This window comes from Nomascus leucogenys, chromosome 13, assembly GCF_006542625.1.
Source record: "Nomascus leucogenys isolate Asia chromosome 13, Asia_NLE_v1, whole genome shotgun sequence".
In the NCBI taxonomy this organism is placed as follows: domain Eukaryota; kingdom Metazoa; phylum Chordata; class Mammalia; order Primates; family Hylobatidae; genus Nomascus; species Nomascus leucogenys.
In genome coordinates, this window is record NC_044393.1 from 97,661,448 (window position 1) to 97,732,765 (window position 71,318).

General features: G+C 48.4%; 1 protein-coding gene, 1 non-coding gene and 1 pseudogene across 4 annotated transcripts; 2 read left to right on the plus strand and 1 right to left on the minus strand.

The window, feature by feature from the left end:
• Positions 1–3,086: 3,086 nt before the first annotated feature.
• Positions 3,087–31,223, minus strand: PDIA4 (protein disulfide isomerase family A member 4). 3 transcript variants are annotated; one of them, XM_030826054.1, is made up of 10 exons: positions 30,852–31,223; positions 23,239–23,419; positions 20,664–20,869; positions 15,040–15,178; positions 12,205–12,410; positions 11,896–12,054; positions 8,196–8,347; positions 5,933–6,092; positions 5,180–5,413; positions 3,087–4,245 (listed from the first exon to the last, which is right to left on the minus strand). In XM_030826054.1, the coding sequence occupies exons 1-10, from the start codon at positions 30,937–30,939 to the stop codon at positions 3,830–3,832; spliced, it is 1,941 nt and encodes a 646-aa protein (XP_030681914.1). In that variant the 5' UTR covers positions 30,940–31,223; the 3' UTR covers positions 3,087–3,829. The 3 variants fall into 3 exon arrangements, with proteins under 3 accessions (XP_030681914.1, XP_030681916.1, XP_030681915.1); XM_030826056.1 differs by having other exon boundaries at positions 5,933–6,089; positions 12,288–12,424; XM_030826055.1 differs by having other exon boundaries at positions 3,090–4,245; positions 5,933–6,089.
• A 9,104-nt stretch (positions 31,224–40,327) lies between these two features.
• On the plus strand, positions 40,328–40,439 carry LOC115838074. The gene has a single exon (XR_004033129.1). It is a non-coding gene; the product is annotated as a U6 spliceosomal RNA (small nuclear RNA).
• A 21,809-nt stretch (positions 40,440–62,248) lies between these two features.
• On the plus strand, positions 62,249–62,511 carry LOC115838050 (annotated as a pseudogene).
• Positions 62,512–71,318: the final 8,807 nt, after the last annotated feature.

Here is a 71,318-nt window from a genome sequence, read left to right on the forward strand (position 1 = left end):
CATTGCGCTCCAGCCTAGGCGACACGAGCAAGACTCCGTCTCAAAGAAAAATAAATAAAATAAAATACGGTAATTTTGCTATGACATTATGAAGGCTACAGCATCACTAAGTGAAAGAAATTTTTCAGCTCCACTATAATGTTATGGGACCACGTCATAAATGTGGTCCCTCACTGACAGAAATGTCATTACTCAGTACATGAGTGTACCTCTTTATTATAGTAGGAATCAAAGAATCAATCATGTCCACTCGGGTTCAATCCCTTTGCTGCACCTGGTAGGGTCTGAGGTTGTGCACCCAGTGGCCTGGAGGGTCAGATTTGTCCCGTGGGGCTCCTGGAGCCCTTCCTAGCTCACAGCCCTCACCCTAGGGCTGGCCCACCTTGACAGGGGATGCCTTGGTCCTTCCAAGGCAGGTGTGTGCTCAGAAGACAAACTCAGCTGACGAGACTTAGTGTTAGGAAGGCTGATCATTCGGGAGCTCGTGGATCTGTGGGATGTGCGGTCAAAGCCAGGGACCTTGAAGTCAAAGGTCCTATCCATCTCCGGGAGGGAGGCCCGGCCTGCCAGGGCTACAGGCTCTGAGAGGCTCTTCACCCAAGAACCCCACGGAAGTTTTGTTTGTTTGAGCTCCATTATTTCCCAAGCCAAGTAAGTCACAGATTCTACTTTAGTGGAGTGCACATTAACCTCCTTCAGAAGGCTTCAACACGTTCTAGGAGCTGCTGGTGCTCTGAAGGACACCCGTTCTGAGTTCTGCTCCAGCTTCCCAGTTTACCCACCCTGTGGCTTTGGGGGAAATTCTTTAATATCTGACCTCTGCTTCCTTTTCTATGAGGCAAAGGTGATATGACCTAGGCAGGCAAGACCTGTCCTGCCTCCATCACATCCTCAAAAAAAAAAAAAAAAAAGGGGGGGGGGGTGGAGTGGGATAGGCACATGTTTAAAAATGGAGCAACATTTTGTTTTAGGTGGATGATGAGTAAAGGGTGTGTGTTATCCTAGTCTCTTTACTTTTGCATATGCTGAAAAGTTTCATAAGTGACAAAACTCTTCATTCAGAAACCTGGGCGTCTTACCCGTCTTCTCAGGTCCACTCACTCACCCTCAGCATCTGATCAGTCTCAGAGCCCTGGAGGTCCTGCCCCCTTATCCCTGAGACCCACTGGCCACTCACAACACAGCCCGTCCTCGCTCCTTTGCTCCCGAGGGAGGTGCCAAAGCAGTGAGAGTGGCCTGCGCTCACATCCCGGCTCTGTTTGCTACTCAGCCCCCACATCCCCCTCCTTTCTAGCTGTAAAATGAACGCAAGAACCTACCTCACAGGTCACTTAAATGAGACAATCTGGCAATGCTCAACACAGGTTCTGGCTTTTGCTCAAGGCGAGATAAATGTTAACTGTTACTCTTATTATCAGTCTCAATCTCATCACATCACTTCCCTGCTTAAAACCATCAATGGTTCCCTGCAAACTAACATAAAGGTCAAGCTCCTGAATGCAGGCCCCCCCACCTGGCCCTACCTCACCTAACCTCAGCAACCCAGCCTCCCTGCACAGCACTCCGTGGCTGGTAACGGGGAAGGCCGCTTCCTCCTCCTCCTCCCAGCTCCTGAGTCGGCCTCTCCAGGCCTGCACCTGGGACAGAGTCCCCTCTCTTGGGTTCCCATGGCCCTGTACATACCTTCATCGTGGCACCGATCACGCTGGGCTGTCATCGACCTACTTGCCCATCTCCTGAGGTCTCTCACAGGTCCAGGGTAAATTCCTTCAGAGGTCCCGCCTTTTGCAGGCAATATAGAGGGAGTTGACTCAGTTAAGACACTCTTGGGCTACCTGACTTCCAGACTGTATTTCCAAAGAGGAGGCAGTTTGATTTCTGCCTCAAGGCCTTTGTACATGCTGGCCCCAAGCCTGGAACATTTACTCCTGGCATTTCCCAGACTTCAATTTGCCTGTGACCCTCCTGAGATATTCTTATATGCAGAGTAATTCAGTAGGACTGGGGCCCAGCCTGAGACTCTACATTTCTAACAGACATCCCAGTGATACCAAAGCTGCAGGTCCCTGGACACTCCTATTCTTTTCCCAGCTCAAGCCAACTCCTCCTGAGGGTCTTGGCCTAGATGTCACTTCAGAACAGGGCTTCCCTGACACCTACACGGAAGTGAGGCCACACTGCTGCTCCTCCCCAGAGAGGAACTGTCTTCCTCAGGGCCCCTTGAACCCATGGGAGCCTACCAGGACAGGAACCACTTTGTTCTCATGGTACAGCGCTGAATGAATGGACTTCTGGTTCAGGAAACAGCCTTAACCGCTGCCCTACCCCGAGTCACAACTCCAAGCTTTTTGCCAGTGTTGAGGGAAGGGCCTTGAAGAAAGGGCCCATCCCAGGAGTGAGGACCACCTGCTCTCCTGATGTGAGGGAGCGCACAACAGTTGGGGGTGGGTGCAGAGACTTCTCATCACACAGGGAACTGAGGACTTACACAGCACGGCCCACCCACAACTCCCAGCCTGCCCTGGCCAGGCTTTACTCTACAGCGGATAATCTCCCAGCCTGCCCTGGCCAGGCTTAACTTTACAGCAGATAATTGGGTAAGTCCACCAAGGCTGCCCCTTCCTGGGAGACCCAATGCTTCCTGCCCCCACCAACCTCAGCAACACACACTTGTCATTGCTGCAAGAGCTGCCATCAGCACAAGGATTTTCACCTTTGCCACTTTTTCAGCCACAATTAGAAGCAGCTGAGTAACGGCGGAGGCAACGGGGGAGGCGTGGAGTGAGGACGGTGATGGCTCATCTCGAACACGCCCCTGCGATAAATGAAGCTCAGGTCTCACTCAAATGCCCTGGAACCCTTGTGGCACAGAACCACCTATACACAAGGGCCGGTCCAGCGGAGCCCCCACCCCAGCAGAAGTGCTGAGGGGAGACCTCTGAAGCTCCTCAGCCTAGGTCAGGATGATCCCCACCCGTGTCTGGCAGGTGGGGGCTACCTGCTAGGCCTCTGCACAGCTTCAGCTACACCCCGCTCCTGCCCCAACCCCGAGGCTCCCAGCACAGACCAGATGTTTTCTAATGTGGTTCTTAACGTTCATTTTTAATCGTGTTTTATTCCATTGCCACAGCCTACTCTACCTTTTCTACCACCCTGCAGTATCTGCGTCTGGGTCTGGGGTCCTTTCTGCTCCGGCACTGGGGGCTCTCAAGAGGTGGGGCTGCCACATGGGTGGCCTCTCCCTGGAGCTGAGTCCACCCTGGGGGGCCTTGGACCATGCCCCTTTGCCCCCAGCCCTTGGTTTGCAGGGAGGCCGCCTGGCGATGCCCAGCCTGAAACGGCACCCCTGGCAGGGTTGCTCAGTGGCAGCTCTCACTTTGTGCCGAACAGGAAGCAATCAGAAACACATACCAGAAGTCACATCTACGCCAACAATTTCTCAGACAACAAAAAAAAGCAAAGAGCAAAATCAATATGATTTGGCAAAGGAATTTTAAACATTAAATTAAAAAGGAAAACATTTTCACACGGAAGAATCATCTGCTTTGAGAAATAAAGAAATTAGAAGGTGTAAAAAAATTTTTTTCAAACCCCAAATAATGATAAAAATAGATGTATCCTCTGTAAAAATCTGGGCTAAACTATTCAGTCATTCATGGTTATTCAATATTCAGAGCATGAGGTGAAACACCGAAGTATAAAAAATTAAAAAAAAAAAAAAAAATGGAATCCGAGATACTGCCGTTTGTTGCCGGCCTCGGCATGGACACCCCGACCACGGGCCACGCCGGGCGTCTGCCTCCTCCCACCCTCCGCAGACCTCAGGCCTTCAAAGCTCTTCCTTGGTCCTGCTCAGTTTTGTGGCATGTTCTTCTATAAACTTGCTCAAATGCTCCAGATCTCTGTCTCCACCCTCAAATTTAACTGGGTTCTTTTTGTCCCCACTGGGGGCGAAGTAGATGGTGGGGAAGCCCTCCACCTTATAGCGGTCGCTAGGGACGTCGTTGGCAGTGGCGTCCATCTTGGCGATGACCAGGCCCTTTTGGCCCTTGTACTTCTTGGCCAGGCTGTTGTACACAGGCTCTAGCTGCTTGCAGTGCCCGCACCATGGCGCGTAGAACTCGATGAGGACGTCCTTCTTGGGGTCCATCACAATGGAGTCGAAGGTCTTTCCCACCACGACCTTGACAGGTCCCTTGTTGTTCTTGGGCACTGGCTGGGATTTGATGACTGGCTTTAGTTTTCCTGCCAAGGAAAGCAAGGCGGGAGGGGGCGTCAGTGCTGAAAAGGCTAAAGATTCTGGGGGCTCTCTCTGGACCAGGCAGTGAGGTTGGTGTAGCCACCAGAGGAGCCAGTCACACAGAAAGAGCCTACTACTGTAGAAAGTAGTAGCCACTACTCTCTACTCTGTCTGTCCCTGCAAAGGCCAGAGAGGTTGCAGGTGGCTCCAGCCCAGCTCTAATGGGCCATTGGGTCCTGTCAGGGAGGCCATCCCAAGAGTCACTGCCCAGGCAGAGGAGTTCCCGTGAGCACTGGCACTGAGGGCCCGGGAGCCATGGTGGGGAAGTGCCAGGACAACCCACAGACATCGGAACAGCACGGTCTGCCCACAATGTGGCCAGCGCTGGGGGCCTGGGGCCGTGTGCTCAGCCAACATCAATAGAGAGGCTCTGTTTAAAGCTGCACAGCAAGGTGGCCGAGGGTGAAGAGGCTTCCTTAAGAAGCCACAAGGGGTGTTCAGCATACCCAGACTTTGCCCTGTCTGGACTCCATCTTCAGATGCCCCCTCTGCACACCCCGGCCCTAGTCTGGAATTTTAGCACATCGGCGCTGAAAATGTGCTAAGGCCACTGAGTGCTGCTAGATAAGCCCTGAGATGGACTCCAAATCTTGCTTTTGCTTTCAAAGTAAACACTGGGAGAACTGCCAAGAAGAAAATATTAACACTTGCAAATGTTCCTTCTTCTAAGCAATTCTGGTGCCTTGGAGTTTGGGGTCACACCCGACATTTCTCTGGACGAGAAGTCAGAGGGTCCCTCAGGGGTGAGAGGGGGCTGCTGGCTGACTTAGGGGGGTGTCATGCCCATGGCCAGAGCACCAGACGCCCCATAGCCTGTCTGGATTCTGTGTGAGGAGCACAGCAGCTGATGGGAGACCCCAGCCCCAGCCACGGGCTCACCTTTTTTGAAGGCAGTGACAAACTCGCGGAGGGTGTCGGAGTCAAACTCCTCCGGCTCCATGGCGAACTTCTTCCCACTCTCGTCCAGGATGGCGGCATTGACATCCTCCCCACTCTCGCTGAGCCCCAGGTCCTTCACCTCCCCAGCATAGTCCTCTTCGTCCGCAATGGCAAAGGTGTACTCAGGGAAGTCCTTGGCCACCTCTAGGACTTTGCTCCGCCAAAACTGAGTCGCTGAAAGGGACCAAGGGCTGTAAGCCAGGCGGCCACACAGAGCAAGTCCCAGCTCAGACTCTGAGGTGAGGCTGCAGGTCCTGTCGCTAATATTCTGACAATGCTCAAGCCCTGGATTTACCTCAGTTGGAGGGAAACGCATTTCTGGAAAAGCCCCACTTGTCACGGGGGCCACGGCTGCAAGCCCAAGAGGCCCACACGACCTGTGCCCATGTGGCATGGCCACGCCTGCCTGGGGCCAGGGCTGGTCTAGTCCCAGCTCTGCAGCCTCTGCACTCCTCCAAGTCTCAGCTATCTCAACTCTGAGAGGGTTCTGGACCTGAATCTAAGCTCCCATCCTGCTAAAAAGGGAAGCCATCAATTAAAAAATACACCTGAGCCACCAACGTGCAAGGGCCCCAGGCTGGGATTTGAGTGAGCCATGTACATATAGCCACACCTCCCTCAACACTCCACCTTGCCTGAAAGAACGAGTCCCCCCACCCCCCACCCCCGCAGGTCGTGGTGGGGGTCCCTCACCAGCTCTGTAATCAAAGCTGAAGTCCACACTGTAGTAGACGACCACCAGGGGGCGCCTGGTGTAGCGCTTAGCGTCGTTTGACGCCTTGCGGTGGCCAACCAGGGGCAGGGCGTACTTCAGCACGAAGTCCTTGATGGCCGAGTCCTGGGTGGAGCCCTGCTTCAAAGAGGGAACAGGTGAGGGGGCTCACCATCTCCCCACCATTGTTCTTGAGTACAATGTTTGAGGGACTTTGCGGGAGTGGCGACTTTGAAGGGATCAGTCTCAGAAGGCAAAACACCCCGGGGCTCGACCCCACTCAAGCACAGCCCCGTCATTCCCTACGGTCTTTTGGGGCCCCTTTCCCTCCAGTGAACCGTAGGTGGCTTCTCGGGAAAAGGCAAACACCTTGGCCCTTTCCTTGGGGGTGTGGGCTCACTAACCCCAAAAAGAGACCACTCAAGGCAGGCCTGGCTCTTGGCAGTCAGGAAGGGTTATCACGGACTGGGCTGCGTGGAACGTTCCACCTTCAGCTTGTGCGATCTTCACGCAGGAGGTCCTGAGGGCTCACACTTCACAAGGACTGGAGTCCCTCAGAGACATCACCCTCCAGGGGTGGGCACAGCAAGGTCAGCCACCTGCCCAAGGCTGCGTAGCCAGCAAGTGGTGGGTGGGTCTATGAGCCCAAGGGTTTCTGTGGGGATGGGATACTCAGGGAAGGGTCCTTGTGTGGCACTGAAGGGCAAGAGGGCCCCGCTGGTGAGAAGGGAGCAGAAGGCACTCAGGGAGGAAGCAGCAGAGACTGAGGCAGGGCACGAGGCACGAGTATCTGGCGTGACAGCACTGGAGGGTGGGATGTGCTGAAAAGGTGGGCAAGGAGGGCCTGGGAGGCCATGTTAAGGCACAGATAATCCAAATATCTCCCAGGTGGCAGGAGGCTGTGGAGTCTTTAACCACGACACGGCGCTGTGTGCACTTCGCTCAGCAGGGAAATACCGGAGGAACTGGGGGCAGCAGTAATGTGCCCAACAGACAAGACTGCACAGATCTTGAAGCGGCTACTGAAAGCCACAGACCCCTTTCCTGGAACATGCACTCACACACAGAGCTGTGTCTGATTCTCGGGATCCATGGCCCCCCAAGCTCATCAGCACCCTTCTTTGGGCCCAGGATCTTGTCTCTGGATGGAAGGAAGTGAAGCTGGGGGGAGGAGTCGCAGCAGCCACTGTGAGTCCAGGGAAGAGGAGAGCTGCCCTGAGCTTCAAGTTGGCAGAGAAACAGATGGGATGGACACACAGACCTTGAGAAGGAGCGATAGGACTAAAGACTGAGGAAGGAGGCAGAGGACCTGGGGACCAGAAAGATTCAGGGTGGTTCTCTCCAAGGTACTGCCATGTTCTGGTGCAGGCCCCCGGGATTCCTGTCCTGTCAGGCCCCCTCCTCCAGGTCCCATGAGCACCCACAGCCCAAACAGCCAGGGTCCTGACCCTATGGGCCAGTAGGACCTGGAAAGGCCCCTTCACCCCAATCTCAGCTCTGCTTCCCACCAGGAGCTGTGGGGTCCGGGATGGGGGGTAGTGCTCACTTCTCTGCAGCCCAATCTCTGTTAAACAAAAGCTTCAAACTCGACATCTAGGATCCTTCCAAATCTAAGATCTACTCACCGAAGTGCAGGGCCCCTTCTAAAGCACTCAGAAGGCTGAACTGGCCCCAGGTTCCCCTTGGGCTGGGAACTCCCACTGCCCCTGTAGGGCTGTGTGTCACACTCTAGGAGGATGAAGTGCAGGGGTGCAGTAATGGAAAGAAAGGCAAAATCTCAACAGCTCAACAGCTCCACAGCTCCCTCTGGTGAACAGACAGGGCTGCTGTCCCTCTGTAGCCCCCAGCCCAAGCGGCCTGAACAAACACGACTTGGCCTCAACAGAGCACCACATGCTGGCCCAGGCCAAACCCACAGTGGAACAGGCGCTGGAGGGAGACTGGTGATTGCCTGCCAGGAGGGACAAAGGGTGGCAGCAACTGTTCTGGCAAAAACAAGTGGAGCTCTGCCCAGCCCCAGGATCTGCCAGGTGTGCGGGAGCCCCAGCCCTGTCCCTCTGGCAAACACAGACCACAGGCCACCTGCAGAAAACCTGTGGGGTGGGGAGAACGGGCTGGAAAAGGAGTTCCAGACCCTGCAGACAAGAGAGAAACCTCCACGTTTGAAACCTCAGAGGTGGCTCAAAGCAAAGTCCTCACGCCTGCTGGGTACCCGCGGCTGGCATGGCAGAGGGGCCCGCTTACCTGGACGTCCATCACGTGGCTCCGGGGCTCATACTTGGACTGGAATTTCTCAGGCTGCATTACAACCAACTGCCCCTGGGAGACTTTCAAGAACTTTGCTATTTCTATGCTGAAAGTGTGGTGAAATTTGTAATCTTCTCTCAGGTTGTTAGCTGAAATGTTAACAGAATAAGATGTAATTTTGAAAATTGCTTAAATTTCTGAGATTTAATTCGTTACCCACATCAGCCAAAGCAAATGTTCTGAAAACGACCACCGTAGGGCGGGCGCGGTGGCTCACGCCTGTAATTCCAGCACGCTTTGGGAGACCCAGGCGGGTGGATCACTTGAAGTTAGGAGTTTGAGACCAGCCTGGCCAACATGGTGAATCTCTGTCTCTACTAAAAATACAAACATTAGCCGGGTGTGGTGATGCAAGCCTGTAGTCCCAACTACTTGGGAGGCTGAGGCACAAGAACTGCTTGAACTGGGGAGGTGAGGTGGAGGTTGTAGTGAGCCGAGATCACGCCACTGTATACTTTTAGCCTGGGCGACAGAGCGAGACTGTCTAAAAAAAAAAAAAAGGAAAGAAAAGAAAAAGAAAAAAGAAAAGAAAAAGTCACACCAAAAATTGTGTGGACAATTTCTACAACTTAAACGCTTGAAAGGAGGTTTTTTTTTTTTAAACTTGGTACAAGGTATAACGTCTAAATCCTGGCCAGGCACGGTGGCTCACGCCTGTAATCTCAGCACTTTGTGAGGCTGAGGCAGGAAGACTGCTTAAGCCCAGGAGTTAGTTCATTTACTATTTATTTGAGACCGGGTCTTGCTCTGTCCCCCAGGCTGGAGTGAAGTGGTGTGATTTCAGCTCACTGCAATCTGTTTTCCAAGTTCAAGCCAATTCTCCTTCCTGCCTCAGCCTCCCGAGTAGCTGGGACTACAGGCACATGCCACCATGCCTGGCTATATTATGTATTTTCAGTAGAGACAGGGTTTCACCATGTTGGCCAGGCTGGTCTCGAACTCCTGACCTCAAGTGATCCGCCTGTCTTGACCTCCCAAAGTGCTGGGATTACAGGCATGAGCCACCGTGCTCGGCCAAGCCCAAGAGTTTAAGACCAGCCTGGGCAACATGGTGAGACCCCATTTCTATAAAGATAAAATAACAACAACAACAACAAAAAAAAAAAACAGAAAAGTTCATGGAAAAACAGCTAATTTGCCAGGAGCTGCTGTTGACTGATGTCTGTAAGTAGCACGGATTCTTTGGCAGGCGGAATGTTCTGGAGCCCACATGAGCAGCACACAGTCCTATATCCCTATTTGAGTTTTCACATCCAGCACCCTTCATGGAGGTTTAAATCTCCCTTCCTCGAGTTGGTAGGCTGCCTGTTTGTGGGCTGGAGCTCCAAATGAAGTTCTTTGGCTGAAGATAGTTTTACTTAAATCTGTGAAAATGCATGACGAAACCCCACGGTCTGAGGGCACCCTACCACAGGGCTGGGCAAACTTTCTGAGAAGGACTAGAGAGTGAGCAGTTTAGGCTCTAAGGACCACGTGGTCTGTCCCAACTGCTTAACTCTGCTGCTGCAGTGTGAAAGCAGCCGGACAGGATGTGAACAAAGCTGTGTTCCAATGAGATGTCACACGCAAAGACAGGCCATGGCCAGAATGGGTGTGTGGGCCACAGTGTCAACCCCTACCCTAGATCCTACGGGTAAACACACCTTCAGTCCCTCCCCATTCTCCTCCCCAAGGCATCCAAACTCATCCCGGGCTAATTTTGAGATTTAAACATTGGGTGTCACCCTACCCTTGAAGGGCTCTTGGTCTAGAGGTTTGTGACTCTCAACTGGGTTATAGGACACATGTGGCTGAGATGGTAAAGCATGTTTTTGGGAGGGCAGGGGATGGGGGAGCAGCCTGGATAAGCCTGTGGCTTTCAGTCAGATGGACTTAAATTCAAATGATAGTTTTGTAACCTACTAACTGTGTAGCTTTAGGCTTGTTATTAACCTTCCGAGCCACAGGCCCTTCTCTGTAAAACAGGGGCATTAAAATCCACTAAATAAGGCCACGTGGGCTGGGTGCTGTGGTTCATGTCTGTAATCCCAGCACTGTGGGAGGCCGAGGCAGGAGAATCACTCGAGCCCAGGAGTTCAAGACCAGCTGGGCAACATGGCAAAACCTTGTCTCCACACAAAAATTAGCTGGATGTGGTGGCATTCACCTGTAGTCCCAGCTACTTGGGAGGCTGAGGTGGGAAAATCACCTGAGCCTGGGGAGGTCAAGGCTGCAGTGAGTCGAGATCACACCACTGCAGTCCAGCCTGGGCAATCAGAGTGAGACCCGGTCTCAAAATAAATAAATAAGGCCACATCTATCTAGATGGCGCCTGTTCTAAGCCTCCAGGTATCCCAGGGATTTGTAGTCAGTTGGCTTCAGGCAGAGACAGACCTGCATCAAGAACTTCACCTCCTGCCTACCCCAGGACCATAAACCCTTTCATCCCACAGCCGCCCTCTCTGCTCCAGTCCCGCCAACCTGTCTGTAGAACATCTTGTGTCCCTGGGACTAACCTCTCTCTCATGAGTGGGCAGACATAGCAGGCCCAGTGACTCTTGCCCCATCTGCAGCCCTATCCCTGCCCAAGCCACATCACGGACTGTAACTCCTAGGAATGTGGTGCCAGGCCCGCCTGGGACCCACTGCACTGGAACCTGCATTTTAACAAATTCCCTGGGGATTTGCATGCACATCAATGCACATAACTTGCAGTCAGATTTGGGGCTAGGGACTCCCCTGCTGCCCATAACCCTGGGTAGGCTGGGGTTTCCTTCTGAAAGTTTCTTCCTGACTAGTTAGGCATGAATAACAAGGCCACCTAATTAACAGATGAAGAGAAGTTAGCTCTACTGGTTTTATACATTAATCTGCATTTGACTTATGCACAATTGTTATTGTAAAGCACAGAATTAGCACTAAGTAGCAAGCTGTGCATTTGAAAAATTATAATCAGTTAGCACTTAGCCAAGCTGGTTTTGGTGGAGGGGGAGAGGGTGGCACTCAGAAGACATCGATGAGGATGGCAAGGACCCTGAGTACACCTGTCCCCAGGCATCAGGAGCCAGACCAAGGCAGACGATGGATTTCAGGATGGGGCAACTGCTGCCTGCCCCTACACCCACAGAACACTATTGCTGACAGCTGTTCACAGTCATTTCACTCCTCAGGCTAGCACGACTAGCATTTATAATGCACTTAGCATTATCAAGCACATTGCTAAGCACTTCATCTACATTATCTCAGTGTAATAACCTCTCAGAAAAGACCACCACCTTGGGCAAGAGACCACTAGGCTAACTGAGTCACCGCCTGTGGTTACAGTGATAATAACTGGAAGAGCCAGGCCTTGAAAGCTGGTTTGATTCAGAGTCTGGCACCTTATGGCCTGAAGGTGCCCTCCTCGGGCTCTGGAAGGCAGACATGGAGCTGGGACCGGTCTGACTGTGCCCCTCCCATGCACCAAGGCCAGGAGGGCCACAGGAGACCCATCTCCAGCCCCAGCCCCAACTCCAACCCCAGAATGGAAAGCTTATTCCCAGAGATGGCTCATCAAACCACCCCCTAATGGATGTCCCAAGAGCTTTCTGAAAAACCAGGCAACTGCAGACGGCCCAGGGCATGCACATTTTGTTCAGCCCAAAGGGCCACAACTCACCGGCATCCTGGTATTGCTGGTAGGCTGGGTCGCTCTCCCCCTCAAAGACCCCGAGGATGATGACATCATCTCCATCCTTCAGGAACTCCTGGACCTGCTTCAGGGTCAGAATCTCCCTGGAGGGAGGCCCGGACTGCTCGATCATGTAGTCAACGATTCCTGGGAGCAGGGCACACGCCTGAGCAGGGGCACTCAGAACTGCCCATCTCCCATGGCCCATGCCTGCCAGCTCCCAGCACCTTCAAGGGCAGCTTCCTGTTAGGGAGTTTCCCTTCCCCACTGTAGTGGGAGAGAAGGGAGTGGCCATACCGTATTTTTCTCGTGGGCCGTTGTAGTCAAAAGGCCTTCCTTTGCGGAAAATTTTCAGGGTGGGATAGCCAGAGACATCGAACCTCTTCGCCAGGTCTGTTTCTGCGGTGGCGTCGACCTTTGCCAGGGGAATTGGAGGAGAACGCTTGCTGAGCTCCTTGGCGGCCTTCTCATACTCGGGGGCAAGTTTCTTGCAGTGTCCACACCTGCCAAGAGAAAACTGGTTTGTCAGGGGCTCATTCTATCTAGTGTGGACTCACTTTCTAGCTAAATGAGCTGCAGAAACACATCCCGTGCTCCCCAGTAACCCGGCCACACCCAGTAAGCCTCCGAATGCCTCCTAGACCCTCAGGCCCTCAGGTGCTGTTGAGGGCGCTACCGCTGGACAGACACTAAGCCTCATCCCACGGCATTCACACACTGGGAGTAGGGCATGCGTACACACATGCACAGGACACAGACAGGACATTAGTAATTGTGGCACAGGGGAAACATGGAGAGGCCAAGAGAGACACTGTCCTGAGGAAGAGGACTTTCTTGGTTGTAGAGTTGGGGGCCAGCAAGGATATAAGTCACAGATGGCTTCAGAGAAGGAGTAGCAGTGGAGCTAGGATCCAAGGGACAGCGAGGAATTAGCCAGGAGCCCACGGGAGGTGGGGCGAAGAGAGGGTCGGCAGGTCCAGGTAACAAGAACAGAAGCATGGAGAACAGAAGAGCGTCACAAACCCTCACTGACACAGATCACCCAGGGAGGAGATGAGGGAGAGTCCCGTGGAGTCAGTATTACGTCACACAGCCCATTGCCCACAACAACTGGCCAGGCGCAGTGGCTCACTCCTGTAATCCCAGCATTTTGGGAGGCCAAGGCGGGCGGATCACCTGAGGTCAGGAGTTTGAGACCAGCCTGGCCAACATGGCAATACCCCGTCCATCTCTACTAAAAATACAGAAATTAGCCCAGCATGGTGGTGGGCGCCTGTAATCCCAGCTACTCGGGAGGCTGAGACAGGAGTTATCGCTTGAACCCAGGAGGCGGAGTTTGCAGTGAGTCAAGATCGCACCACTGCACTCCAGCCTGGGCAACAGAGCAAGAATCCATCTCAAAAAAGAACCAACATCCCACACCCAGCTGGGGCCTGGCACACAGGAGGCTCAGTCCTGAGTTAAGATAAAACACCACGCTGTCAAGGTCCTTAGGACACCCAAATGAATTAAAGGGTGCATCCTGCAACTTCAAAACCATTTGTTGGCCAGCACAGTAGCTCACTCCTGTAATCCCAGTGCTTCCAGAAGCTGAGGTGGGAGAGCCGCTTGAGGCCAGGAGTTCAAGACTAACCGGGGCAACATAGCAAGACCTCATTCTCTAAAAATATTTTTTATATTAGCCAGGCGTGGTGGCACACACCTGTGGTCCCAGCTACTAGGGAGGCTGAGGCAGCACAATTGAGCCCAGGAGTTCAAGGCTGTAATGAACTATGATGGTGCTACTGTACTCCAGCCCAGGTGACAAAGCAAGGCCTTATCTCAAAAGAAACCTAAGAAAACAAAACAAAAAAACGACCTCCCACCACAAACACAAAAACACATCAAAAGACCAAAAAACTGTTTGTGAATAAATGGATAATTATCTTCTGAGGCATCATCACCCAGATCAGAGAAATCGCACTACACTCGCTGGGCATGCACTGTGCAGCAGTCGGCTCAACCTAGCTCCTGCGCGAGCCACAAAGCAACCTACCAGCAGTTAGATGTGCAGCTGCCACTCTCCCTCTCACACCTCCCACCCATCAGGCCAGGGACCCATGCATAGCGAAACAAGGGTCTGTGTCTCTCCAGCATCGCAGGGGGGTTAGGAGAGTGCCCCACGTGTCCCAGACGCTTCCTTCCTTCTCTCCTAGATCATTTCCTTCTCTAATCACCCACCTGACTTCACTTTTCATCTGCACATTCAGCAACTCCCAGGTTTCTGCTGCAGAATCTGTGGCCTCAGGTTTGGGCTTATCCAGGCCAAACCTGACCCCACAGTGCAGAAGGTGCAACCCACCCCCTGGCCTGTGCATCAGCCATGGCCTCCACCTGCTGGTTCTAGGCCCAAAAGCTTCCTCTGCTTACTGACTCTCCCGGACTCACTACAGAACACACCCATCTGAGGCAGTTCTTACTGGCCTGATGGTCAGACATACCAAGACTGCTCAAGAACCAGAACCACAGCTGACCCACCACAAAATCACCAAGACAGATGGTACCCTGGGCCGTCTCCTGGGAAGGCAGATGGTCTCTCCTGAAGCCAGGCTCCCCTCCCCCTTGAAAGCTGTCTTTCTTCCGCTCTGCTCTGTCTACTCTGACTGCCCCCAGCTTATCCGTGCAACTGGTTGTGCGTCCCTCCCCTCCCCATGAAGCAGCCACCTCAGTTCCCCTAGCTGGGCAGCTCAGACCAGCCACTGTACTTGCTCCCACTCCGACCACCTCTCTTTCTGCCGTCTTCTTTCCTTTGGGCCCCTTCTCCCACCCAAGAATGGACTACTTGGCAGCTCCTTCCACATCCACTCCCCCAACAGCTCTCTTACATCCACGCTTCTTCCAGAAGACCTGGAGCCTCAACCCTACCCTACAACTCGTGCCCACCTTGCTCCTCTGCTGTTCCTGCCTCACGGACAGGGGCCTGCCATCTGCGCCTGCCACCCCGCACCTAGTGCCCAGCAGGGTACTGAATGCGGACAGGGGCCTGCCACCCCGCACCTAGTGCCCAGGGTCTGATGGCACGGCCGCCTCGCCCCACCCGCACCTAGTGCCCAGCAGGGTACTGAATACGGGAAGGGGCTGACACCACCTTACCATGGGGCATAGAACTCCACCAGAATGATATCTGCATCATTCACAACTTCATCAAAGTTCTCTTTGGTCAACACAAGCGTGACTTCTGGTGGAGGCGTCCAGTCGGGCTGGGAGACTTCTCGGACCTTGGCAACAATTTCTGAAAGAAACCAAGCGAGATTGAGCACACAAGGCCCAAACTGGCAGGCACTTCACCTCCCTCCAGAAGCAGATGGGGAGGGGGAAAGAAAGCAAGCGTCGGGGCCCACAAGAACAGAAGGTGTCTGATTTCCTGAAACCTGGCTGCATCTCTGCAGTTTTGGGGACACAGCCAAGAGTCAGAAGGTTTGCTGTTTCCCAACAATTGTCCATCGCATTTCCACAGCCTGCAGACTTCTCCAAATGGCTTAAGACTTACTGATGATTGAGACTTCCTTTACCATCGGGCTATGGTATTAACTCCACGCAAACCCTCACCAACTCCCAATGGTTTTGATTACATATGCCTATGGATAGCATTTTGGGGCATCTCCTGAACACGTACAAAATGTATACATAGTCATTCACATCTAATATTACTATATTACATACGTCATAAGATGTAAGCAAAAAAAAAAAAAAAAAAAAGGAAAAATTTGAAAAAGGAGCAGTAGCTCCCATTGCTTAAGGGGCAGTGGCATTACCTGAGAAGGCTTTTAAAAAATGCCCGTCTGTGGCCTCATTCCCCAGAAATGGATTCCAGGGCTGGAGTGGAACAATAAATTCATACAAAAAACGCGCCAAGCAGTTCTTACGAGTGGTTGCAAACTGTCACTCTTTTCCCCACTGCACAATCTACCAAGGAGCCAAATCTAGAGCCACCCCTGCAAAGCTGCAGTCTTCAAACTGAAACGTGCACAAGCACCTCCTCTGTGCATTCGCAGCATGAAGTGTCTGTCCCCTGCCCCCAGCCCACACCCAGGGGTCCTGAGGCACTTAACACATAGGAGGCCTGTTTATCAAAACATAGCATACACTGCTCTGAAGTTTGCAAAACAGCCAAGTCTCTCACAGTCAAATGTCGGCCACAGACCTCCAAACACATATGCCTGTTTACTTCGCAACAAGAGAAGTACTCAACTTTTAGACCAGGCGTGGTGGCTCGCCTGTAATCCCAGAATTTTTGGAGGCCGAGGTGGGTGGATCATGGGTGGTCAGGAGTTCAAGACCAGCCTGGCCAACATGGTGAAACCCTGTCTCTACTAAAAATACAAAAATTAGCCGGGCGTGGTGGCACATGCTAGTAATCCCAGCTACTTGGGAGGCTGAGGCAGGAGAAACCACTTGAACCTGGGAGGTGGAGGCTGTTCAGTGAGCCAAGATTGCACCACTGCACACTCCAGCCTGGGGGACAGAGGAAGACTCCATCTAAAATAAAGAAGTACTCAACTTTCAACTTGTTTTAGATTAAGTTCTTTATGTACTGATATGGCTAAGACACAAATAAAAATATGAAGGTACGGGATAGTATTTGACATACACTAATAACTGTAAAAATGAGAAAATCTCTCTCAGACACATACACACACACACCTGCTTTTATGTATAGAAAGTATCTCCAAACAACACAGAAGAAACTTGTTACACTAGTACCTTTTTTTTTTTTGAGACGGAGTCTGGCTCTGTTGCCTAGGCTGGAGGGCAGTGGCGATCTCGGCTCACTGCAACCTCTGCCTCCCGGGTTCACACCATTCTCCTGCCTCAGCCTCCTCAGTAGCTGGGACTACAGGCGCCCGCCACCACACCCAGCTAATTTTTTATATTTTTAGTAGAGACGGGGTTTCACCGTGTTAGCCAGGATGGTCTCCATCTCCTGACCTCGTGATCCACCGACCTCAGCCTCCCAAAGTGCTGAGATTACAGGCGTAAACCACTGCGCCCAGCCTACTAGTACCTTCTTAGAGGGGAGCTGGATCACCCAGGTTCAGGGAACAAAGACTATTCATTAATCTACCTCTCTGAATTACCAAGTTTATAAACGTATTACCTAGTCAACAAACTGTGACACTAAATATCAACGGAAGTGAATCCATTTTCTTTGTATACCCCACAGTGAGTACCATTGCTTAAAGGAGCAGAGGAGAGCCTCTCACACCATCTCAGAGATGTGATCTCAGATCAGATCCAACTGACACCATGCTCCACAGATGAGATGCCAAGGCCTGGCAAGCGGAAGGCGCTCATCCAGAACACAGGCCTACCTTATGTCTATGAGGACCGGAAGCCTGTTCAACGCTCTTTCCTCTACTCCACACTGGGAATGGAAAATGCAGCCTCATAAAATTTGATAAATTTTATCAAAATGAAATTAAATTTTATCAAAATGAAATTAAATAAATTTTATCAAAATGAAAATTATTTAGGTAATTTACAGATTCAATGCCATCCCCACCAAGCTACCAATGACTTTCTTCACAGAATTGGAAAAAACTACTTTAAAGTTCATATGGAACCAAAAAAGAGCCCGCATCGCCAAGTCAATCCTAAGCCAAAAGAACAAAGCTGGAGGCATCACGCTACCTGACTTCAAACTATACTACAAGGCTAGAGTAGCCAAAACAGCATGGTACTGGTACCACAACAGACACATAGATCAATGGAACAGAACAGAGCCCTCAGAAATAACGCTGCATATCTGCAACTATCTGATCTTTGACAAACCTGACAAAAATAAGAAATGGGGAAAGGATTCCCTATTTAATAAATGGTGATGGGAAAACTGGCTAACCATATGTAGAAAGCTGAAACTGGATCCCTTCCTTACACCTTATACAAAAATTAATTCAAGATGGATTAAAGACTTAAATGTTAGACCTAAAACCATTAAAATCCTACAAGAAAACCTAGGCAGTAACCATTCAGGACATAGGTGTGGGCAAGGACTTCATGTCTAAAACACCAAAAGCAATGGCAACAAAAGCCAAAATCGACAAATGGGATCTAATTAAACTAAAGAGCTTCTGCACAGCAAAAAGAAACTACCATCAGAGTGAACAGGCAACCTACAGAATGGGAGAAAATTTTTGCAACCTACTCATCTGACAAAGGGCTAATATCCAGAATCTACAATGAACTCAAACAAATTTACAAGAAAAAAACAAACAACCCCATCAAAAAGTGGGCGAAAGACATGAATAGACACTTCTCAAAAGAAGACATTTATGCAGCCAAAAAACACATGAAGAAATGCTCATCATCACTGGCCATCAGAGAAATGCAAATCAAAACCACAGTGAGATACCATCTCACACCAGTTAGAATGGCCATCATTAAAAAATCAGGAAACAACAGGTGCTGGAGAGGATGTGGAGAAATAGGAACACTTTTACACTGTTGGTGGGACTGTAAACTAGTTCAACCATTGTGGAAATCAGTGTGGCGATTCCTCAGGGATCTAGAACTAGAAATACCATTTGACCCAGCCATCCCATTACTGGGTATATACCCAAAGGACTATAAATCATGCTGCTATAAAGACACATGCACACGTATGTTTATTGCGGCACTATTCACAATAGCAAAGACTTGGAACCAACCCAAATGTCCAACAACGATAGACTGGATTAAGAAAATGTGGCACATATACACCATGGAATACTATGCAGCCATAAAAAATGATGAGTTCATGTCCTTTGTAGGGACATGGATGAAACTGGAAAACATCATTCTCAGTAAACTATCGCAAGGACAAAAAACCAAACACCGCATGTTCTCACTCATAGGTGGGAATTGAACAATGAGAACTCATGGACACAGGAAGGGGAACATCACACTCCGGGGACTGTTGTGGGGTGGGGGGAGGGGGGAGGGACAGCATTAGGAGATACACCTAATGCTAAATGACGAGTTAATGGGTGCAGCACACCAACATGGCACATGGATACATATGTAACAAACCTGCACATTGTGCACATGTACCCTAAAACCTAAAGTATAATAATAAAAAATGAAAATTAAAAATTAAAAAAAATAATAAAAAAGAAAAAAGAAAAAAAAACAAAATGAAATTAAATAAATTTTATCAAAATGAAATTAATTTTATCAAAATAAAATTAAATAAAATTTAAATCATTTATTTGTTCATTCATTTAATAAAATGTATGTAGTGTCTAATGTGAGCCAGGCAGGGATCCATCAGGCCAGATCGCAGACATCCTCAGAGAATCCCCGGATGTGGCTCTCTGCACCTGTGGTTCTCAGCACATGGCTTTGAGCCAGCAGCAATGGTGAGCCCTGCACGCTTGTAAGAAATGCAAATTATTGGCCGGGCGTGGTGGTTCACGCCTGTAATCCCAGCACTTTAGGAGGCCAAGGCGGGCGGATCACGAGGTCAGGAGATCGAGACCATCCTGGCTAACACGGTGAAACCCCGTCTCTACTAAAAATACAAAAAATTAGGGCCAGGCGCGGTGGCTCACGCTTGTAATCCCAGCACTTTGGGAGGCCGAGGCGGGCGGATCACAAGGTCAGGAGATCGAGACCACGGTGAAACCCCGTCTCTACTAAAAATACAAAAAAAATTAGCCGGGCGTGGTGGCGGGTGCCTGTAGTCCCAGCTACTCAGAGGCTGAGGCAGGAGAACGGCGTGAACCCGGGAGGCGGAGCTTGCAGCGAGCCGAGATTGCGCCACTGCACTCCAGCCTGGGTGAGAGAGCGAGACTCCGTCGCAAAAAAAAAAAAAAAAAAAAAAAAATTAGCTGGATGTGGTGGCAGGCGCCTGTAGTCCCAGCTACTCAGGAGCCTGAGGCAGGAGAATCGCTTGAACCCAGGAGGTGGAGGTTGCAGTGAGCTGAGATCACACCACTGCACTCTAGCCTGGGCGACAGAGTGAGACTCCATCTCAAAAAAATAAATAAATAAGAAATGCAAATTATCTGGCCTGACTTGTACTGTATCTGGCCTGGAATGTGCTGAATCAGAAACTCTGGGGCTGGGACCCAGACATCTGAACAAGCCCTCCAGATGACTGACGCCTGCTAAACATTAAGAACCAGTGCTCTAGACCACCACCCAGACCCGTGACCTCTGATGTCATTTCCTAACACTCTTGTTTGTTTATTTATTTATTTGAAACAAGAGTCTCACTCCGTCATCCAGGCTGGAGTGAAGTGGCACAATCTCAGCTCACCGTATCCTCCGCTTCGTAGGTTCAAGTGATTATCCTGCCTCAGCCTCCCAAGTAGCTGGGATTACACTCATGAGCCACTACACCCAGCTAATTGTTGTATTTTTAGTAGAGATGGGGTTTCACCATGTTCATCAGGCTGGTCTTGAACTCCTGACCTCAAGTGATCCAGCTGCCTTGGCCTCCCAAAGTGCTGGGGTTACAGGTGTGAGCCACCATGTCTGGCCCATTTCCTAACACTCCTGCTCGTGTTTTGAGTTTCAAAGTCTGAAATGTAAAGATGCCATGCCCCAACCCACCCTGCCCGCCCTCCTACTCCCCTTCCTACCCCCCACCATACCCCAAGAACAAATAAACATTCCAGAGGGCTAAGGCTCCTGAGAAAGTCAGTCCCTGGTACCCTCGGCTTTTCTTCCTCTATTAACCAAATTCCCATTCCCTGCGGGAAGTTCTTCCTCCACGAGCTCAGGTACCGGCTCACCTTTCTGGGTTCTGGAGCCCTCGTAGTCTACAGCCTGCCCCTTCTTAAGGATCTTGATGGTGGGGTAGCCACTCACATCAAACCTGCTGGCCAGCATAGACGCTGAGGTTGCATCGATCTTGGCAACGGGAATGGGAGGATCATTATCCTTTAATATGTTGGCAATTTTTTCATATTCCGGAGCAAACTGCTTGCAATGTCCACACCTAACAATTAGTATGAAGAAGGGCGAAAAACGTTAACTGTACCTATGGAGATTTAAATCCAACAATAATACATACCACTATGGTTTGGATGTGGTTTGTCCACACCAAAATGTTGAAATCTGATCCCCAGTGTGGCAGTGTTGGGAGGTGGGACCTAGTGGGATGGGTTTAGGTCTTAAGGATGGATCCCTCATGAATGGGCAAATGCACTTTCAGGAATGTAGTTTAAAAGAGCTTGGCGTGAGACCAGCCTGGCCAACATGGTGAAACCCCACCCCTATGAAAAATACAAAAATTTAGCTAGGTGTGGTGACGGGTGCCTGTAATTCCAGCTACTCAGGAGGCTGAGGCAGGAGAGTCTCTTGAACTGGGTGGGAGGTGGAGGTTGCCATGAACCAAGACTGAGCCACTACATCCCAGCCTAGGCAACAAGAGCCAAACTCCATCTCAAAAAAAAAAAAAAAAAAACAAGCTTGGCTTCCTCCTCGCCATGTTATCTCTGTACACGCCCACTCTCCTCCACTTCCTGCCAGGAGTGGAAGCAGCATGAGGTCCTCACGAGAAGCTGAGCAGATGCCAGCACCATGCTCCTGTACTTCCCGGCCCGCAGAACCGTGACTGAAATAAATCTCTTTCCTTTATAAATTACTGAGCCTGAGGTAGTCTGTTACAGCAACACAAAACACATCAACACACACACAAACATGGGAACTTTTGGAAATATCTGCAGTTAAGAGGAGAGACACAACAAAACATTAAGGGGAAGACCAAAGGGGCTTCAAAGTCAAACAGGTCTAGGTTTAAATTCCAGCTCTGCCTTAGGGCAAATACTTTCAATATCTAAACCTCAGTCTTTGGCCTCACGCCTGTAATCTCAACACTTTGGGGGCCTGAGGCGGGCAGATCACTTGAGCCCAGGAGTTTGAGACCAGCCTGGGCAATATGGCGAAACTCCATCTTTACAAAAAATACTTTGAGAGGCCAAGGCGGGCAGATCACTTGAGACCAGGAGTTCAAGACCAGCCTGGCCAACATAGTGAAACCCTGTCTGTACTAAAAATACAAAAATTAGCTGGGCGTGGTGGCAGGCGCCTGTAATCCCAGCTACTCTGGAGGCTAAGGCACAAGAATTGCTTGAACCCAGAAGGTGGAGGTTGCAGTGATCAGAGATCATGCCATTGCATTCCAACCTGGGCAAAAGAGTGAAAATCTGTCTCAAAAAAAATTTTTTTTAACTTCTCAGTTTTAACTTCAAATATGGTAAATATTGATAAACATGATCCATATAAAAAGCCCTCTGAGGTCCTCACTTAAGAATGTTAAGGTCTCTTTGAACTAAAAAGTATGAAATCTGATGATTCATGAAAGAGGAATAATATAACCTCACAGAGTCTTGCTCTGTCGCCCAGGCTGGAGTGCAGTGGCACAATTTCAGCTAGTTGCAGCCTCTGCCTCCCAGGTTCAAGCAATCCTCCTGCCTCAGCCCCCCCGGGTAGCTGGGACTACAGGTACGCACCACCATACCTAATTTTTGTATTTTTAGTAGAGATGGGGTTTCACCATGTTGGCCAGGCTGGTCTCAAACTCCTGGTCTCAAGTGATCTGCCCGCCTTGGCCTCCCAAAGTGCTGGGATTATAGGTGTGAGCCACCACGCCTGGCCTATTTCAATGTTTTAAATAAAACACTTGTGCTATGCTTGACCCTCAGGCACTGGACAAAAGTGAGTATATCCTATTTGGTCTCAGAAGTGAAACAGAGAGGGCATGAGACAGAAAAGCAAAGCAGGGGTCATGAGATTCAAAACAGTAGAGGAGAAGTAAGGGATGAGAGGGGCACGAGAGCTATAACGGACTGCACTAGGAGGGGTAAAGACAGGAAAAGAAGTGGGGATGTCTGACTGGTCCCCCTGCAGGGCCTATGTGTGTAGTAAAAAATCCACCACACAGGCCAACAGCCTGCACTTGGGGCAGCTGCCTGAGCACCAGCCTTTGAGGGAAGAGGAAGGCAGGGTGGCCTGAGACAGGTCAGAGCAGAATCTATAACAAGGACATGTCTGTTACCAACACAGGGCTCTGTGTCATTGCTGCTTGTTAAATGCCCGTCCCCCAGCTATGACCATTAGAGGACGTATTCATCTTTAACCCACTGGACTGAGACAAGAAGACATCGCCTTCCATGAGGGCTGGCTCACTGGCCGTTCAAAGCAGTGGTAGAACGAGTGAGCTCCCAGTGTTCTTAAAGCTAGAGGGCGAGTTCCTGCACCCAGACACTCCTACCCCACCCCCCAAGGTCTGGATGACCGGGTGAAGGGCTGAGCTAATGGAGCACAGCGCTTGTCCACCCGCAGGAATTAGAACGCGGTCCTTACCATGGAGCATAAAACTCCAGCAGCACTGTGTCTTTGTCAGCCACAAAATTATCAAAGTTTGCATCACTTAGGACCAAAACACCATTTTCTTCCTTAACTTCCAAGTCGTCTTCTTCCTCATCATCTTCCTCCTCCTCCTCCTCCTCTTCATCCTCAATGGCATTTTCTCTGTTAGAAGAATCTAAGTGGAAAACACCCAGACTGGTTACAAAGCTGGTGGTGACTCTCCTTAAAACTTTCCTGGCTGGGCGCAGTGGCTCACACTTGTAATCCCAGCACTTTGGGAGGCTGAGGTCGGCGAATCGCGAGGTCAGGAGTTCAAGACCAGCCTGGCCAATATGGTGAAACCCAATCTCTACTAAAAATACAAAAATTAGCCGGGCATGGTGGCACGCGCCTGTAGTCCCAGCTACTCGAGAGGCTGAGGCAGAAGAATCGCTTGAGGCAGAGGTTACAGTGAGCAGAGATCGCGCCACTGCATTTCAACCTGGGTGACAGAGTGACATTCCATCTCAAAAAAAAAAAAAAAAAAAAAAAAAAACTTTCCTAAAACTCATACACTTCAGAACGTGTCAAGTCCGGGGTGGTCCCTGGGGGCCCACCACGTGACTGGCTAGTGACATCAGGCCTCCCTCATGCCAGCAATTCTCTTCTAAGTTTGCTACTTAAAATTTCATTCAGAGGGAGGTCATGGCTAAACAATATTTGAAAACCACAGTTCTAGAATATAAAGTCTCAATGTCCCAGCAGAAGTTGGAGGGCAGCACAGACTACCTTTCCAGAGTCGCGGCCCCCTGCCTTGCTCTGCAAACCCTGCCCTGAGCCCAGACAGCCTCCGCGTTGGCCACCTCCTCCCTACTTCCTTGTACCACCCTCTGCAGTCTTCCCGGACGTCGCTCCTGTAGCTTGGGCTCCCCTACCCACATCCCACACTCTGCGTTTCAGGGCACCGCATTTCGTGATCTCGCCCTAGCCTGTCTGTGTTCTAGGTTATTGCTCACTGATGTGCCTCCTCCTCCTCACCCTGTATGCTTTCCACAGGCAGGGCCTCAGTAACACCTCCCATCAACAAATTATCTGCCTGGCCCCAAAAGAGTACCAACAGGAGACAAGTACTCAGTCTTGACTTTTCACTGCAGAGGATGGAATACTAATTCCATTTCTGAAAGGGGGTGGCATTTTACCTCACACCCATAAAAAATAGCCCTTCAGGTTTTATAATCCTTGAGGAAAAGGCTCAAGTGTGAAGGGGAAGAGGGTGGGAAATCACATTTTACTTATAAAGGCACCCGAGTAATTTCCAGGATGACAAATACAGAAATTGATGGGGTCAACATGCATCAAAAATCACACCTTTGCTTGGAAGCTAAGTTTTCTTCCTAGAATGTGAGGAATTGTGTATATTTTATTTTCAAGGTTCAACTTATTTTAATTTTTTTTTGCCAAACCACAGATACAAAGAACATGGAATTGCCATTTTTATTAACCAGGTTCTCTAGCCACTGTCACACCAGTGAACAGAACTGGGCACAGCAAGCATGGTAATTTCATTAACGCTGAAGCCAGAAATGTTTCTGGGGCCAATTATTCTTTTCTGGAGATGTGTCCCAGGAGGTAAATGAACGCTGCTAGTTACTGTTTTGGACTGTGGGTGAGGTCAGGGTCTGAAAACCTGCCTTCGGGATCCCGGAACTCCTGGGGCTCACCAACTCTGATGATAGAACCCTGCGTGGACTCTATGGCTGCCTGGCCACAGAGGCAGCCTGCACCCACCCCACACGGCCGTGTCTGCCCTCTGCTCCTCCAGCCTACTCCTTGGGTCTGTGTGGGGCAGGCAGAAGGGGGCAGCTTTGTTCATCACTGTCAACATTTACCAATCTGCAAACTTTACAAAAAAGCCAACAAGAAAGCCCACCGGCACACTAGTCACCGGCACTCAGTCCTTTTCCTTTTAAGCATCCCATAGCTTTTCCTGACTTGCACATTCCTGTTCCAACTTAAGGAGGAGGGAGAAACGCTCTAAAATGCCAAAAGCAAACCCACCCATCTGAGATAAGCCTCCTGCCTGCCACCCCTCCCTCCACACCAGGAACTCCCTAGGCACTGTCAGAAGTTCATGGAGGGCAGAACACAGAGAAAGACAGCCTGGGCGCAGGCCCACCTCCCCTGGGGTCTCGGGACTGCATGTGTCTGACAGTATAGGCAGAGGCCAGGCTGACACCTCCCCGAGGAGCAGAGGGAAACCCAGTGTTCCCCAGGTTTTCTGGTCTTCCTTTTCAGATCATTCTAGACCCCCAAGACGGAGAAAAAGGAAAAGATCCTCTGCTCTGTGCTATTTAGAAAATCTTGCCCACTCTATTTACCTGTGTCTTTGAAAGAACCATGTGAGACTGAAATACACATCTTGCTCTGATGTCATTAAGTACTAAGCCCAAGTATTAGGTTCGTGCAAAAGTAACTGAGATTTTTGACATATTTTTTTTTTTAAATCCTAGGTGGCCCCTGGGGGAGACCGCCAGGGGCCCCGGCTGGCAGTTAAGTACTGCTTTTGGGCCATCCATATCCACTCTCACTACCTAGCTACTCTGCCTAGTAGGAGTCAGAGTTACTTACGAGCAGACAGGAAGATTGGAGGAAGGTCGGAAATAACGCACTGGGGAACTTAATCGACTCTTCCAGCTAGGAATCACAGCTAGGAGAGGAAGGGAAGCTCACTAATTGGTTTGGTGCACAGCATAAGACTGACGTTTGCAGTGAAGAGGCCTAAAACATGACCACATAGACAACTCCTTCACAGGGTGAATTTTACAACAAACAAAGATGTGTTCTTACCTACGGTCGGCCTCAAGTGGGCTCTCAACACTGTAATGTGACGGAGCTCTCATGATTAAGTGGGAGCTGACTAGTCACCATGGGACACAGCATTCCTAAGAGGCAACTTCTTTCTTGACCCTTTTGAAAAATGAATTTTGGCGAGACATGGTGGATCACGCCTGTAATCCCAGCACTTTGGGAGGCCAAGGAGGGTGGATCACCTGAGGTCAGGAGTTTGAGACCAGCCTGGCCAACATAGCAAAACCCCGTCTCTACTAAAAATACAAAAATTAGCTGTGCGTGGTGGTGCATGCCTGTAATCTTAGCTACTCAGGAGGCTGAGGCAGGAGAATTGCTTGAATCCAGCAGGCAGAGGATGCAGTGAGCCAAGATCACGCCATTACACCCCAGCCTGGGTGACAAAGCGAGACTAACAACAACAAAAAAGAATCCCGGCCAGGCGCAGTGGCTCACGCTTGTAATCCCAGCACTTTGGGAGGCCGAGGCGGGTGGATCACGAGGTCAGGAGATCGAGACCATGGTGAAACCCCGTCTCTACTAAAAATACAAAAAATTAGCCGGGCGTGGTGGCGGGCGCCTGTAGTCCCAGCTACTCGGGAGGCTGAGGCAAGAGAATGGCGTGAACCCGGGAGGCGGAGCTTGCAGTGAGCCGAGATCGCGCCACTGCACTCCAGCCTGGGTGACAGAGCGAGACTCCGTCTCAAAAAAAATAAAAAAAAAAAGAATCCCATTATCTTTTTAAAGAATAAACAAAATGACAGGACATTCCCTACGTAATTAAGGACTCTCATGGCCCCTACCTTTCCATTCCTCCCTAGCTCACAGACAAGCCCAGGATTGATTGCTCTGCAATTTGGGAAGCTGCTAGCTCTAGATTCCTATCTACCAGAAACCCACACATCCCTGCGAGCAAAACAGTCCACATTTTAGTGGGGCAACACTTTTCACTGGGCTTCATTTTTAAAGGTGGACATTCTAGGATAGAAAATACATCCAGGGCTGGGCGCGGTGGCTCACGCCCCTAATCCAAGTGCTCCTCTGGAAGGCTGAGACGGGCAGATCACGAGGTCAGGAATCAAGACCCTCCTGGCCAACATCGTGAAACCCTGTCTCTACTAAAATACAAAAAAAAGTTAGCCAGGCATGGTGGCGCACGCCTGTAATCCCAGCCACTCGGGAGGCTGAGGCAGGGGAATTGCTTGAACCTGGGAGGTGGAGGTTGCAGTAAGCCGAGATCACACCACTGCACTCTAGCCTAGCGACAGAGCAAGACTTTCATCAAAAAAATAAAGAAATAAAAGGCCGGGCATGATGGCTCATGCCTGTAACCCCAACACTTCGGGAGGCCAAGGCAAGCAGATCACCTGAGGTCGGGAGTTCGAGACCAGCCCGACCAACATGGAGAAACCCCACCTCTACTAAAAATACAAAATTAGCCGGGCGTGGTGACACATGCCTGTAATCCCAGCTACTCGAGAGATGACGCCATTGCACTCCAGCCTAAGCAACAAGAGTGAAACTCCATCTCAAAAAAAATATATAGATAGATAGATAGACACATACATATACATATGTATGTCCAGAGCCTTTCAGCACCTTCTGAAAAGATGCAACCTTCCTCAGCATGAGACAAATGAATTCCCACGTTCATCTCCACATTGCTCAGTCCACATGCTAAGGCCTCTCCTGAAATGTGGGACCCTCACACCTAAGCAGGTTACCACAATCCCTGTCCACTCCCACAGGGCACACCTGATGACACCACTGGGTCCCTGCCCAGACGCATGCAGCTCCTTTTAGGATGTCCTCACTCTCCATCCTCAGCTGATCACTCTCATCTCCCCCAGAAAAGTACCTGTAACAGCTGCATACACTCTACCATCCAGCCAATACTGAAGACTTTATATTAAACACAGAAACAAGAACTGTGTTATCAGCTAATGGTAACCATTATAGCTGATATTTCTTGTATGTACCAGGCACTGTGCTGGGCTCTTAAACACACTTCACCCCTTAAGGGAGATTACATGTTACATTATACGTTAACAGATGAGGAAACTGAGATGCAGGAACTTGGGTCACCTGTCTAAAGATCACAAAGCTACTTAGTGGAGGGTCCTGACCACTTAACTGCTATGCTGTATTGTCACATTAGATTTTCTTCCCAAAACGTCCAAAGTTTTTGGTGGAATCATTTAGATTTTCCACATTTTTATGGCTGCAAAAATAATTATGTCTCAGGAATGAAAACAGGATGACAGTTTAACAGTTCCTTAGCACGAAAAATCGGTGAATTTCCACTTACTTTTAAATCTAAACAAACCAATACCACATAAAAGCAGGCAACAAACAGGATCAGAATATTTTCCTTTCCTATTTTAGCAGGAAGGATGTGGAGAGCGCAGGCACCTTCTAATCTGAAACACGGAAAGCCCTGCAACCTGAGGCTTAAGCCATCAGAGCTTAGGGTGTATTTAGTAACCATGTTGGCGGGAAGGAGGGCATTTGGGTACCTAGACACCACTGTGCTGTCTACATCTAAAATGTAACGGAAGCAAAAAGAAAACAAAGCCTCGAGACTTGAAACACTTGAGGGGTGAGGTAGTACAGACTTGAAATAAATCTGTTGGACAAGTTATCAGTGAACCTATGACAGGTTTTGACAATGAAAGGCCGAGGGATGCCCTCAGGGATGAGAAAGGGTCAAGGTAAGTCCACACCGTGGCTCACGCCTGTAATCCCAAACATTGGCAGTTTAAGGACAGAGGATTGCTTGAGGCCAGCCTCGGCAACATAGTGAGACCCCATCTCTACCAAAAAAAAAAAAAAAATTAGCCAGGCTGGGCACAGTGGCTCACTCATGTAATCTCAGCACTTTGGGAGGCCAAGTCAGGCGGATCATGAGGTCAGGAGATCGAGACCATCCCGGTTAACACAGTGAAACCCCATCTCTACTAAAAAATACAAAAAATTAGCTGGGTGTGGTGGCATGTGCCTGTAGTCCCAGCTACTCGGGAGGTGGAGGAAGGAGAATCACTTGAACTCGGGAAGCAGAGGTTGTGGTGAGCTGAGATCGCGCCACTGCACTCCAGCCTGGAGGACAGAGCCAGAAAAAAAAATTAGCCAGGCGCGTTGGTAAGCACCTACAGTCCCAGCTCCTTGGGAGGCTGAGGCAGGAGGATCCCATGAGCCCAGGAGTTTGAGGCTTAAATAAGCCATTATCGCGACAGTGCACTCAAGCCTGGGCAACAGTGCGTGACCTTACCTCGAAAAAAAAAAAAAAAACGGAGCTAAAAGCCCCAGGAGGCCTGCCCTTGGCCATGATGACCTCTGGGATTCCTAGGTTCACCCCAGGAGCAACTGCTTCCCAGGGACTCTGCTGTGTTAAAGACCTCTGACCGGAAGGATAAACTTGCTGGTCCTAACAGCTCCTAAAGCCACTCTCCCAGGCCTCTCAAGAATCCCCCCAAAAACAGAATCACTGGATCAAAACCAAGACAGTGCTACGTGCTTTTCCGCTGTTCCAAAAAGCATCTCCCACCCACATTGGTCCTCAAACTTCATTGTGCCTCCCGAAGTTAATTCTATGCCTCAAAGGAGAACCGACTTAAAACGCAGATTCCGGGGCCCACCCCTGCATTCTGCTTCAGTGTATTTTGGGTATCTGTATTTAAATAAACACTATTTAAACAAACATGATTTGGGTAAAGTTCTCAAAACACAACTTGTAAGCAGTCCCGCTATCTGATTCCTTTCGGCAGGTGGTTTTCTCGTCGAGTGTGGGTTTTTACTTCCTTTTTTTTGGGGCAAAGACTCTTTGAATCAGCGACCCACACAGAAGTTACTCAATCTGTTTGAAAGAATATAAAGTTCACAATTTCCCTACACGCTAACATTATAAAAGAGTGTATATTTATATTGGAACAAACTCAGAAGGTTAAAAAAGCTAGTGATTAAAAGGGCAGAGAGGAAGAAGGTTAAGACCAGTACCTGGATGCCTTATTCTCTAGCAATAACAACATTCTCTTAATTAGTACTTCCTAATCTTCAGAGTTCTTATGTTTGCAGCTAGCTCACTTCGAAGAAAAATGCAGGAACCATGAAGTAGTTGTTACTATTCCTACTGGAGTGCGCGCTTCATGGGCAGGGACCACACTCACGATCTTTTCCTCCCAGAACCCTGTACAGGGACTGGCGCACAGTAAATGCTGAATAAATGCAGAAGGAATGGTATCTCTAGTTTCTCAAAGGTGCAAACCAAGCCATCCCTTTCTCCAGAATCTTTGGATTAATCATTTCCAAATCTACAGACCACACTTTGAAAAGGAATGCTGGCTGTTCCAAAGAACTCGCACTTGGTTCTTCACGCCCTCACGCCCCTTCTCTCCAGTGGCTCCCTCTCCCTTCCCACTGCCTGGGCGTGTTCGCCTGGAGTTAGCCTGGACCTCAGCAAAATCTGCAAATTAGGGCGAAGGACCCAGCTGCAAAAAAGGCGCTCTGCAGCCCTCTCCCAGCCTCGGGTGACAGGGGGCTTCCAGGGCGTCGGAGCCCAAGAGACCCCAGCCGCCTTCCTCTCCCGGGAACCCCAAATCGATCCTGCCCCCGCCCCCGCCCCCGCCCCTTCAACTCCGCCAAGTTTACCCCTGGCTCGGCGCCCGTCGCTAGTTCTGGAACTGACCGCGCGGAAGCCCGCCCGCCGGGGTCGCAGCGCCCAGGCCCCCGCACAGCTCTGCAGCCCCCGCAAGCACAGCCCGACCCGCGGCGCGCTTGCCGCTCACCTTCGTCCGGGCCCTCGGCACCCGCCACGGCCAGCAGCTGCGCCAGCCCCAGGAGCAGCAGGAGCAGGCAGGCTTTCCGGGGCCTCATGGTAGCGAGGGCGGAGCGCGGCCTCCTCGCGTCGGCGGCCGCTGACCGCACCGAGAACTCGGGGACTGGCCGACCGCCCGTCGCTCCTTAGCGACGCGTGAGAGCCGGAAAAACCCACGGGAAGTCGGCCCCGGCGATTAGCAGGGGGCGGAGGAAGCCGCGGGCCGGCCAATCCCAGAGTGACGCCGGCGCGGACCGCGTGCGCCTCACCCGCACCCAGTCTGCTCCACCGCCCTAGGCCCTCCCCAATCGTGCGCGCGGCCCTCGGCTGCGCGTTTAAAACTCCGAGCCCTAACGTGAGGTGCCCCCTTCTGATTGGCTGCGCCACGACCACCAATCAGCGGCTGCCACTCGGTTTGCCGGGAACGCACAGGCCAAGAGAGGGAGCGGGGAAGAACAAAGGCGGCGGGCCGCGCACGGGGAGGGTGGGACCTAGCTACGCCTCGGGGCGCTATTGGCAATCGGTGCCGGGGGCGGGGCAGGAGGGGCGGAGCCTGGGAAATGTGGAGCGGGGCGGGGCTCGGCTCAGCATCCTGAGGCCGAGCTTGGCAGTAAGAACACGTGTCGGTACCGGAGCGGTGGGGAGCAGCGGCGAGCAGGGCGGTCCTCGCAACCCGCCGGGGCTCTGGGAAGCTGGAGACCAACGCGGGCGGAGGAGCACGAGCCTGTCTGTTGCTAGAAAGAGGGGGGAACGGGGCTTCCAAGTCCGCTACATGTTCGTGGCCTTAATTTCTTTTTCTGCTCGAGCAAATAAAAGTTGCATTTCTCTCCGGAGTATTGAGCTAGAGAGCAGGGAAGAGCATGCAGTAAAGTGAATCCAGACTAGAATCTGGGGAAGCCTCTCTCCAAGGTTTCATCTCGGAGAAACAAGCCATCAGATTCTTGTCTAAACTTTTGCCTCGTCCTATTTAGTCCTTTAGTGATTTTATGCAAAAGGAAATACCAGATAGGCAATCTAGTGGTTTACATAGATCTGAATATAAGCTTGAGGTTTTCCCTCTTGACCACTTTGGAGAAGAAAACTGGGTTAAGATGACGATTTTTATATGTCAGAAAAGAAGCCTGTAATGTGCATTAAGTTTGAGACTTTTTTTTTTTAACACCTGGGAGTTTTAGAAGGCAAATAGGGAAAAGAAAAAAAATAGAAACTCAAGTTCAGGAGTATTTTCTCGTGTGTGCAGATTATTACGTGAGGAAGAAGAAAAGGGTAACTCACAGACCTTAGCAATTAAAAATACTTAATTTTTTTGTTGAATGCCTATTAATCTGATGGTTCCTGGTCAATTTTGTAGGGCAGAACATTATGCAACTAACTCTATAGTACACACTGATTTATTAGAGTGCTATGAATGTGGGCTACCAGACAGTTCAGTATCATGTTATTTTTTGAGACAAGAGTCTCGCTCTTGTCACCCAGGCTGGAGTGCAGTGGCTCCATCTCCGCTCACTGCAACCTCCGCCTCCTGGGTTCAAGTGATTCTACTGTCTCAGCCTCCTGGGTAGGTGGGACTACAGGCGCCCGCCACCATTCCCTGCTAATTTTTATATTTTTAATAGAGACAGGGTTTCACCACGTTGGCCTGGCTGGTCTCAAATTCCTGACTGACCTCAAGTGATCCACCCACCTCGGCCTCCCAAAGTGCTGGGATTACAGGTGTGAGCCACCGTGCCCAGCCTTAATATCATTTTAAAGATAGCCATGTTCTTCAAAAAGACAAGTCAGAGTTCTCATCTTTCTACTTGTTTCCTATGACTCTGTTAAATTGAGAGGAATGAGGATCCCATTTGCCCAGTGGTGGGAGAAACACAATTTCACTGGCCTTTTGTTGATACAAAGATAGGAAGAAGGCTCTTGAAGTGCTGTCTGTATATGTGTATAAACACACATATATCTTGTGAAATTAAAGTAACAATGTTCTTTTTGAAAGCATTTAGGGTATAGCTGTAGAAGTTCATTCAACAACACAGAACTATCAAGTTGGAAAGCTCCTTTATCCCTAAATTTTTCACTCAATTTTGTTATGGGTACAAACAGCACCGTGTTGAGGGTCAGAATGGAGAGAGATGAGAAATGATACTTTCATGAATATATCCAAGATCTCCACAATTGGTTGTTGTAAGTGTAGAGAGGCTGTCTGTCAAATCATAGGTATGAGGCTGGGCACAGTGGCTCACTCCTGTAATCCCAGCACTTTGGGAGACCAAGGCAGGCGGATCACCTGAGGTGGCGAGTTCCGCCTGGCCAACATGGTGAAATCTTGTCTCTACTAAAAATACAAAATTAGCTGAGCGTGGTGGTGCGTGCCTGTAATCCCAGCCACCTGGGAGGCTGAGGAGGCAGGAGAATCACTTGGAGGCAGGAGAATCACTTGAACACTGGAAGCGGAGGTTGCAGTGAGCTGGGATTGCACCACTGCACTCCAGCCTGGGTGACATAGTGAGACTCCATCTCAAAAAAAAAAAAAAAAAAAAGAATCATAGAAACAGACCGTAGTTTGGAAATTCATTCATGTAAATGAACTTCTCCCTGGCTTATCCCCAGAGCTGTGATTTAACACTATTATGCTGGGTTTACAGACCAATTTGAACATGCATTTTCCTCTGCTTCTGCACAGACTCCCTAGAGAAGTGATCACACCATTGCATTCAGCCTAGGTGACAAAGCGAGACCTTATTTCAAAAAAAAAAAAAAAAAAAAATCAAACATCAATCTTAACTATAAATTCAATCTCTTTAATAGATATGGGGCTATTCAGGTTATTTCTTCTTCAGTGAGTTTCAGTAGTTGGTGGGAATTTGTCCATTCATGTAAGTTGTCAAATTTATTGACATACAGTTTTTGGTGACATTTGCTATGGTCTGAATATATCTCCCAAAATTCGTATGTTGAAACTTAATTGCCAATGTGATAGTAATAAGAGATAGGGCTTTTAAGAGGTGATAAAGGCATGAGGGTAGAGCGTTATGGATGCAACTGGGGCCCTTATAAAGGGCTTGAGGGAATGGGTTCATTCTCATCAACCATGTGAGCACACAGTGTTCATCCCCCATGCCCTTCCATGTTCCGCCTTCTACCATGTGGAGATGTATTAATGACAAGAAGGACCTCACCAGACACTGAATGCCAGCACTTGGGCTTCCCAGTCTCGAGAACTGTAAGAAATAAATTTCTGTTCTTTGTAAATAACCCAGTCTATTTTGTTATAGGAGCAAGAATGTGCTAAGAGAATATTCTTTTCTCATGTTTTAAATCACTTTAGAGTCTGTAGTGAGGTCACCTCTCATTACTGATACCGATAATTTTTGTCTTCTCTCTTTTTTAATGGTGAGTCAGCTAATGGTTTATAAATTATATTGATCTTCTTTTGGCTTCACTGATTTTCCTTATTGTTTTCTATTTTCTATTTCATTGGTTTCAATTTTAATTTATATTATCTTTCTTCTGCTTACTTTAGGTCGTATTTACTCTTTTCTTGTAGTTTCTTTTTTTTTTTTTTTGAGACAGAGTCTCACTCTGTCGCCCAGGCTGGAGTGCAGTGGCGCCATCTCGGCTCACTGCAAGCTCCGCCTCCCGGGTTCACGCCATTCTCCTGCCTCAGCCTCTCCGAGTAGCTGGGACTACAGGCGCCCGCCACCACGCCCGGCTAATTTTTTGTATTTTTAGTAGAGACGGGGTTTCACCATGGTCTCGATCTCCTGACCTCGTGATCCGCCCGCCTCAGCCTCCCAAAGTGCTGGGATTACAAACGTGAGCCCCCGCGCCCGGCCTTTTCTTTGTAGTTTCTTAAAGTGAAAGCTGACATCATTGATTCGTGATCTTTCTTCTCCTTTAATATGGGCATTTTGTGTTATAAAGTTATTCCTAATTACTGCTTCAGACCTCAAATTAGGTGGGTGGAGATGGTGGCTATAGGGGAGTCTGTGTAAAGAATTAGAATGAGGAGAATTTGAAGAAAAGCAGGTTATTTGGCAAGCTGACATATAGTGAAAGAAGGTGCAGCACGGGATAATAAAGATGGAGAAAGAAGGAGCCAGGCGATAAATGGCTTTAGCTTGAGGGCAGTAAAGTATCAGTGAAGCAGGTGAGTGTGGCATGATAATATTTGCGTTTTATAACAATCACTCTGGGGGCCGTGTGAGAGCGGATGTGACTAGAGTCAGAAAGACCAAATAGAAGGTGGTCTCACACTAATCTTTTTTTTTTTTGAGACAGAGTCTCACTCTGTTATCTAGGCTGGAGTGCAGTGACACCGTGTTGGCTCATTGCAACCTCTGTTTCCTGGGTTCAAGCAATTCTCCTACCCTAGCCTCCCGAGTAGCTGGGATTACAGGTGCCCACCACCACACTCGGCTAATTTTTTTATATTTTTAGTAGAGACGGGGTTTCACCGTGTTGGCCAGGCTGGTCTCGAACTCCTGACCTCAGGTGATCCACCTGCCTCGGACTCCCAAAGTGCTGGGATTAGAGGCATGAGCCACCGTGCCTGGCCTGTTCTCACAGTAATCTTGATGACAGATGGTGGTTATAGTGGGGGGTAAAAAAAAGTAGGTAGCCTAGGCCAGGCGCAGTGGCTCACGCCTGTGATCCCAGCACTTTGGGAGGCCGAGGTGGGCAGATCATGAGGTCAGGACATCGAGACCATCCTGGCTAACACGGTGAAACCCCATCTCTACTAAAAATACAAAAAATTAGCCAGGCGTGGTGGCTGGCGCCTGTAGTCCCAGCTACTCGGGAGGCTGAGGCAGGAGAATGGCATGAATTCGGGAGGCAGAGCTTGCAATGAGCCAAGATCGCCACTGCACTCCAGCCTGGGCGACAGAGCGAGAGTCCGTCTCAGAAAATAAAAAATAAAAAATAAAAAAAAAGAAGAAAAAGACATAAGAAGAAAAAAATCTATAGTCCCACTACCCAAAGATTACTACTGTGAATGTCATGCTTTCTCTTCTTCTGGTCTTTTTTTTTTATTCTTATCAGCATGCGTACACAATACACACATTCACACACATAATTTTTTGAGACAGGGTCCGGCTCTGTCTCCCAGGCTGGAGTGCAGTGGCGCCATGTCAGCTCACTGCAACCTCTGCCTCCCAGGCTCAAGTGATCCTCCCACCTCAGCCTCCCGAGTAGCTGGGACCACAGGTGCGCACTACCACGTCCGGCTAATTTTTGTGGGTTTTTTTGTAGAGACGGGGTTTTGCCATGTTGCCAAGGCTGGTCTTGAACTCCTGGACTCAAGTGATCCACTCCCCTCGGCCTCCGAGTGCTGAGATTATAGGCATGAGCCACCAGGCCCAACCCACAGTTTTCTTTTTTATTAATTATTATTTTTTTGACTGTGCCTGTTCAGCAGGGCTACCCCATGGGCAATGTGCTGAGACAATTTTCTTTCACAAAATTGAAATACTGTGTATACAGTCTTTGGTGCTGGGTGTTTTGTTTTTTTAATTCCCACTTTCATTATATTAAAAGTATTTTTCTACTTTATAGGCATTTTATTTAGAGAACAGAGACAAGATCTTGCTATGTGGCCCAGGCTGGTCTGGAACTCCTGGGCTAAAGTGATCCTCCTGCCTCAGCCTCCCAAAGTGCAGGGATTACAGGCATGAGCCACTGCACCCAGCCTACTTTGTGAGTATTTTTAAATAATTATATATAGGTCAGGCACAGTGACTCATGCCTGTAATCCCAGCAATTTGGGAGGCTGAAGCAGGTGGATCACCTGAGGTCAGGAGTTCGAGACCAGCCTGGCCAACGTGGCGAAATTCCGTCTCTACTAAAAAAAAAAAAAAAATTAGCCAGGAGTGGTGGTGGGCACCTGTAATCCCAGCTACTCAGGAGGCTGAGGCAGAAGAGTTGCTTGAACCCGGGAGGCAGAGGTTGCAGTGAGCTAAGATTGCACCACTGGACTCCAGCCTGGGCAATAAGAGTGAAACTCCGTCTCAAAATAAATAAATAAGTAATTATATATAATGGAAAAATAGGAACAAAACATGATTTTTTTTAAGACAGAAAACCCATTTTAAAGAAAAATAGAAAAAAATCCTTTTAAAGGTAACACTTACTCAGAGATGAGAGGTGCACTTTATCCTCATTACTGTGGTGAGTATCTAGTGGAGTTAAGCTGTCACTGACAGGACAGAGAGGAAACCCATATGAGAGCACACGCATCTTCAAGGAAAGGAAGACTTAGGCACCGGCAAAGCTAGATTTGAACCATTTGAACCTGGTAACTGGTTGTGTAGAGTTCATTAGTTGACATTTTGATAGTATCAGAGCCACATATGTTCTTGATAAAGGATGTAGGGAGAAGCACACTAAGATAAATGTTGATTGGATACCAACTGTGGGGATAGGGGTGGAGTTAGGCCCAGGGACATAGTGGTGACCATCAGTTACTGTCATTTCCCTTGTGAAATTTATTATATTGGGAAATTAGTGACCCCAGAACATGATTTGACAGGCGCTGTGGTAAGCATTTAAACCTAAATTTTTTTCTATTGAAACCCCACAGTAATCCTATAACCTGAGTATTACCTCTGCCTTCATTTTACAGAAATCAGACTGAGAGTTGGCAAGCCTGATTATCTTGTCGTGGGTCGTACAGCTATTAATCATCAGAGCTGGGACAGGAACCTTCTGTCTGACTCCAGCATGCTTGTTTTTAATCTCTCTGTGAACTCTTGACACTTTATAAATACATACACCTTATTTACTTTTCTTGAAAATGTATAAAGATGTCATGAAGAAACAGGGCCACTATGTTGCCCAACTCCAGGAAGCACCGTTCATGTTTGAATCTCAGTGAATGGCCAGCCCTGGATCACAGCCACAGAGAATACGGTGTGAATGGCACTCCTTACAGTGGGACAGTGCCATCACCCTGCATTTTTTGAAGGAAAGTAGAAAACCAAGACCGTCCATTAAAGACATTTTTTGAGGGGGTGGGAGGGCAGGACTCAACCAGGATATAAACCCAGGAAGAAACTGTTTTTACGATCTTGCAATTTAGTGCTCAAACCTAAAAGACATTCCATAGATGACATAATCCATAAAGAATTCAATTTAGGCAGGGTGCGGTGGCTCACACCTGTAATCCCAATACTTTGGGAGGCCAAGGCGGATGGATCACTTGAGGTCAGGAGTTCGAGACCAGCCTGGCCAACATGGTGAAACCCCATCTCTACTAAAAATACAAAAATTGGCTGGGCGCAGTGGCTCATGCCTGTAGTCCCAGCACTTTGGGAGGCCGAGGCGAGTGGATCACAAGGTCAGGAGTTCAAGACCAGCCTGACCAAGATGGTGAACCCCTGTCTCTACTAAAAATACAAAAAAGTAGCTGGGCGTGGTGGTGGGCGCCTGTAATCCCAGCAACTCTGGAGGCTGAGGCAGAGAATTGCTTGAACCCAGGAGGTGGAGGTTGCAGTGAGCCGAGATTGCACCACTGCACTCCAGCCTGGGTGACAAAGCGAGACTCCGTCTCAAAAAAATAATAATAAATAAATAAAAATACAAAAATTAGCCAGGCACAGTGGTGGGCGCCTATAATCCCAGCTACTCCACAGGCAGAGGCAGGAGAATCACTTGAACCCAGGAGGCAGAGACTGTAGTGAGCAGAGATCACACCACTGCACTCCAGCCTAGGTGACAGAGTGAGACTCTGTCTCAAAAAAAAGAAAAAAAAAAAGAATTCAATATAAAGAAACCAGATCTGTAGCTATAGACTTGGCACACTACATCAGTCCAGCTGAGAGATCAGAACCATGCGCTTAATCTCAGAAGTACAGTGACATATCCAATGGAACTATCTATCTACTGATAGGAAATAAAACCCATTTGAGGGTACAGTCATTTTCAGTGAAGGCACGTCTTGGGGTCACTGGGTGATGAGGAAAAGCTGATGGGAGGCCGATGTGGGAGGATCACTTGAGGCCAGGAGTTTGAGACCAGGCTGAGCAACAAAGCAACATCAACCCCACCCTCCACCCTACATGAACTCTATCTCTACAAAAAAACTTTTAAAAATTAGCCTTGCATGGTGGCACACATCTGTGACCTAAGACGAGAAGATCCCTTGAGCCCAGGAGGGTTTTTTTGTTTTGAGTTGTTTTTTGTTTTTTGAGACGGAGTCTCACTCTGTCGCCCAGGCTGGAGTAATGTGGTGCGATCTCGGCTCACTGCAAGCTCTGCCTCCTGGGTTCAAGCAATTCTTCTGCCTCAGCCTCCCAAGTAGCTGGGATTACAGGCGCCCGCCACCATGCCTGGCTAAGTTTTTGTATTTTTAGTATAGATGGGGTTTTACCATGTTCGCCAAGCTAGTCTTGAACTCCTGACCTCAAGTGATCCGCCTTCCTCAGCCTCCCAAAGCACTGGGATTACAGACGTGAGCCACCGTGCCTGGCCAAGCCCAGGCGTTTGAGGATGGGATGCAGTTAGCTCTATGATTGCACCACAGCACACCAGCCCCAGCCTGGATGACAGCTGGTTGTTTTTTTTTTTTGAGACGGAGTCTCGCTCTGTCCCAGGCTAGAGTGCAGTGGCGCGATCTCAGCTCACTGCAACCTCTGCCTCCCAGGTTCACGCCATTCTCCTGCCTCAGCCTCCCGAGTAGCTGGGACTACAGGCGCCTGCCACAACACCTGGCTAATTTTGTTTTTGTATTTTTAGTAGAGACGGGGTTTCACCCTGTTAGCCAGGATGGTCTTGATCTCCTGACCTCATGATCTGCCCACCTTGGCCTCCCAAAGTGCTAGGATTACAGGCATGAGCCCCCGCGCCCGGCTGACAGCTGGTTTTTTTTGTTTTTGTTTCTTTTAAGATAAGCCCTGGCTCTGTCATCCAGGCTGGAGAACAGTGGCGCGATCTCAGCTCACTGCAACCTCTGCCTCCTGGGCTCAAGCAATCCTTCCACGTCAGCCTCCCGAGTAGCTGGGACTACAAGAACGCACCACGATGCCTGAAGACCCTATCTTAAAAAACAAAACAAAGGCTGGGCGCGGTGGCTCATGTCTGTAATCCCAGCACTTTGGGAGGCTGAGGCGGGCGGATCACAAGGTCAGGAGATCGAGACCATCCTGGCTAACACGGTGAAACCCTGTCTCTACTAAAAACACAAAAACAAAAATTAGCCAGGAGTGGTGGCGGGCGCCTGTAGTCCCAGCTACTCGGGAGGCTGAGGCCGGAGAATGGCGTGAACCCGGGAGGCGGAGTTTGCAGTGAGCTGAGATGGCGTCACTGCACTCCAGCCTGGGCAACAGAGCGAGACTCTGTCTCAAAAAAAAAAAAAAGTTTGATATTCCTTGATATTTTAATATTGAATAATTTTACGGTGCCCTTTTTTAAACTACAGAAGTATTTAGGTGAATTACATTAAATTGTCATCACGTGCTCTCTTTGGCAGCAATATACTAAAAAGAAATAAATAATTGGAATGATACAGAGAAAATTAGCATGGCTCCTGTGCAAGGATGACACACAAATTTGGGAAGTGTTTCATATTTTAACATAAACAAATCATAAATTCTCATCAAAGCCGACTTCATTGCTATTGTACAAAAAGCCTTACAGAAAGATACATATTCTTTTTTTTTTTTTTTTTGAGACGGTGTATCACTCTGTCGTCCAGGCTGGAGTGCAGTGGCATAATCTCAGCTCACGGAAACCTCCGCCTCTCAGGTTCAAGTGATTCTCCTGCCTCAGACTCCCGAGTAGCTGGGATTACAGGCATGTGCCACCACGCCCAGCCAATTTTTGTATTTTTAGTAGAGATGGGGTTTTACCATGTTGACCAGGCTGGTCTTGAACTCCAGACCTCAGGTGATCTGCCCGCCTCGGCCTCTCAAAGGGCTGGGACTACAGGCATGAGACACTGCACCCAGAAGAAAAGGCTGTTGTCCTCCCACAAATCAGACTTCTATATACTGCTAAATTCAGGAGAAAAACTATGCAATGAGGACAGGAAAAGGAATCCTATCAGAGTTCAAACTTGTCTAGTATAAGATTAGACAATATGTGACATATTGTGTCCTAGTTTAGGACATTATAGTTTTATTTAGAAATCCGGAGAGTTGGCCAGGCGCGGTGGCTAACGCCAGTAATCCCAGCACTCTGGGAGGCCGAGGCGGGCAGATCACGAGGTCAAGAGATCCACACCATCCTGGCCAACGTGGTGAAACTCCATCTCTACTAAAAATACAAAAATTAGCTGGGAGTGGTGGCGGGTGCCTGTAATCCCAGCTACTTGGGAGGCTGAGGCAGAAGAGTCACTTGAACCCGGGAGGAAGAGGTTGCAGTGAGCCGGGATCGCGCCACTGCACTCCAGCCTGGAGACAGAGTGAGACCCATCTCAAAAAAAAGAAAAAAAAAAAAAAAAAAAGAAAGAAATCCAGGAAATTATCTGTGTGGCTCAGGCCAAAATAAACTAAAGTTAAAAAAAAAAATCTTTTTTTTGAGACAGAGTCTCACTGTGTCTCCTGGGCTGAAGTGCAGTGGCACTATCTCAGCTCACTGCAACCTCTCCCTTCCAAGTTCAGGCAATTTTCATGCCTCAGCCTCTCGAGTAGCTGGGACCACAGGCATGCACCACCACACCCAGCTAAATTTTTTTTTTTTTTTTTGAGACGGAGTCTCACACTGTCGCTCGGGCTGGAATGCAGTGGCGTGATCTCGGCTCACTGCAACCTATGCCTCCCAGGTTCAAGTGATTCTCCTGCCTCGGCCTCCTGAGTAGCTAGGATTACAGGCACGGGCCACCACACCCGGCTAATTTTTTGTATTTTTAGTAGAGACAAGGTTTCATTATGTTGGCCAGGCTGGTCTTGAACACCCACGCCTGACCTCATGATCCACCCGCCTCGGCCTCTCAAAGTACTGGGATTACAGGCATAAGCCACAGTGCCTAACCAATTTTTATATTTTTAGTAGAGATAGGGTTTTGTCATGTCGGCCAGGCTGGTCTTGAACTCCTGACCTCAAGTGACCCGCCTGCCTTGGCCTCCCAAAGTACTGGAATTACAGGCATTAGCCACCGTGCTTGGCCTAAAATACAATAATTTTATTATTTTTATTAATTTGTTTATTTTTGAGACAGAATCTCACTCTGTCACCCAGGCTGGAGTGCAGTGGCATAATCTTGGCTCACTGCAACCTCTGCCTCCTGGGTTCAAGCGATTCTCCTGCCTCAGCCTCCCAAGTAGCTGGGATTACAGGTGCCTGCCACCACACCTGGCTAATTTTTATATTTTTAGTAAAGATGGCGTTTCACCACTTTGGCCAAGCTGGTCTCCAACTCCTGACCTTAGGTGATCCACCCACCTCAGCATCCCAAAGTGCTGGGATTACAGGCATGAGCCACTGCACCCAACCTCATAAAATACAATATTTTAAAAATTCCCTGTGTCTTATGTATTTTTTTTAATTTAAAGAGTCTTTAGAAATCTCATGAAATCAGTGACTAAACCAATGTCTTTTAGTCTTAGACAAGGGGAGATAACTATGTACTCTCAAAGGTTATTCTTTCCCAAGGTATAATTAGAAATTTAGTAATGTGTATAAAAGTCTTGGTTTATTTACTCCCTGGAAAATGAAGGCAGAAACGAAACCAATATAATGCATTGCAGGCTCTTCTTTTATGATGTGACATACTTCAACACATTACCAAATGTTTTTAGTTCTCAGAAATCAGCCTTAGATACCCCAAATGTTTAAGAACAAAAATAAAACAAAACAAAAACACAACCTGTCTCTATGCCTCCAAATGTAGGTTCGAATTTTTGCCAGGATACTGGGGCAATTTTGAAAGCCTGAATAGTTGAATCCTCTCCCATAGATATTAATTCCCAACCTATTTGAAATAGAAAAGTTCATGGATAAAACTAAGAAAATGGCCAGGTGCAGTGGCTCATGCCTGTAATCCCAGCACTTTCGGAGGCCGAGGCAGGCAGATCACCTGAGGTCAGGAGTTCAAGACCAGCAAGGCCACCATGGTGAAATCCTGTCTCTACTAATAATACAAAAAAATTAGCCAGGTAGGCTGGGCGCAGTGGCTCATGCTTGTAATCCCAGCACTTTGGGAGGCCGAGGCAGGCGGATCACGAGGTCAGGAGATCAAAACCACGGTGAAACCCCGTCTTTACTAAAAATACAAAAAAAAAATTAGCCGGGCGTGGTGGCAGGCGCCTGTAGTCCCAGCTACTTGGAGAGGCTGAGGCAGGAGAATGGCGTGAACCCAGGAGGCGGAGCTTGCAGTGAGCCGAGATTGCGCCACTGCACTCCAGCCTGGGCAACAGAGCAAGACTCCGTCTCAAAAAAAAAAAAAAAAAAAAAATTAGCCAGGCGTAGTGGCGCACGCCTGTAATCCCAGCTACTCAGGAGGCTGAAGCAGGAGAATTGTTTGAACACGGGAGATGGAGGTTGCAGTGAGCCGACATTGCACCATTGCACTCCAGCCTGGGCAACAAGAGCAAAACTCTGTCTCAAAAATAAAAAAAAAAAAGCCTAAGAAAATAAATGTACAGTCATAAAAAAGAATAAAATCATGTCCTTTGCAGCACCATGAATACAGCTGGAGAGCATTATCCTAAGTGAATTTCTGCAGAAACAGAAAATCAAATACTGCATGTTCTCACTTGTAAGTGGTAAACATTTGGTACACATGGACACAAAAATGGCAATGGTAAATACTGGGGATTCCAAAAGGGGGAGGCAGTGAAGGGGCCAAGGGTTGAAAAAGTACCTTATTGGGTACTATGTTCTCTACTCAGGTGATGGGCTCATTAGAAGCTGAAATCTCAGCATCACGCAATCTACCCGTGCGACAAACCTGCACATGTACCCCCTCAATCTAAAATTAACAAAAAGAAGTATACTCACCTAAATTGGTACCACCCCTGGTCTGTAACACAATATTCCCTAAGAAGAAATCCTCCTGGCACTGGGCCTGGCCAAATTAACAAGACACCAAGTTTGATTTGGGAAGACATACGTAGAGGTGCAGTTTGCTTCTTCTAAAAACTTGGTCTGGGCCAGGCACAGTGGCTCTTGCCTGTAATCCCACCAATTTGGGAGACTGAGGTGGGCAGATCACTTGAGGTCAGGAGTTCAAGAGCAGCCTGGCTAACATGGTGAAACCCTGTCTCTACTAAAAATACAAAAAATTAGCCAGGCGTGATGGTGCATGCCTGTAATCCCAGCTACTTGGGAGGCTGAGACAAGAGAATCACTTGAACCGAGGAGGCAGAGGTTGCAGTGAGCCGAGATCGTGCCATTGCACTCCAGCCTGGGTGACAGAGCAAGACTCCATCTAAAAACAAATAAACAAAAAAAGAAACAAACTTGGTCTGAAAGTGTTACCAAAACACCAGAGATTTGGTCTAGGTCCTGCTGCTCGCACAGAAAGCCAATCACTGAGACAACTAGTATTGCCAAGGAAAAAGGCTTTAACTGGGTGCTGCAGCTGAGGAGATGGGAGCTCAGTCTCAAATCCATCTCTCTGACTAGAACAAGGGGTGTATAAGCAGGGAAAAAATGTAACAATGTGTAAGAAAACAGGAGCTAGGGAGGGGAGGGAGGCATCTGGTGTGATGATCTGGTGAGTTTCAGTTCTTTGATACTTCCTGAAGGTCCTTTCCTGAGGAAGGAACTCAGATAAAACAAAAACAAGTTTCAGGCTTCAAGAGCAAAAGGGTCAATTTCTATGTTTATCCAAAAACAACTGTCTATAGGACTATGGAGCCAGTTTCAAAAGCGTATCTCTGCCTCTCATGCTAGACCAGTCGTCACCAGCCTGTTCACCCACTTGGCCCTTCATCATCCTCACCTCCATGTGTTAACCTCACTGCTCCACCTCAAAATGCCTGCACTCACTTTCCTTCAATGATCTACCCAAGTTTCACCTTTTCCTGAAGACTTACCCAGTTATTCCAGCCCACATTAAACTCTTTCATGCTTGGCATTTCATTATTTGCTTTTTTTTGAGACAGTGTTACTCTGTTGCCCAGACTGGAGTGCAGTGGCATGATCTCAGCTCACTGCAACCTCCGCCTTGAAAGAGTCGGACCCGATCCGGCTCAAACCAAAGACATGCTGGTCGTGGTCAAGAGATTTTATTGGAGGCACCAAGGCGACACCACACGGAGGAGGAGAAGGAAGGAAGAAGGGGCGAGCTGCTTAGGTGCTGGGTTTTTATACTCAGTGGGGCTACGTGGGCATTGGTGATTGGCTTAGGGGTGGGGTTTGAGTAAAAGGCAGGAGGTGTTCTTCCCTGATTGGCCTTCTCTTGGTGGGTTCGCGGGGTGGAGAACCGAGAACTGGGGGGTGAAGAACCCGGAACCAGCGCCATCTTACTGTGCCCATGTTACCTAACACGCCTCCCGGGTTCAAGTGATTCTCCTGCCTCAGCCTCCCAAGTAGCTGAGATTACAGGTGCACCACCATGACCAGCTAATTTTTTTTGTATTTTTAGTGGAGATTTTTTGTATTTTTAGTTTCACCATGTTGGCCAGGGTGGTCTCGAACTCCTGACCTCAAATGCTCCCCCTGCCTCGGCCTTCCAAAGTGCTGGGATTACAGCCATGAGCCACTGCGCCTGGCCTCGTTATTTGCTATTGTAATTGGTCTTTATTTAATGTACATTTGTCTTCCCCTGCAAACATTATATTCACCCAGTGAGGTGGGGTTTTTTTTTTTTTGACATGGAGTCTCACTCTGTCGCCCAGGCTGGAGTGCAGTGGCATGATCTCGGCTCACTGCAAGCTCCGCCTCCCAGGTTCACGCCATTCTCCTGCCTCAGCCTCCCGAGTAGCTGGGACTACAGGCACCTGCCACCACGCCCGGCTAATTTTTTTGTGTGTATTTTTAGTAGAGATGGCGTTTCACTGTGTTAGCCAGGATGGTCTCAATCTCCTGACCTAGTGATCTGCCCACCGCGGCCTCCCAGAGTGCTGGGATTACAGGTGTGAGCCACTGCGCCCAGCCTGAGTGAGTTCTGAAATACTGTTGCCATTTTCCTACACTTGAATTAAAGTGTCCCCCAAAATTCATGTCCTTCCCAGAACCTCAGACTGTAACCTTATTTGGAAACAGGGTCACTGCAGATGTAATAAATTAAGATGAGGTTGTATTGGAGTAGAGTGGGTCCCTAACCCAATCTGAGTGGTATCTTTATACAAGGATACACAGACATACAGAGGGAAGATGGCCATGTGGTGACATATGCAGGGATTGCAGTGATGCAGCTACAAGCGGAAGAACACCAAGAATTGTTGACAATTACGCCTGGTGAGGTGGCTTACACTTCTAATCCTTTGGGAGGCTGTTAAAAAATGAAAACAAAGCCAGGCACAGTGGCTCACACTTATAATCCAAGCACTTTGGGAGGCCGACACAGGCGGATCACCTGAGGTCAGGAGTTCGAGACCAGCCTGGTGAAACCCTGTCTCTACTAAAAATACAAAAATTAGCCAGGCTTGGTGGTGGGTGCTTGTAATCCCAGCTACTTGGGAGGCTGAGCAGGAGAATCGCTTGAACTCAGAAGGCGGAGGTTGCAGTGAGCCAAGATCGTGCCATTGCACTCCAGCCTGGGCAACACAGTGAGATTCCGTCTCAAAAAAAAAAAAAAAAAAAAAGACTAGAAGGGACAATTTCTATGTTTATCCAAAAAAAGAAAAAGAAAAAGAAAAAACTGTCTATGGGACTATTGGGTCAGTTTCATATACATAAAAGACTCATCTTGAATTCATTTCCGTGTTGCCCAGAAAACATTCCCCATGTGGGTTAGAACAACGACAAAGCAAGAATTGGACATGAAAGGACCCACTGTGTAAAAATTTAGATAAATAAAGAGTCGATGCACTGGGAAAGAAGTGTTCAGGAAGGCTGGGTAGGAGAGTTCACGGGTCAGGGGAAGGAATGCCCAGACATAAAATGACTTCACAGCCACAGCTAAGGCAATGAGTAGAAAAAGAGAAGAAGCCTTTCAAGGGAAGCTTCAGATATTTCTCCCGTCAGCTGTGAGTGAGGAATTGGGGTGGAGGCTGATGGGACACCAGCAATTGCAGCTCAACTGCAAGGAATCGGACGTGGGAAAACCTGGCCTGTTAAGCCTTAATCACGCACAGAACAGAACCCAGGTATCCCTAGAGAAGTGCTGAAATGAGATAAGAAATCGGAACTAACTTGAGATACTACATTTATTTGTAATATGAATAGCAAAATATATCAGGGGCACATCTCAGGACCTTTTGAGGCTGTGTCATGGAAATAAAAAAATTTAAAACAGGCCAGGCGTGGTGGCTCATGCCTATAATCCCAGCACTTTGGGAGGCTGAGGCAAGCAGATCACTTGAGGTCGGGAGTTGGAGACCAGCCTGGCCAACATGGTGAAACCCTGTCTCTACTAAAAATACAAAACTTAACTGGGCGTGGTGGTGCATGCCTGTAATCCCAGCTATTCTGGAGGCTGAGGTGGAAGAACTGCTTGAACCAGGGAGTCGGAGGTTGCAGTGAGCCGAGATCGCGCCACTGCACTCCAGCCTGGGCTACAGAGCGAGACTCCATCTCAAAAACAACAACAACTAAAACAAAACAAAATATATCAAACCTCTACCTAAGATAGTATTCAGAATGTTAATCCCAAAATGGATGTTCACGGCATGGATGGGAGCGCACAGCCATCTAGTTGTTCTACCTGGAGAGACAGCAGAGAATCCTGACCGTCTGTTTCTGTCACTTTCATTCGTTATCACATTGTTTTTAACCCCTTCTTCCCTGCGCGTCTCCAACGGAAGAGCAAGCATGGATGGAGCAAGAGGAATGCATCCAACATGCGACTGTAAAATGATGGTCCTTCCAGTTTCACTTTCATGATCTGCCTAACACTGCAGCTAAGAAGCACTCATGGAGCCTGGCGGTGTCCACTCACTGGGTGTGCCTGCCGCTCTCGCTTTCAAGCCACCACTATCCGGAGGAGGCTCTGTTGGGCTGAGTCATCGGGCCTCTGCCCTGCACGTGCCCTGCAGGAGATGGTGACCCGGGCTCCTGAGTGAAGCTCTTGTCACACTGGCCACAGGAGAAAGGTCTCGCCCATTTCAGCACTGATGGCCTTCATGTCAGTCTTCAGGTGGTCCCTTTTCTGACCACTGGGACACTGAAAGGACTTCTCCCTGGTGGGGACTTCAGTGCACTCCGAGTTTGTCCTGATGAGAAAAGCCTTTGCCACATTCACTTCAGGAGAATGCCACTTCCCACTGTACCAGCCACAGTGCGTCTTCATGTGCTTCTTCAGGAGGGATGTCTGGCCACATTTGGGCACTGGAAGGGTCTCTGCCCTGTGTGTAGGCCCTGGGAGGCAAGCAGGTACTCCTTTTTTTCAGTGTCTGGGCACTGGAAGGGCTTCTCCCCACCATGCACTCTGAGCAGCTTGGGGAGCTCTGGTGAGTAGAGCTCTTGCCACCCTCTCCTGCAGGAAGAGGCCTCTTCTGACTGTGGACATGCTGGTGGACTTCCTGTCGGCCATGAAGTGGAAACTCTGGGCACTGGAAAGGCAGCTTACCTGTGTGCAGTGGGACGCGAGTGATGACCTTGGACTTCAGGGGAAGGTTTTCTCACACTCATTGCAGGAGAATGCTCCCTCTCCGCTGCATAGGTGCTGGTGGGCCCTCATGTCACCCTACAAGCGAAGTGCTGGCTGCACTCTTGGCACAGGTGTGGTCTCTCCCCTTTGTGCAGGTGCTGATGGCTGAGCAGGTGGAAATTCTTCTTACACCCAGGGCACACAAATGGCTTCTTCTCGGTGTGCAGACTGATACGGGTCGTGAGCTTCGAGTTCCTGGTGAAGCCCCTGCCACACTCAGAACAAGGGACTGGCCTCTCTCGCCAGTGTCCCTGCTGGTGCTTTTCTGATGGAAGCTTCTGTCATATGTATGGGATTTAAAGGCTTCTGTCTTGCATGTGCAAGCCGTGGGGATTTAGGCTCCTCTTCTATGGGAAGCTCTACCACACTCACCAGTAGGCCTGAGCTAGCAGTCAACAAGCTTCACCCATAGGTGCAAGTTCTGGGCACACTCACTGCACTGGAAAAGCTCCCCACAGCACAGCCTCACAGCCCTGGAGAGCCGAGGGCCCACTGGGCTTCTGCTGGTACTTGGGGCACCTACCAGTGTGAGTCTTTGAAGGGGGTCCGCTGGTGTTGCATTAGCTGGCTATTCACCCAGTAGTCAGGGCAGGTGCAGGGTCCCCTACCAAGAAGCTCTTAAAGGGACAGGCAGAGCCCTCAGGTCTGTGTGCTTTAGGAGGTAGAGATTGAGGCCCTTGGCAATCCGGCTCCTTTATGTCAGATGCTAGGTTAGTCTTTGAAATGACTCATACCTTTTTTCTGTGCAATTTCTAGCGTGGCCTTACCTCTGAAGACCACCTAAAAGGCAGCCATGCTCATTTGTCCTCACATCGTCTTGTTTCCATGGAAGTTAAGGGAAGTATCTAGTTATTATTCATGTCTGATTGATAACAAGATTAAAGAATAATTCTGGCTGGGTGCTGTGGCTCATGCCTGTAGTCCCAGCAGTTTGGAAGGCCATTGCACTCCAGCCTGGGCAACAGAGCAAGATTCTGTCTCAGAAAAAAAAAAAAAAAAGAGAGTAATTACATTGCAAACTCCAAAGTGAGACACCAACAATGACCTAGACTGTTGTAAAAATCTAGTTATCTATAAGAAACATGTTTCTTAAGAAAGGCAACTTTGCACCAAATTCTCTTTTTCAGTAACAGTGCCGATAAAACTAGACTATGAGATTCACTTGCAGCAGGCAGGTCCAGAACAAGACAGGTTACAAACGGATCACAAAGCTTCTTGGCAGTAACATCAAGAGAAGTCATTTGAAGACCACAGATTTCCTGCAGAGTGAGCCTGATACAATGTTGATGGGCTGAGTGACTCCATCACTGTTAAAAGTCAGCTTTGGCTGGGTGTGGTAGCGCATACGCCTGCAATCCCAGCTACTTGGGAGGCTGAGGCAGGAGAATCGCGTGAACCCAGGAGGCAGAGGTTGCAGTGAGCCAAGATCGTACCACCGCACTCCGGCCTGAGTGACAGAGTGAGACTTGGTCTCAAAAATAAAAAAATAAAAAAATAAAAAACTCAGCCTTGTCCCATGACGAGTGAGGCTGAGTATCAGGCAGGAAGGCCTGCGGTACCACTAAATAAAAGGAAGATTCCTCGCGCGAGATGGAAGGGGATGTGGATCTTGAGGAAAGGAAACAGTGGTTCATTGAACCTGGAAAGTCACAGGGAGGCACAGAGTGAGCTCCAGGGGGCAAGAGTCTCTCTAGATCCAGCACAAGCGCCGTGCCTGGCCAGCAGGAACTCAGTAAAGATTTGCTTATTTGGTTGGTTGGGGTGTTTTGGTGGTTGTTAGGCCCTTAAGATTCTTTTAATTTAGAACGGCTCCTTGACAACTTTTGTTTTCACACCATGGACTTGTTGAAGAAACCAGGATGATAGACACTTTTAAAATGTCTAAGAGCCCAGGAAGATAATAAGTTGACTAACCATCCCAGTTGGCCTGGGACAGAGGAGGTTCCCAGGGCATGGGACTTTTAATGCTAAAACCAAGAAAACCAGGATGACCTGGACACCCTAGAGAATAACCAGTATTAAAAACTCATAAACTGTGGCTGGGCATGATGGCTCACGCCTGTAATCCCAGCACTTTGGGAGGCCAAGGTGGGTGGATCACCTGAGGTCAGGAGTTTGAGACCAGCCTGGCCAACATGGCGAAAGCTCGTTTCTATTAAAAACACAAAAATTAGCTGGACTTGGTGGCGGGCAGCTGTAGTCCCAGCTACTACTCAGGAGGCCGAGGTGGGAGAATCGCTTGAACCTGGGAGGCAGAGGTTGCAATGAGCCAAGATAGTGCCGCTGCACTCCAGCCTGGGTGACAGAGTGAGACTCCGTCTCAAAAAAATAAATAAACAGGCTGGGCACGATGGCTCACACCTGTAATCCCAGCACTTAGGGAGGCCGAGGTGGGCAGATCATGAGGTTGGGAGATTGAGACCATCCTGGTCAACATGGTAAAACCCTGTCTCTACTAAAATACAAAAAATTAGCCAGGTGTGGTGGCACGTACCTGTAGTCCCAGCTACTCGGGAGGCTGAGGCAGGGGAATTGCTTGAGCCTGGAAGGCAGAGGTTGCAGTGAGCCTAGATCACACCACTGCACTCCAGCCTGGTGGCAGAGTGAGACTCCATCTCAAGAAACAAAAATTAAATAAATAATAATAAAAATAAAAACTCATGAACTAAGAAAGAAATACTTCTACGTGACAATTTTTCTTTCTTCCTAGACTCAGAGCCAATTTAATTGAAAGAGTATAGTCAGGTTAAAAACAACACTAGACAGAGTTAAAATATCTGGGTTTGGCTGGGCGCAGTGGCTCACACCTGTAATCCCAGCACTTTGGGAGGCCAAGGTGGGTAGATCACCTAAAGCCAGGAGTTTGAGACCAGCCTGGCCAACATGATGAAAACCCATCTCTATTAAAAATACAAAAATTAGCTGGGTGTGGTGGCACGCTCCTGTAATCCCAGCTACCTGGGAAGCTGAGGCAGGAGAATTACTTGAACCCAGGAGACAGAGATTGCAGTGAGCTGAGATCACACCATTGCACTCCAGCCTGGGTGACGACAGCAAAACTCTGTCTCAAAAAATAAATAAATAAATAAAATATCTGACTTCTAGTCCTAGGGTGAGGACAACTTCTCTGGGCCTTAGAACCTTTATCTCAGACACAGAAATAGAATATTTCCAGTGTGTCTTCCCAGTCTGCATCTGTGACTCAGCTTGGGCTCATCAGAGTTGCACTGTCCCTCTAAATCCACCCAGGGCTGCACATCTTTTATTTACACAGACACACATACCCACAATTTAATATGTGTGTGTGTGTGTGCATGCACGGTAACTAGGGAAGGTGGAGGATATGTTATAGCTTGGTCATGGTCATCATTTCACAGTGTACACGAATATCAAATCATCACATTGTACACATTAAATATATGCAATTTTTATTTTTCAATGAGACCTTAAAAAAGCAGTAAAAATGTTTAAAGATATGGGAATAAGTGTATGTGTAAATATGTCTCTGTGCTCCAGGTATGCATGTGTTCCATGTATGCACGTGTGTTCTATGTTCACATGTGTGATCCATGTACGCACGTGTGTTGTGTTCGCATGTGCTCCATGTGTGCGCTGTGTTCTGTGTTCGCATGTGTGTTCTGTGTTTGCATGTGTGTTCCATGTATGCACATCCTAGCTCTGCCCACTGAGAGGACCTGGACATGGCCACACTTAAATAGCCACGAGCACATCCTGTGTCCAGTTCTTGGCTTCTAACCGTTCTCCATTAAAAGGAGCAAGGGCTCCTTTGAGAAATGGTTGATTCCAGTATCAGGACAGGGAAAATATAAATGAACCCAGAACATCTTTTTGTGCCAGAGAGAGCAAGGAAGTTGCCCAAAGAATGCCAGGGACATGCAAAAGGCACAGATGTCTGTGCACAGGGCTCCCACTGGCCAAATCTGAGACAGAGCATCAAAATAATGAGAGAGAAGGATTACAATGCATGGGATAAAACAGGACTACAGGAAATGATGAGTCATAGAGGTATAAAATCTGCAGAGGAATAAAAGAAAAACTCAATGAGGAATGGGATATTCACATGATTTCAAATTACCCCCACAAAAATCACAAAAATACTTGAAAGTTATCAAGAGGGAGGAAAAGGGGCCACGCGCAGTGGCTCCCGTCTGTAATCCCAGCACTTTGGGAGGCCAAGGTGGGTGGATCATGAGGTCAGGAGATCGAGACTATCCTGGCTACATGGTGAAACGCCGTCTCTAATAAAAATACAAAAAATTAGCTGGGCGTGGTGGCGGGCGGCTTCCAAGTAGTCCCAGCCTCCCAAGTAGTCCCAGCTACTTGGGAGGCTGAGGCAGGAGAATGGCGGAGGGAGGCGGAGCTTGCAGTGAGCTGAGATGGAGCCACTGCACTCCAGCCTGGGCGACAAAGCGAGACTCCATCTCAAAAAAAAAAAAAAAAAAAAATTTTAAAAAAAAGGGGGTGGGGAAGCAACTTCCTTATTTATAGTGGAAGAATCTGGCAGACACTAACTTAAGTGATCAAAGTGAACATCACCAGTAATGAAACAAACTGGAATCGTGTGCCACCTGCTGAGATGCAACAGAACACAGAATCACTTCTGGACATGCTTCTGAAGAAATGACCCTGAACTTACTCATGAAGACAGACATACTGGACACACCCAAATTAAGGGGCATTCAACAAAATAACTTTTTTGTAGTCCTGAAGAGCAGCAAGGCCATGGAAGTCAAGGACAGACTGAGACCGTTCTAGACTGAAAGAGACTAGAGAGCCAGGACAGCTGAATACAGCAGGCGACTCTAAACTGGCTCCTTTTGCAAAAGGACATTATTAGAATGATTGTCAAAACTCGAAGGGGTCCTAAGGATTGGCAGTTTCATTCCAGTTTCCTGGTTTTCATGGTTCTGGGATCATTTTGATGGTATCACTCCAGTTTCCTGATTTTGATGGTGCCATTGTGGTTATGTAGGAGAATGGCCTTGTTTGGAGGGTAATGGAGCCCCAGGCAATTTACTCTCAAATGGCTGAGAATAAAAGTTCTCTGCATTGTACTTCCAAGAATTGAGAGGACAGGATAAAGATGGATGGGCTTGGGAGGCCAAGGCGGGCAGATCACGAGGTCAGGAGTTCGAGACTAGCCTGACCAACATGGTGAAACCCCGTCTCTACTAAAAATACAAAAATTAGATGGGCGTGGTGGTGGGGGCCTGTAATCCCAGTACTCAGGAGGCTGAGGCAGAAGAATTGCTTGAAACCAGAAGGTGGAGGTTGCAGTGAGCCGAGAGTGTGCCACTGTACTCCAGCATAGGCAACAAGAGCTAAACTCTGACTCAGGAAAAAATAAAAAAATTTAAAAATTAAAAAAATTTTAAAACTATGGATGGGAATTATTTCACTAAGTGCAGTCATGCTCTTCATACTATTCTTTTTTTTTTTTTTTAATAGATACGGGGGTGGTGGTCTCATTATGTTGCCCAGGTTGGTCTCGAACTCCTGGCCTCAAGTGATCCTCCCACCTCCACCTCCCAATGTGCTGGGATTACAGGCATGAGTCACAACTCCTGGCCATAATTCCTTTTTTTTTTTTTTTTTTTTTGAGACAGAGTCTTGCCCTGTCACTCAGGCTGGAGTGCAGTAGTGCGATCTCGGCTCACTGCAAGCTCTGCCTCCCGGGTTCATGACATTCTCCCGCCTCAGCCTCCCGAGAAGTTGGGACTACAGGCACCTGCCACCACACCCGGCTAATTTTTTGTATTTTTAGTAGAGACGGGGTTTCACTGTGTTAGCCAGGATAGTCTCAATCTCCTGATCTCGTGATCCACCCACCTCGGCCTCCCAAAGTGCTGGGATTACAGGCAGGAGCCACCGTGCCCGGCCTCCTGGCCATAATTCTTAATAAAATCATTAATTTAAATTTTACCTGAAGAAATGTAAATGGAAATTAAATGTGAAAAATTCCTTAAGTTTAGAAAGGGCCTCTCTTAGCAAAGCCATATTTCTCCCTTCTTTGTTTACAAACTGACCAGTTTCAGGATAAGGCTGTTTCTTTCTTCTAGATATTTGCTGAGGGCTAAGACAAGCAAGCTGTAATGCCTGAACTTTTTTCCTACCAAGTCCCTAGTGCTTCATATTAGTATGTACATGGTCAAGTCCCGAGAAACAGCAGGTGATAGCTCCCACCCAACAAAGACTGTCAACTTCCTGAACCAGGACAGTCCTCACTTCCCTCCATCCCACTCTTTGCGACCAGTTCCATAGTTTAGGATCTGTTACTTGCAACCCCCCATTTAGTTAACAATTTCTATGTCAGTTACGACTCTTTATTTTGTAAAAGAAAATTCAACTCTAAAGTGTCTTAAACAAGAAGGGAATTTTATTAGTTTTTATAACTGGCATCCTGGCGTAGTATAACCTCAGGCGTAGCTTAATCCAGGGCTACGATAAGGTTAACAGGAGGAGGTTTCCCTGTCGCAGTTCTGCTTCCGTGGTTCCATGGTGTTGGGTCAGCAGTTCTTACAGCTATATCCTTCCTCTTTTCTATCCAGTAGGAAAGAGGCTCTTTTCCCGCCATCAGTCATTCTCACTGAATAAGGCAGTTCTAATGTAATTTTCTTTTCTTTTCTTTTTTTGAGACGGAGTCTGGCTCTGTCACCCAGGCTGGAGTGCAGTGGCGTGATCTCGGCTCACTGCAACCTCTGCCTCCCGAGTTTCAGCAGTTATTCTCCTGCCTCAGCCTCCCGAGTAACTGGGATTACAGGCGTGTGCCACCACATCTGGCTAATTTTTTTGTATTTTTAGTAAAGATGGGGTTTTGCCATGTTGGCCAAGCTGGCCTGGAACTCCTGACCTCAGGGGATCCACCTGCCTCGGCCTCCCAAAGTGCTGGGATTACAGGCATGAACCACTGCACCTGGCCTAATGTAATTTTTTTTTTTTTTTTCGAGACAGAGTTTTGCTCTTGTTGCCCAGGCTGGAGTGCAATGGCACAATCTCAGCTCACCACAACCTCCGCCTCCCGGGTTCAAATTATTCTCCTGCCTCAACCTCCCGAGTAGCTGGGATTACAGGCATGTGTCACCACGCCCAACTGATTTTATATTTTTAGTAGAGACAGGGTTTCTCCATGTTGATCAGGCTGGTCTCGAACTTCTGACCTCGGGTGATCTACCCGCCTCGGCCTCCCAAAGTGCTGGGGTTACAAGTGTCAGCTACCGCGCCCCGCCTGTAATTTTCAAATAGTAAAATTACAGGTAGTTTTCTCTTCTCCCTGCATGAAAACTCGAAGGGAATGGCAGAAGGGGATAATTTTCTGTACAGTTACTTTCTTTCACCACTATGTGGATGCCTCATTGAGTCACTGCTGAATCTTCAATGCAAAAGTGACTTTAAAATGAAAGATGTGTCAGTTTAAAAGTCATCAAATGGGTAAGTCAGTGATATTCAAAACGGTTAAGAGAAAGAATAGAGATATTGGCCGGGCACGGTGGCTCACACCTGCAATCCCAGCACTTTGGGAGGCCGAGGTGGGCAGATCACGAGGTCAGGAGATTGAGACCATCCTGGCTAACACGGTGAAACCCCATCTCTACTAAAAATACAAAAAATTAGCCAGGCGTGGTGGCAGGAGCCTGTAGTCCCAGCTACTTGGGAAGCTGAGGCAGGAGAATGGTGTGAACCCGGGAGGCGGAGCTTGCAGTGAGCTGAGATCGTGTCACTGCACTCCAGCCTGGGTGACAGAGAGAGACTCCATCTTAAAAAAAAAAAAAAAGGAATAGAAATATTTTGAAGTTTCCCATACCTGATAGAGCAAAGTGAGATTCTGATGACTAAGGTTAGGAGGGAACTTGATTCAAGAAAGCAACTTACAGTAAGCACCTCTCACTAAGATCTGTCCCCGTCCTAACCAGGCCGTGGCCTCCAGAACTTTGATTGTATTTCTGTTTCATTACTTTTTCATATCCGGATGCTGCTCTTGGACAGCTTCCTTTCCCACTTTTCTCAGTGTCTATACAAAAGCTTTACCATATTACTTAAATTCCCTGCTTCCATTGTTTATCATCTTCATCCACAGCAGATATTTCATTCTCAGAGGCAAAAGAGACATAAACTTCTCTGCCTTCTGCACCAGTGGTGGTGGGCAGCTTCCAAGATGGTGCCCAGCAACCCCTGCTCTCCTGATCTGCTCATCTTTCTGCAGGCCCCTCCATCTGACTGAGCATGGAATGGACTTACTGCCTCCCTTCTCACACACAGGATAGCAAGGAAATTATGAGCTATCACTTTTGAGATTAAGTTTTTAAAAGACGATGGCTTCCATAGTGAGTGAGCTCTCTTGTTCTTTCCAGCACTTGCTCTCCATCTCTCTCTGTCTCTGTCTCCATGGTGGAAGCCAGCGGCCACGTTGTGAAGCAGCTCTATGGAGAGGCCCATGTGGGAGGGACTGAGGCCTGCCACCAACCACAGGAGAGAGCATGGCAGTGGAGCCTTCCTTCAGTCAAACCTTCAGATGAGACTGCAGCTCCCGTTAACAGCTTCTCGAACCTCATGAGAAGCTTTAAGCCAGAGGTACTTGGTTAAGCTGTGCCTGCATTCCTGTACAACAGAAGCTGTGAGATCATAAATGCTTGCTGTTTTAACCCACTAAGTATTGGGGTAATGTTTTACGCAACAATAGGTAATAGGTAGTTTGTCAATACTTAGCTCCAAAGGAAGGTCAGGTCCTTATTCCTTTTCAAAAAGAGCCCTTAGTCCCATCCCCTGGACCCCATCCCCTGTTTGCTTCACAAATTATGTCCTCTTTTTTTTTTTTTTTTTTTTTTGAGAAAGAGTCTTGCTCCTTCCGGCTCCTTCTCAAAGGACTCCTTCTCAAAGGAGTGCAGTGGCGCAATCTCGGCTCACTGCAACCTCTGCCTCCCAGGTTCAAGCAATTCTCCTGCCTCAGCCTACCGAGTAGCTGGGACTACAGGCATGCGCCACCATGCCCAACTAATTTTTGTATCTTTAGTAGAGACAGGGTTTCACCATGTTGGCCAGGCTGGTCTTGAACTCCTGACGTCAGGTAATCCACCCTCCTCAGCCTCCCAAATTGCTGGGATTACAGGTGTGAGCCACTGTGCCCAGCTGCGTCTTCATTCTTAGAAATCCTTACTTTGGGGCTGGGTGCAGTGGCTCACACCTGTAATCCCAGCAATTTGGGAGGCTGAGGAGGGTGGATTACCTGACGTCAGGAGTTCAAGACCAGCCTGGCCAACATGGTGAAACCCCGTCTCTACTAAAAATACAAAAAAAAAAAAAAAAATTAGCTGGGCGTGGTGGCAGGCGCCTGTAATCCCAGCTACTTGAGAGGCTGAGGCAGGAGAATTGCTTGAACCTGGGAGGCAGAGGTTGCAGTGAGCTGAGATCGCGCCACTGGACTCCAGCCTGGGCAACAAGAGCGAAACTCCGTCTCAAAAAAAAAAAAAAATCCTTACTTTGGATTCTTCTTTCACTTTGTAAGGTTTCTTCTTTATAAGGATTTTTCCTCCCTTAACCATCAAACCTGAAAGAAGGCCAGGTATGGTGGGTCGTACCTGTAACCCCAGCACTTTGGGAGGCTGAAGCAGGTGGATCACTTGAGGTCATGAGTTCAAGACCAGGCTGGCCAACATGGCAAAACCCTGTCTCTACTAAAAATACAAAAATTAGCAGGGCATGGTGGAGCACGCCTGTAGTCCCAGCTACTCAGGAGGCTGAGGTGGGAGAATTACTTGAATCTGGGAGGTGGAGGTTGCAGTGAGCCGAGATTGTGCCACTGTACTCCAGCCAGGGCAACAGAGCAAGACTCCATCTCAAAAAAAAAAAAAAATCCTGAAAGAATAGTCGCCCACATAACAGGCTGGGCTTCCTCCACTGCCTCATCTCCCATACTTAATGCAATTGGTTTCTACTCCCTATAAACCCTAGAATCTCACCAATTGCCAATGATGACATCTCTCTCTGTCTCTGTCGTTCTTTTTTTTTTTTTTTGAGATGGAGTTTCGTTCTTGTTGCCCAGGCTGGAAGGCAGTGGCACGATCTCGGCTCACAGCAACCTCCGCCTCCCGGGTTCAAACGATTCTCCTACCTCAGCCTCCCGAGTAGCTGGGATTACAGGTGCATGCCACCACACCCAGCTAATTTTTTTTGTATTTTAGTAGAGACAGGGTTTCAATATGTTGGCCAGGATGGTCTTGGTCTCTTGACCTCACGATCTGCCTGCCTTGGCCTCCCAAAGTGGTAGGATCACAGGCATAAGCCACTGCGCCCGGCCTCTCTCATTTTTTTTTTTTTTTCAGAGACAGGGTCTTGCTCTGTCATGAAGACTGGAGTGTAGTGGTACAATTATAGCTCACTGCAGCCTCGAATTCCTGGGCTCTTGGTATCCTCCTACCTTGGCCTACTAAAGCACTGGGATTACAAACATAAGCAAGTGTGCCCAGCCAACCAATAACACCTCTTATCACCACTTACAAAGGTCTCTTCCTGTGCTCTATTCCTGCATGAGGACTGTCTGACTGGGACTTACCTCACTGATTGCCCCCTGGCTGGTTAGGCGAGTAGCCACACTCACCACAAGTATTCACATCCTTGACTTCTTTGCAACAATTCTCTACTCTAGGGGTGTCCAATCTTTTGGCTTCCCTGGGCCACATTGGAAGAATTGTCTTGGGCCACACATAAAATACACTAACATTAACGATAGCTGATTTGATGGTTAATACCGAGTGTCAACTTGATTGGATTGAAAGATACAAAGTATTGATCCTGGATGTGTCTGTGAGGGTGTTGCCAAACGACATTAACATTTGAGTCAGTAGGCTGGGGAAGGCAGACCCACCCTCAATCTGGGTGGGCACCACCTAATTAGCTGCCAGCATGGCTAGAATATAAGCAGGCAAAAAATGTGAAGAGACTGGCCTAGCATCCCAGCCTACATCTTTCTCCAATGCTGGGTGCTTTGTACCCTTGAAACTCGGACTCCAAGTTCTTCAGTATTGGAACTCTTTCCTTGCTCCTCAGCCTGCAGATGGCCTATTGTGGGACCTTGTGATCGTGTGAGTTAATGCTTAATAAACTCATATATATATATATGTGTATATATATATACACACACACACACACACACACATCTATATATATTCCATTAGTTTTGTCCCTCTAGAGAACCCCGACTAATACAGATTTTAGTACCAAGAGTGATTCTAGAGGAACAGAATATTAAGGATGGAGTTCTTTTGTTGGTTTTGGGGTTTCTGGAGTCGGCTGCTTAATGTGATTAGAAATGCTAAGGCCGGGCGCGGTGGCTCACGCTTGGAATCCCAGCACTTTGGGAGGCCGAGGCGGGTGGATCACGAGGTCAGGAGATCGAGACTATCTTGGCTAACACGGTGAAACCCCGTCTCTACTAAAAATACGAAAAATTAGCCGGGCGTGGTGGCGGGCACCTGTAGTCCCAGCTACTCAGAGAGGCTGAGGCAGGAGAATGGCGTGAACCCGGGAGGCGGAGCTTGCAGTGAGCCGAGATTGCACCACTGCACTCCAGCCTGGGCGACAGAGCGAGACTCCGTCTCAAAAAAAAAAAAAGAAATGCTAAGGACTATACTTCTAATAGTTTGGAGAACACTGATAGTCCTTAGCATGAACTGTTTAGAGAGTTATGCAAAATAAATGCATTTGACACCTCTTATTCATTGCTTGTGAGCGGCAAGGAGTTTAGTGACTCCGTACCTAATACCTTTCACCATATGTGGAGAACCAAGGAACAAAATGAAGCTGGTTGGTTGCTTCTATATTCAGTGGACAGAGCAATGAAATAAAATAATGAACTCCGGCATTCTATTTCCCAGCTTCAGAAGCAGATACTGAGCCTCAAGTCTGCTAAGATTGCCCTGAGAGTCTCATCTCCTGTAGAGAAAAGAGCTGAAATTGTGGAAAAGCTGACACAAGCTCTTATCATGTGAGCGGCTGACCTGCAATGAAAGGTGCATGCACAGCCTCACCAGGTGTCTACTGTTTTTTTTGTTTGTTTGTTTTTTGAGACGGAGTCTCACACTCTTGCCCAGGCTGGAGTGCAGTGGCCCTATCTGGGCTCACTGCAAGCTCCACCTCCCAGGTTCACACCATTCTCCTGCCTGAGCCTCCTGTGTAGCTGGGACTACAGGCACCCGCCAACTACAGGCGCCCGCCACCACACCTGGCTAATTTTTTGTTTTGTTTTGTTTTGTATTTTTAGTAGAGGCAGGGTTTCACCGTGTTAGCCAGGATGGTCACGATCTCCTGACTTCGTGATCCACCCACTTTGGCCTCCCAAAGTGCTGGAATTACAGGCGGGAGCCACCACGCCCAGCCAGGTGTCTACTATTAAAGTGAGGGCATTGATCGGAAAAGAATGGGACCCTGCAACTTGGAATGGGGACGTGTGGGAGGACCCTGATGAAGCTGGGGGCACTGAGTTTGTAAACTCTGATGAACCTTTTTTGCCAGAAGAAACAGCTTCCCCATCTCCAGTAGTGGCAACATCCCTCCCCGACTATGCTGCCATCAGCCTTTCCACCTTTGTCTGAGGAGATACAACCTGTGCTGCCTGAGACAACAGTGATGGCCTCCCCTGAGGCAGTTGCCAGGCAAGATAATGTTGATTCTCCTCAAACACCACCCCAACACCCCTGTTTGCTTCTAGACCTATAACTAAAGTCCCGGTGGGCCCCTAGAGGTGAGGCTGAGAGTTTGACCCATCAGGACATGTGCTACACTCAAAAAGAACTGCTTGAGTTTTCTAATTTATATAAACAGAAATCTGGAGAACAGGCATGGGAATGGATATTATGGTTGTAGGATAATGATGGAAGGAACAGGTCGGGCACAGTGGCTCATGCCTGTAATCCCAGCACTTTGGGAGGCCAGGGCGGGTGGATCACCTGAGGTCAGGAGTTCAAGACCACCCTGGTCAACATGGTGAAACCCTGTCTCTACGAAAAAAAATGCAAAAATTAGCTGGGCGTGGTGGTGGGCTCCTGTAATCCCAGCTACTTGGGGGGCTGAGACAGGGAGAATTGCTTGAACTCGGGAGGTGGAGGTTGCAGTGAGTCCAAGATCATGCCACTGCACTCCAGCCTGGGCAACAGAGCAAGACTCTGTCTCAAATAAATAAATAAATAAATAAATAAAAAGATGGAAGAAACATAGAGTTGGATCGGGCTGAATTTATTGATTTGGGCCTACTAATTAGGGACTCTGCATTTAATGTTGCAGCTCAGGGAGTTAAAAAAAAGGTTCTAATAGTTTATTTGCCTAGTCAGCTGAAATATGGATTAGAAGATGGCCCACTGTGAGTGAGCTGGAAATGCCTGATCTCCCTTGGTTTAATGTAGAGCAAGGGATCCGAAGGCTTAGGGAGATTGGGATGGTGGAGTGCATTAGTCACTTTAGACCTACTCATCCCAGCTGGAAAGGTCCAGAAGATATACCCTTGACCAGTGATTTCTTTGCAGAATAGATTTGTGAGGGCAGCACCTGCATCTTTGAAGAGCCCTGTAATTGCTCTTCTCTGTATGTCAGATCCAACAGTGGGAACCTCAGTCACTCAACTACAAAATTTAAATACGGAAGTTGCATCTAGGGTGCCTTTGGGATTCAGCACCATGGCAGAAGAAGACATCAAGACCAAAATCAAGAACTACAAGACTTCCCCTTTTGACAGCTGCTTCCCAACCAGAACCAGACCAGGAACTGCTGGCAGAACTACCTGGACTTCCACTGCTGTCAGAAGGCAATGACCGCTAAAGGAGGCGATATCTCTGTGTGTGAATTGTACCAGTGTGTGTACAAGTCCCTCTGCTCCACATCCTGGGTCACAGCCTGGGACGAGCGCTGGGCTGAAGTCACATTTCCCGGGAAGAACTGAACTGGCTGCACCTCCCCCTCCTCTGTCCTCTGTCTTTCTCCCAGGGTGGTGAAGGGGGACCTAGTACACGGTGATCCCCGCCCCGGGATCCGAAATCATGACTTCACTGCTAATAAAAACTCATGGGAAAAAAAAATTTAAATACAGTGGGAATAACTGGATCCCAAGTTGACAGAGACCAAGTGGCAGCACTCAATTGTCAAAGGCAAGGTGGGCATAGCTACCCTAACAGACAGCAGAGGCAAAGTGGCAATCAGAATAGTCTGACTCCTGTAGAACTCTGGCATTAGCTAATTAATCAGTGTTCCTAGAGTGAAATTGATAGGCAGCCTACTGCATTCCTACTTAATTTATATAAGCAGAAAAATAACAGTTAAGGTCCAATGCAAAGAGAAAGGGTCAGGAAAATGGGCTGGGCATGGTGGCTCCCATCTGTAATCCCAGCACTTTGGGAGGCTGAAGTGGGAGGATCACCTGAGGTCAGAAGTTCAAGACCAGCCTGGCCAACATGGTGAAACCTCATTTCTACTAAAAATACAAAAATTAGCCAGGTGTGGTGGTGGGCACCTGTAAACCCAGCTACTCAGGAGGCTGAGGCAGGAGAATCACTTGAGCCTGGCAGGCAGAGGTTGCAGTGTGCCAAGTTTGCACCATTGCACTCCAGCCTGAGCAAGAGTGAGAATCTGTCTCAAAAAAAAAAAAAAAAAAAAAAAAGAAAGAAAAGAAAAAAGAAATCTGGGGAAGAGGTATGTGAATGGAGCCTCTCTGAGTGGTCAAAAACTGTGAAGATATTTGTATTCCATGTGAGTGCTCTGCTAAGTGACCTCAGCAGAGGAGGATTTTTAACAATCAAGTGGATAGGATGACCCGTTCTGTGGACACCACTCAGCCTCTTTCCCCAGCCACCCATCATCGCCCCATGAGCCCATGAACAAAGTGGCCATGGTGGCAGGGATGGAGGTTACATGTGGGCTCAGCAAGATGGACTTCCACTCACCAAGGTGGACCTGGCTCCGGCCACTGCTGAGTGCCCAATTTGCCAGCAGTGGAGAGCAACACTGAGCCCTCGATATGGCACCATTCCATCAGCCAGCTCCCTGGTGGCAGGAAGATTATATTGGACTTCTTCCATCATGAAAACAGTAGAGGTGGCCAGGCGCGGTGGCTCACGCTTGTAATCCCAGCACTTTGGGAGGCCGAGGCGGGCGGATCACGAGGTCAGGAGATCGAGACCACGGTGAAACTCCGTCTCTACTAAAAAATACAAAAAAATTAGCCGGGCGTGGTGGCGGGTGCCTGTAGTCCCAGCTACTCGGAGAGGCTGAGGAGAATGGCGTGAACCCGGGAGGCGGAGCTTGCAGTGAGCCGAGATTGCGCCACTGCACTCCAGCCTGGGCGACAGAGCGAGACTCCGTCTCAAAAAAAAAAAAAAAAAAAAGAAAACAGTAGAGGTTTGTCCTCACTGGAATAAACATTTACTCTGGATATGGGTTTGCCTATCCTGCATGCAATGCTTCTGCTAAGACTACCATCTGTGGACTCACGGAATGCATGGTATTCCATACAGCATTGCCTCTGACCGAGGCACTCACTTTAGGGCTAAAGAAGTGTAACAGTGGGCGGCGGGTGTGGTGGCTCACGCCTGTAATCCAGCACTTTGGGAGGCCGAGGTGGGTGGATTACCGGGTCAGGAGATCGAGACCATCCTAGCCAACACGGTGAAACCCCGTTTCTACTAAAAATACAAAAAATTAGCTGGGCATGGTGGCGGGCGCCTGTAGTCTACTACAGCTACTCGGGAGGCTGAGGCAGGAGAATGGCGTGAACCTGGGATGCAGAGCTTGCAGTGAGCCAAGATCATGCCACTGACCTCCAGCCTGGGTGACAGAGTGAGACTCCGTCTCAAAAAAAAAAAAAAAAAAGAAGTGTAACAGTGGGCTCATGTTCATGGAATTCACTGGTCTTACCATGTTGCCCATCATCCTGAAGCAGCTGGATTGATAGAATGGTGGAATGGCCTTAACTGTAATTGAAGCCACAATTACAACTCCAACTAGGTGACAATACTTTGCAGGGCTGGGGCAAAGTTCTCCACAAGACCATGTATGCTCTGAATCAGCATCCAATATATGGTACTATTTCTCCCATAGCCAGAATTCATGGGTCCAGGAAGCAAGGGGTTGAAGTGGAAGTGGCACCACTCACCATCACCCCTAGTAATCCACTAGCAAAATTTTTGCTTCCTGTTCCTGTGACATTATGTTCTGCTGGCCTAGAGGTCTTAGTTCCAGAGTGAGGAACGCTGCCACCAGGAGACACGACTCTATTAAATTGGAAGTTAAGATTGCCACCTGGACACTTTGGGCTCCTCCTACCTTTAAATCAACAGGCTAAGAAGGGAGTTACAGTGTTGGCTGGGGTGACTGACCCAGACTATCAAGACGAAATCAGTCTACTACTCCACAGTGGATGTAAGGAGGAGTATGCACGGAATAGAGGAGATCCATTAGGGTGACTCTCCTTTTTTTTTTTCTTCTTGAGACAGGGTCTTGCCCCATCACCCAGGCTGGCGCTTAGTGACGCTATCTCGGCTCACTGCAAGCTCCGCCTCCCGGGTTCACGCCATTCTCCTGCCTCAGCCTCCCAAGTAGCTGGGACTACAGGCGTCTGCCACCATGCCCGGCTAATTTTTTTGTATTTTTAGTAGAGATGGGGTTTCACCGTGTTAGCCAGGATGGTCTCGATCTCCTGACCTTGTGATCCGCCTGCCTCAGCCTAGGGTGTCATTACAGGCGTAAGCCACCATGCCCAGCCTAGGGTGTCTCTTAGTATTACCATGTGATACTACCATGCCCTGTGATTAAGGTCTACCGGAAACTACAACAGCGCAATCCAGGAAGGACTACAAGTGAACCAGACCCTTCAGGAATGAAGGTTTGGGTCACTCCACCAGGAAAATACCACGACCTGCTGAGGTGCTTGCTGAAGACAAAGGGAATACAGAATGGGTAGTGAAGAAGGTAGTCATCAATACCAGCTATGACCGCATGACCAGCTGCAGAAAGGAGGCCTGTAATTTTCATGAGTATTTCCTCCTTTTGTTAAAAATGTGTTTGTGCATTTATACACTTGTACTTAAGAAAATATCTTCATGTTAGGCCGGGCGCGGTAGCTAACGCCTGTAATCCCAGCACTTTGGGAGGCTGAGGCAGGTGGATCACCTGAGGTCAGGATTTCAAGACCAGCCTGGCCAACATGGCGAAGCCCCATCTCCACAAAAAACCAAACAAATAGCTGGGCGTGGTGGTGCACGCCTGTAATCCCAGCGACTCAGGAGGCTGGGAGGATTGCTTGAACCAAGGAGGCAGAGATTGCAGTGAGCTGAGATCGTGTTATTGCACTCCAGCCTGGGCGACAACAGCAAAACTTCGTCTCAAAAACAAACAAACAAACAAAAAAACATGTTATTTCCTTTCTCCTGTATCACATGACATTTAGATTTATTGACTTCACATCAGCATTTAAGTATTGTTAACTTTATGTCATAGTATTTGGGTTGGGGATTGGTGTATTTCCGGTTGTAGGAAGGATAGTTATGTTAGGCATGATTATGACCCTATTATTATCTTTATTTGAAGATTATATATGATCTCAGAAGATGTGTATTGGTTTAAGTTGACAAGGGGTGGATTTGTGATGGTTAAAACTGAGTGTCAAGTTGATTGGACTGAAGGATACAAAGTATTGATCCTGGGTGTGTCTATGAGGGTGTTGCCAAAGGAGATTAATTTTTGAGTCAGTGGGCTGGGAAAGGCAGACCACTCTCAATCTGGGTGGGCACCATCTAATCAGCTGCCAGCAAATAATAAGCAGTCAGAAAAATGTGAAAAGGAGAGACGGTCCTAGCCTCTCAGCCTACATCTTTCTCCCATGCTGGATGCTTCCTGCCCTCAAATATCGGACTCCACGTTCTTCAGTTTTGGAACTCTGACTCACTCTCCCTGCTCCTCAGCCTGCAGATGGCCTACTGTGAGACCTTGTGATGGTGTGAGTAATACTTACTAAACTCCCCATATATATTTTATATATATAATATATATTATATACTTATAATATATAATTTATATATTATATATTTATACTATATAATAGATATTTATATATATTAATCTATATATAATCTAGATTAATATATTATATATATATTCCATTAGTTCTGTTCCTCTAGAGATCCCTGACTAATATAGCTGATGAGCTAAAAAAAAAAAAATCACAAAAAGACTAATAATTTTTTTTTTTTCGAGACAGAGTCTTGCACTGTCGCCTAGGCTCGAGTGCAGTGGCCTGATCTCAGCTCACTGCAAGCTCCGCCTCCTGGGTTCACGCCATTCTCCTGCCTCAGCCTCCTGAGTAACTGGGACTACAGGTGCCCGCCACCATGCCCGGCTAATTTTTTTTTTATATTTTTAGTAGAGACGGGGTTTCACCATGTTAGCCAGGATGGTCCCGATCTCCTGACCTCGTGATCCACCCGCCTTGGCCTCTCAAAGTGCTGGGATTACAGGCATGAGCCACCGCGCCCGGCTGATTAATAATGTTTTTTTTTTTTTTTTGAGACAGAGTCTTGCTGTCGCCCAGGCTGGAGTGCAGTGGCGCAATCTCGGCTCACTGCAGACTCCACCCCCTGGGGTTCACGCCATTCTCCTGCCTCAGCCTCCCGAGCAGCTGGGACCACAGGCGCCCACCACCTCGCCCAGCTAATTTTTTGCATTTTTAGTAGAGACGGGGTTTCACTGTGTTAGCCAGGATGGTCTCTCAATCTCCTGACCTTGTGATCCACCCGCCTCGGCCTCCCAAAGTGCTGGGATTACAGGCGTGAGCCACCGCGCCTGGCCTAATGTTTTAAGAAAGTTTATGAATTTGTGTTGGGCCACATTCAAAGCAGCCTGCAGGCTGAGGGTTGGACAAGCTTGCACTCCTATCAAGCTTGCACTTGATACCAGTTCCAGGTCTTCTGAGCTGTAGACAGAGATCAGCAAACTACAGCTTGTGGGGCAAATCCAGTACACAGCCTCTTTTATTTTCACATTCTGTGAACTAAGGATGGTTTTTATATTTCTTCTTTTTTAAGAGACAAGGGTCTTGTTCTGTCACCCAGGCTGGAGTGCAGTGGCACAATCACAGCTCCCTGCAGCCTGACCTCTTGGGCTGAAGCAATCCTCCTGCCTCAGCCTCCCAGAGCACTGGGATTACAGTTGTGAGCCACCATGACTGGCCGTACACTTTTTAGCTGTAGAAAACAAACAAAAAAAAAATCAAAAGAAGGGCCGGGCACGGTGGCTCACGCCAGTAATCCCAGCATTTTGGAAGGCTGAGGCAGGTGAGTCACTTGAGATCAGGAGTTCGAGACCAGCCTGGCCAACATGGTGAAACCCTGTCTTTACTAAAAAAAAAAAAAAAAAATACAGCTGGGCTGGTGGCTCACACCTGTAATCTCAGCACTTTGGAAGTCTGAGGTAGGCAGATCACCTGAGGTCAGGAGTTTGAGACCAGCCCAGCCAACATGGCGAAACCCCGTCTCTACTAAAAATACAAAAAAAAAAAAATCACCTGGCGTGATGATGGGCTCCTGTAATCCCAGCTGCTTGGGAGGCTGAGGCAAGAGAATTGCTTGAACCCAGAAGGCGGAGGTTGCAGTGAGTCAAGATTGCACCACTGCACTCCAGCCTGGGAGACACAGTGGGACTCCGTCTCAAAACAAAAACAAGGCTGGGCATGGTGGCTCAAGCCTGTAATCCCAGCACTTTGGGAGGCTGAAGTGGGCAGATCACGAGGTCAGGAGATGGGGACCATCCTGCCTAACACGGTGAAACCCCGTCTCTACTAAAAATACAAAAAAATTAGCCGGGCATGGTGGCAGGTGCCTGTAGTCCCAGCTACTCGCGAGGCTGAGGCAGGAGAATGGCATGAACCCGGGAGGTGGAGCTTGCAGTGAGCCGAGATAGCGCCACTGCACTCCAGCCTGGGTGACAGCGAGAGTCTGTCTCAAAAAAAAAAAAAAAAAAAAAAGCCGTTGTAATCCCACCTACGTGGGAGTCTGAGGCACGAGACTTTCTTGAACCCAGAGCAAGACTCCATCTCAAAAAAAAAAAAAAAAAAATTATCCATCATAATCCCAGCTACTTGGGAGGCCGAGACATGAGAATTGCTTGAACCCAGGAGGTGGAGGTTGCAGTGAGCCGAGATCCAGTCACTGCACTCTGGCCTCAAAAAAAGCAAGACTCCATCTCCAAAAAAAAAAAAAAAAAACCAAAAGAAGGATAATGTTGGCCGGGCGTGGTGGCTCAAGCCTGTAATCCCAGCACTTTGGGAGGCCGAGGCGGGCGGATCACTAGGTCAGGAGATCAAGACCATCCTGGCTAACACGGTGAAACCCCGTCTGTACTAAAAATACAAAAAATTAGCTGGGCGTGGTGGCGGGCGCCTGTAGTCCCAGCTACTCAGGAGGCTGAGGCAGGACAATGTCGTGAACCCCGGAGGCGGAGCTTGCAGTGAGCCGAGATCGCACCACTACACTGCAGCCTGGGTGACAGAGCGAGACACTGTCTCGGAAAAAAAAAAAAAAAAAAAAAACAAGGATAATGTTTCTTGGCATGTAAAAATGATACGTAATGCAAGTTTCAGAATTCATAAATAAATTTCTATTGGCACACAGCCACTCTCACTTGTTTATGTATCTTTTATGCTGCTTTCATGTTGTAACAGGAGAGTTGAGAAGTTGCAGCAGAAATAGCCTCTTATCTAGCCATTTTGCTTCCAATTTCTCCAGATTCATTCAACCTGCATCATGTGATCAGCTAACTTTCCAATATACAGATCATACCCTTCTCATCTCTAAAGCCCCTGTGGCAGCCTAATGCCTTTAGGATGCAGGCCAAATCCAATGCAGCATTCAAGGCCGTCCATGAGCTGGCCTCACACAGGTTATTTCCTGCCATTTTCCCCCAAAGAATCCTATGATCTAGCCAGAAAAGCTGACAGGCCAGTCTTGAACGCACTCCATTTTCACCACCCCTTGTCTTTTCTTTTTTTTTATTATTATTATACTTAGGTTTTAGGGCACATGTGCACAATGTGCAGGTTTGTTACATATGTATCCATGTGCCATGTTGGTGTGCTGCACCCATTAACTCGTCATTTAGCATTAGGTATATCTCCTAATGCTGTGCCTCCCCCCTCCCCCCAACCCACAACAGTCCCCGGAGTGTGATGTTCCCCTTCCTGTGTCCATGAGTTCTCATTGTTCAATTCCCACCTATGAGTGAGAACATGCAGTGTTTGGTTTTTTGTCCTTGCAATAGTTTACTGAGAATGATGTTTTCCAGTTTCATCCATGTCCCTACAAAGGACATGAACTCATCATTTTTTATGGCTGCATAGTATTCCATGGTGTATATGTGCCACATTTTCTTAATCCAGTCTATTGTTATTGGACATTTGGGTTGGTTCCAAGTCTTTGCTATTGTGAATAGTGCCGCAACAAACATACGTGTGCATGTGTCTTTATAGCAGCATGATTTATAGTCCTTTGGGTATATACCCAGTAATGGGATGGCTGGGTCAAATAGTATTTCTAGTTCTAGATCCCTGAGGAATCGCCCCTCTCCCATCTCCTTAACCTAGGAAAATATTTTCTTTCTCTTTTTAAATCATTTAAGGCCTAGAGCAACTGACTTTTCCTTAGTGAAACCTACACAGGAAGAATTAATTGCTCCGTCCTTTGTATAAGAAATTCACAGTACTTCCCAAAGTGAATTCCACAGAATTCCAGCTCTAAAGGGTGTGGATACCAAATATTTGTTAAAAGTGTTCTCGGCCAGGCGTGGTGGCTCATGCCTGTGATCCCAGCACTTTGGGAAGCTGAGGTGGGCAGATCACCTGAGGTCAGGAGTTCGAGAACAACCTGACCAACATGGTGAAACCCCATCTCTACTAAAAATACAAAAATTAGGCTGGGAGCGGTGGCTCACGCTTGTAATCCCAGTACTTTGGGAGGCCAAGGGGGGTGCATTGTCTGAGCTCAGGAGTTTGCTACCAGCCTGGGCATCATGGTGAAACCCCATCTCTAGTAAAAATACAAAAAATTAGCCAGGCGTGGCGGCGTGCGCCTGTAGTCCCAGCTACTTCGGAGGCTAAAGCAGGAGAATTGCTTGAACCTGGGAGGCGGAGGTTGCAGTGAGCCTAGATCACGCCACTGCACTCCAGCCTGGGCGACAGAGCAAGACTCCATTTTAAAAAACTAAAAAATAATAAAAAATAAAAAATAAAAAATACAGGCCAGGCGCAATAGCTCACGCCTGTAATCCCAGCACTCTGGGAGGCCGAGCTGGGCGGATCACCTGAGGTCAGGGGTTCGAAAACAGCCTGACCAACATGGAGAAACCCTGTCTCTACTAAAAAAATACAAAATAAGTGGGGTGTGGTGGCACATGCCTGTAATCCCAGCTACTTGGGAGGCTGAGGCAGCAGAATCGCTTGAACCCGGGAGGTGGAGGTTGCGGTGAGCCAAGATTGCGCCATTGCACTCCAGCCTGGGCAACAAGAGCGAAATTCCGTCTCAAAAAAAAAAAAAAAATTAGCCGGGCATGGTAGCAGGCACTTGTAATCCCAGCTACTCCGGAGGCTGAGGCACAAGAATCACTTGAATCTGGGAGGCCAGAGCTGCAGTGAGCCAAGACCGCCCCATTGCACTCCAGCCTGGGCAACAAGAGCGAAACTCCGTTTAAAAAAAAAAAAAAAAAAAAAAA

Coding starts and splice junctions, on each gene's coding strand:
- PDIA4 (XM_030826054.1), bottom strand. CDS start 30,939: ATGAGGCCCCGGAAAGCCTGCCTGCTCCTGCTGCTCCTGGGGCTGGCG. Junction 20,870..23,238: donor CTGGAGTTTTATGCTCCATG/GTAAGGACCGCG, acceptor ACTAATTGTTAG/GTGTGGACATTGCAAGCAGT. Junction 6,093..8,195: donor GCCACGTGATGGACGTCCAG/GTAAGCGGGCCC, acceptor CCCTCTTTGAAG/CAGGGCTCCACCCAGGACTC.